At 37.9% G+C, this 72,089-nt stretch overlaps 4 protein-coding genes across 10 annotated transcripts in view; 3 read left to right on the forward strand and 1 right to left on the reverse strand.

Moving 5' to 3' along the window:
- The window catches only part of LOC145160270 (uncharacterized), a 1,827-nt gene extending 283 nt beyond the window's left edge, over positions 1–1,544 (forward strand). Inside the window, exons 2-4 of one of the 2 annotated variants that reach the window (XM_079079396.1) lie at positions 70–447; positions 547–692; positions 1,269–1,543. In XM_079079396.1, coding sequence (XP_078935522.1) covers positions 207–447; positions 547–692; positions 1,269–1,382 — 501 coding nt within the window. In that variant the 5' untranslated portion in view covers positions 70–206 and the 3' untranslated portion in view covers positions 1,383–1,543. Of the gene's footprint in view, positions 1–4; positions 448–546; positions 693–1,268 lie in introns of those variants that run through there. The other variant, XM_079079397.1, reaches the window with a different exon arrangement.
- Positions 1,545–9,935: 8,391 nt separating this feature from the next.
- LOC145160271 (putative amino-acid acetyltransferase NAGS2, chloroplastic) lies at positions 9,936–13,062 on the forward strand. Its single transcript, XM_079079398.1, has 9 exons — positions 9,936–10,455; positions 10,561–10,648; positions 10,721–10,926; positions 10,995–11,146; positions 11,264–11,675; positions 11,762–11,859; positions 11,947–12,058; positions 12,457–12,616; positions 12,698–13,062. The coding sequence occupies exons 1-9, from the start codon at positions 10,114–10,116 to the stop codon at positions 12,919–12,921; spliced, it is 1,794 nt and encodes a 597-aa protein (XP_078935524.1). The 5' UTR covers positions 9,936–10,113; the 3' UTR covers positions 12,922–13,062.
- Positions 13,063–14,261: 1,199 nt separating this feature from the next.
- On the forward strand, positions 14,262–16,455 carry LOC145160272 (single myb histone 1-like). Of its 6 annotated transcripts, XM_079079404.1 has the most exons (7): positions 14,262–14,384; positions 14,671–14,842; positions 14,952–15,172; positions 15,292–15,376; positions 15,525–15,608; positions 15,706–16,028; positions 16,099–16,455. In XM_079079404.1, coding segments are annotated over exons 2-7 (864 nt in total). In that variant the 5' UTR covers positions 14,262–14,384; positions 14,671–14,692; the 3' UTR covers positions 16,100–16,455. The 6 variants fall into 6 exon arrangements, with proteins under 6 accessions (XP_078935530.1, XP_078935526.1, XP_078935527.1 ...); XM_079079400.1 differs by having other exon boundaries at positions 14,262–14,410; positions 15,706–16,455; XM_079079401.1 differs by having other exon boundaries at positions 14,262–14,410; positions 14,676–14,842; positions 15,706–16,455.
- A 610-nt stretch (positions 16,456–17,065) lies between these two features.
- On the reverse strand, positions 17,066–18,913 carry LOC145160274 (ADP-ribosylation factor-like protein 8b). Its single transcript, XM_079079405.1, has 7 exons — positions 18,719–18,913; positions 18,405–18,612; positions 18,120–18,201; positions 17,993–18,025; positions 17,762–17,883; positions 17,509–17,670; positions 17,066–17,389 (listed from the first exon to the last, which is right to left on the reverse strand). The coding sequence occupies exons 2-7, from the start codon at positions 18,440–18,442 to the stop codon at positions 17,272–17,274; spliced, it is 555 nt and encodes a 184-aa protein (XP_078935531.1). The 5' UTR covers positions 18,443–18,612; positions 18,719–18,913; the 3' UTR covers positions 17,066–17,271.
- Between the last annotated feature and the right edge of the window lie 53,176 nt (positions 18,914–72,089).

Consider the following 72,089-nt stretch of genomic DNA (forward strand, 5'->3'; position numbering starts at 1 on the left):
CGTACATTTTAGCCCTCTCTGCCCTCAAAATTTATTCTCGATAATCACAGTTTCTTACATTCGGTACAGACTGATTCAGTATTAAAAATCACAACTGGAAGACGTAACGTAACTCGTAAGGCTAATTGATTTCTGATCTCTGATTTCTGAATCACCCTCGGGACTTTTGAGTTACGACATTGATTAATTGGATCGATCATCGTGGTATGGGGAATTGTCAAGCGGCGGAGGCGGCGACGGTGGTTATTATGCATCCAGGAAACAAGATCGAGAGGATTTACAAGTCGGTTAGTGCTCGACACGTCATGAGTTTAAACCCTGGCCATTACGTCGCCGTTGTCATGACGTCGCAATCCGAGAATGGATTGCCGGTGAAACAGCTCAAACTTCTCCGGCCAGACGATCCGTTGGTTATCGGTAAAGTTTACCGATTAATCTGTTTCGAAGGTAATCTAGTGGAGTTCATGTACGATTCTACGATTATTTATCAATCTACACGTTATAACATCTTCAAATTGTGTGCTCGATCGTTTTAATTTTTTTTAGATGTGTTGAAAGAGTTTGCCGCGAAGAAGTGCGTGAAACTAGGGAAGTTGTTGAAGGAAAGAGGAGTGCTCGTGTTGGAGAAGAAAGGCCTTGCCGGAGCTCCGACGAAGGCACCAAATGCAAATGCAAATGCATCCTCCGTGAAGGTAATCAAATTTTCCGTCGTCCTCCACAAATGCTCTAGAATCGCTAAAATTGTGTTCGATCATATTCGTTTCCAAATCATGAACACAAAACACAACATTTGGATGATTGCCTTACAGTTTTCTATAATCATTTTGTGGATTTGATCGGTTTTCAAGATATTTCAGAAATTTGCCATGGAAATTGTGGATTTGTACATCATGTACGACATTGTAATTTATGGCATTCGTAGCTATTCGTTTCACGTTCACGCAATGGGCCAACGAATCTTTTTTCCTTTATGGCCATTCTTTTTTTCCAAATTTATGAAAGCTTATTCTTCTTGCCTCTTCCAAAAGATATTACTCTTTACCTTTGTACAATTGTACGTGTCTCCACGTTTCACTAAAAGCTGAAAATATTGTTTCATCCATACTATACCTTTCCCCTGTTTTCTATTAGAAATTTCCCTTTTCAAAAATCAATAATTTCATTTTCTGGTAATATTTCTTGAATGTCATGATAAATAAACACAAAATCATTTATGTATTTTTTTTTCTTAATATCGTTGTAAGTTTTGTGTTTGTTTATGTGTTTAGAGCCACAAGTTGCAGCGTGACAAAAATATCAGTATCAGAAACAGAAACAGACGTCATCATCAACAACATCAATGGAAACCGGCCTTGAATAGTATTTCTGAAAATGAAGATTGAAGAAATTTCCAGGGTGCTTTATCATAAACTTGCACTTACTTGATAGTTAATAGTTTAATGTAGATGGAGATTTTTGGGGTCTTTAAGTTTATTGTAGTGTAAAAATGTTTGGCTAAGTTGATTTCATCTTTCTTCTTGTGAACAATATCAGTATTGCATAAATTAAAATCAAGAATCTCATAAACTTATTCATCTAAAAATTCAAATACCACTCCTATAAAAACATCATGTATTACATATATTTTTCAAGGGTACCCCACAATTTCAACGTAACATAATAGTGTATTTATGTAATGTATGCATGTAGCCTATAAAACTGGTCGGACGCAAAACTATATGATTGTGACCCGGTGTTTTGAAATTACCACAAACATTTGGCAACATTTATTATGACCTAGACAAAACAAGCATCTGATCTGGTAATATATATATATATATATATATATATATATATATATATATATATATATATATATATATATATATATATAACAATGGCTTTTTTTTTTTTTTTTTTTTTTTTTTGGTCCTAAAAGATGCAACAAAACAAAAGGCACCGACAGGTTTAGCATCTGGTGGTGAAGTTTTCAAGAGAATTTGGCATCAACAAATTTATTGATTTAGTTTTGTGATCAAAATAGGGTATGTAAAACAAAAGTACATGTTTGAATGAAAATGAATATATATAGAAGAATTGGAAAAACGTTACCATTAACCAATCAAAAACATTGGCACGGGCTAAAAAAAAGTTTAGGGATAGCACATTTTTTTCCATGTAAGAGCTAAAGATGAACCTCTTAAACTCAAAGGTAAAACCAAAAAAAACTCTCGTTTTGGATGTTATATTGTTAAAGTATGATATGAATGAATAATGATATTTGTATTGAAAAATTATTGACTGATATAAATATTGTTTATTTTTTAGATAAAAATATCAATGATAAAATCTAAATAAATTACTATTTTATCTTTGAAAAATAAAAAATACACATTTAATTAATTGTTCTTTAATTAAAATTATATATTATTTGAGGGTGAAAATAAAAGGATAAAAAAACAAAACCAATTAATAGGGATAATGATTTCAAGATTATAATTTAATAGCTACTATTAATACTATTAATTACTATCTTTACATTAAAGATAAAGAGTTAGGTGTATGTTTAATAGTGAGACACATGTGTACTATTTGTATGTTGGTTTACCATTCTTATTTCCAACTCTGATCACTTGCAATTTTTTCCTTCAAAAGTTTATACTAGGAAATTTTGAGGGGTAACATATACTATTCCAGGCTACATAGGTCTGCCGGTGGATAATAATTAAGAAATCCATGGTTTCCAGTATAACCCTATTTCCACAAATTGTTTGAGAAATAAAAAAAATTGTTTTTTTGCAATTTGCATGTATGTATCACTGCTCGTACAAGTTACTAGAAATATTAATTTCTTAAAATCATTTCAAATATTTTTAAATAATCTCAAAACATTATTTTGAAAACTCAAAACAAAATTCAAGAGTTAAATAATCTCAAATACAAAGTTTAAAGTGCCAAGTTGTCAAATTCAAATATCAAAACAAAAGTTTAAATAAATCATATATACATGACTTTCTAAATGTCGAAGCTTCTTATCCTAAGTTTCATCTTCATCTACAAGTACATATCAAAATAGTACGTTAGTCTTGGAAAGTCTAATATGTAATACCATAATCCGACTATGGAATGGTATTGAGTAATGACAATAACCTAAATCCTAAATCTAGATTCCAAAAACATGTGAAAAACCTTTTTCAGAGTAACAAACATTTTCCATAACCATTTCCTTGTATCAAAAATCATTTCATAATGGTAATATATAAGCTTAAGAGTAGATAAAATCATAATCAAAGATGTAATGCATATGCAAGTAACCCAACCCAATCCAATCCGCTACTCTCATATAAGTCTCTCATTCTAAGAAAAAAATGGCCTAGAAAATTACGGATAAGCGTCATGCATATTACAATTTTTGAGGCATCTCACTTCTTCATTGACTAATTTCGGATTGAAATATGTTGTCGTATATCCAAAGGCGTTCTACCTTTCGAATTATAATTTAGGATAGACACATGACCATTAAACATATCTTCATGAAATGGGTTTGCGAAGTCTATCCTGAAATATTTTGCTCCAATAAGGAGTACATCTTTCCTATAATGCATGATGCTTGATCCTTCCTACCATAGAATTTCACCCATCTCCAATTGCTTAAGTCATAAGGACTACTAAAGAGAGTCGTCGACGATGGAGGTTGACGACCAAGTTTTGATACCATGATAGATAATAGCTTGCTTGCTCAAAATAACAATTACATATGAATTGTGTCATAAATTAAAAAAAAAAACAAAAGCAAAATCCATTTAAGTCATTGTATCTGGCATGTCACCATAACATGTGAGGGGGTGAGTACAACGACCTTACCAACGACGTCACACCCCCAAACCAGAATGACACAAACGTCTGAGGGTTGATGACTTCATGAACATTATCACAACAAATTGAATAATAGTGATCAAAGCAACACAATCATCATAATTATAATTGGAAAAATTACACTGTATCCAAATATTATTTGTTTCAATACCAATTACATTATGACAAAAGTAAATAGTGTGACGCTGTAGCGTCCATCCTCACAACCTTGTAATTACCTTGCTTAACGATTCCTTGAGAATACAAGTAGTTTTGAAAAAAGTGTCAACAATTAAGTTGGTGAGTTCATAAGAGTTTTGTATGCGACAAATCTGTAACTTTTCCTTGTAAAATGATAGTATATGTTTCCAGAAAATCCAATATTTTTTTAAAATGAGTTGTAGTCTAAAAACCCTAAGACCAAAAATGTATAAGTATTGATGTACTTGAAAATAGTATTATGTGGTTTTATCATTATAGAAAACCATTTGAACGTATGTTAGCCCCGTAAACTAAATGTATTGTTAATACCGCATGTGAGTTATTACAACCATGCTAAAACTAGTTGGTCTGCTGCGGCGTTCTTCCGGCGTCGGAATGTTAGACAATTGTCACCCCAGACCTGCTGGTGTAGCTGTAGCTAACAACTTAGGTGCAGGATTGTCAGTCCTGTATAGATCTATACACAAGTGTCACGCTCTCTTATCGAGATTATGATTGTAATTCAGGACTTTATTGTATACTTTGGTAGGTACGGTGAAGACTATGTCTCACAAAATTGTATCCACAGGTTTACGTATAGTGTGATGAAAACCCTTTTGTAAGTGGAAATAATGTATTTCCATAGTAAATACATAGTGTAAAATAATTATACATTTAAATAATTATTTGTATCGTATCCCAAAACGGTAAAATAGTGTCAATGACCCATAAACTATACCTATTATAGTTTATTATAAATGTTTTGTTGTGTCCATATATTCTCACACACACACACATATATATATATATATATATATATATATATATATATATATATATATATATATATATATATATATATATATATATAAGTTAGCATGTTTAGATGTTTTAAAAGATTATATCATATAATTTATATCTAACACAAGTATAAGAAGATTTGGTATGATAAAGCCAATTTTTCTAGTTTTTTGCCTTTTTAACGTCACTAATCGGTAAAATTTTAGGTTGTAAACCTTGTAAAATTTATTTTTACATTTTTGTGGATGTTAAGTCAAACTAACCTTATATATTTAAAATAACATATTTTAGGTCAAATCTCACAAAAATGGTACCATAACCTAGTCATGACCATTTTTGCTAGAAAACCCTTCTTTTACATAAAAAAATGGTGGATTTTTAAGGGTTTTTTTTTTTTTTTTTTTTTTGTAAAACCAAATCATTGGTATTTTAACTAGTTTCATACCACATGTTCAAAATAACATGTTTTAATTTGTATCACACAAAAATAATGTAATAGCTTGGTCAAAACCATTTTTGCTAGAAAAGTCATATTATGTTCATAAAAACCATAGTTTTTATAGTTTTGTTTTTGTGACCTTTTCCCAAGAACATATAGTATGCTTATACTCATTATTCATAGATTTTTGCATTTTAAACAACATTCCACACATAAATGTTCATAATACTAGGTAATAACATTATTTCATGTAAATAAGACTTTTACACAACTTGGATAAAACGAAAATGAAGGGGTATGAACTCACCTTGAGTGTGTTTGTGGTTGGATAAAGATATGAAGATGAAGGTTTTCAAGCTTAGAACACATGAAGACTCTTGAAGAACACTTGAAGATGGAATTACCTTATAGATATTAACACATATTAATGTATGTAATTGTAACAAAACTAGTATATTTGTGTGTAGAATCAATAGATTAGTGAAGAAAAGCTTACCAAAAATTGAAGAACCAACTTAGGAGAAATTATCCTAGAGAAAGATGAAGAGTTCTTGAGAGAAAATGAGAGAATGAAGAAGTTGGAGAAGATGAAGTGAAGGGGGGGGGGGGGGGGGAGGGTTGGACGTAATTTATGGGGGAGGGGGTGGGCATGCATGGATGTATTTTGTGTAATGGCTTGGATACATGTTGGGTAAAGATTGTGTTGGGAAAAGGGGTGACAACTAGTCTAGTCATGGGCTTTCACCAACACAAAAGTCAACTCTTTATATTTTATAAAGATGTTGGTATTTTTATAAAAAAAGAGTGATATTTTATAAAAAGTGTGATATAAATGATGCATAAATATTTAATTTGAATTATAAAAATTCAAATTATTATAAAAATCATTATTATTAAAAATAATAATACGTTAAATGAAGGTTAGGTTGAATTCCTAAGTTGTTGCCATTAAAAAATTAAAAAAATTGGTGTTTAGCCGGGTATAAAATTTGTCGCATTTGGTGACGAATTCACCAAAAATTTGTATATGTAACATTTGATATGAATTTGTCATGTAGTGTAAGGTTTACGAACTCCACTACCTTGTGTTACGGATATTATTTATACCCAAATAATATATAATTGAATTATTGAGTTGTTACGTTACTAACCCTAATTAGGGTTTATATTCGATAATTGGTAACCAGAGAGGTACTTTGTATTATAATTTGTCAATAGTACATTAGAAACATTAGAGAATATCACATTTCTCCTAAAATTCTAATACGATTCAAGTTGACCAGGTTGACTTTTATTGACTTTGTTTGATCAAAATTGACGGTGGTCACAAACGATAAATCCATTAAACTTCTACATTTTAAAAAAAAGAAGGTGGAATATGTTTAGATAATCAACCGATAACATATGAAATGGGGATAAAAATATATGTTATGTTATGTAGAAGCCCAAGCAAGTGTTTTTACGCAATATAGGTTTTACGAACAAGGATTTTTGTCGTTAATTAGAATCCACCTACGATGCATATAACACTACACTATTTCAAGCACGTAAAGATGTCTTTGTGGCTCGTTTTAAAAAAAACAAAAAAGAAGGTGAAATATGTTGAGATAATCAACAGATAACATATGAAATGGGGATAAAAATATATGCTATGTTATGTAGAAGCGCAAGCAAGGAGTTTAACGCAATATAGGTTTTACGAACAAGGGTTTTTGTCGTTAATTAGAATCCACCTACGATGTGTACAACACTACACTACTTCAAGCACATAAAGATGTTTTTGTGGCTCGTTTACCGGTTAAATGAGGAATTGTAGGTAATAACGGTATGTTTTAAATGAAAATTATAATTAATTATCTTCTCATACAATTTTTTAGTATATGAGAAATTGTGAATATTTTAAACAGTTAGTTATACATTTTAAACAAAAGTTAGTTGTCTAAGAAAAATTTGTTAAAGTTAGGGATAAGTTTATGCCGGTATAAAATTGATAAAATTGTTCCTGATTGTGAACCCAACTATATAACAGGTGTGGCGGTCTACCTTTCAATAGGGTCTAAAATGTTTATTAGCTTTTTACGATTTAACATTTGTAGTAAATATTTTTAGATGTTTGGATAGATAAAAATAAGAAATTTTAATTTATTGACTTAAATAAAATAGCTTATAATTTATTTAAACCAATTTACTATCTTAACCCTACTTTTAATTAACCCTACATTTACATAACTTTATAGAATAAAAATATAATATTCACAAAATAAGTTTTGGTTGTTAATGTGGTGGTGAGGAAAACTAAACTCGGAAACTGAAAAACTAACATAACCAACGAAATCGAAATTGAAAAGCTGAACCGAAGCATAATTTGGCGGTTTGGGTTTGAGTTTTTCGACAAACCACAGGGACTATTTATATTTTACGAAAACGTATTTTTTATACGAAAATGTATTTTTTAAAGACAAAAATATATTTTACGTAAAATAAATACGTAAAAATACATACAAATTGTTTGTAAAAAACTATTTTTTTATAATACGACTAAAATACATTTGTTTTATTTAAAAAAAATTATGTAAAAAAATGTTTTTTATATTTTATTTATTGTTTATGTTTTAACGATTTTGTTATTATATAAATTAGTTTTAAGAAAGAATAAACTAAGAGAGCATTCAACTCAATAGGTTAAGGTCTTGGTAATTTAAGAGGGTGGAGGTCATGAGTTCGAATCCTTCCTCTAACAATTTAATTGTCTTTTTCAAAGAAATTTCAAAAACGGTCATTGTGGTTTATCAAATGTCACGAATTCAGTCCCTTTATACTTGAAAAGACGAAAATGTCATTACAGATTCAGTCCCTAACGGCTGAATACTAACGACGTTAGTAAAAAGGGTCATCTGTGCAAGTTTTGCAAACCACAAGGGCCATTTGAATAAAACAAAATTAGCAGGGACTGACTTTGTTACTTTTGGCAAACCACAGAGACCATTTTTGTAGTTTTGTCTCTCTCTCTCTCTCTCTCTCTATATATATATATATATATATATATATATATATATATATATATATATATATATATATATATATATATATATATATATATATATGTTTAGGTTCTATGGAAAAAAAAACCTTAAAAATCATTAAAAATGCATAAAAAAATACTTAGAGATCACAAATTATTTTTTTAACTTTATAAATGAAAAAATCGCAGCTTTTTCTTCAAATTCGCTGAAATTTTTTTTGAATAAAAACCAAAAAAAAAAAAATCGATTTTTTATTTTTTTCCAGCGATTTTGAAGAAAAAGCTGCGATTTTTTCATATTTAAAGTCAAAAAAAAGTTTTGTCATCTCTAAGTATTTTTTTTATGCATTTTTATGCATTTTTAGGGTTTTTTTTGTTATATATATATATATATATATATATATATATATATATATATATATATATATATATATATATATATATATATATGATGCACTAAACATTGGCGGTTATCATAACTTATTTGAATATACTAAATGATACTTGAATGCTTCCAAAATTCTATGTGAGTGCTTTCATATCAAAGAAAGAAAAACGAATTAGAAATGATAACAAGTATGAATTTGATTTTTGTTCTAGATAATAATTAAAGGAGGTAAATTCATCCCATGTGATTACTATAAAAACCTACGTGCCATAGTTTTTGCTTTAGACTCTTCGATTTGACTTGTGATGCTTTACTCAATTTTCCTTTGTTGAAAATGATAGTGTACGTTCTCCCCCTTAACAATGACAATTTTTTTGAACAATTTGAAAGAATGCTTACTAACATTTAGACTAAAGAAAGTGATTATGATTTAATAGAAATGTTAGTTTTATGGTTTTAATTACTAAATTTGAAATGTTTTTGAAATTGGATACCCGAAACCGGAAACCTCAACTAATTTCAAAATCTAAGAAACAAGTATAACCGATTCTGGTTCTAAAACTCGCCAAAACATCGGTTCCGCTTCTAGATAATATGGATGAGTACAAGTCTATATTTACTCCTATTTTTACTATAATGTACGACATGTACAGTGAAAAATGAATAAAGTTTTTGATCTTTATTTTTGCAAATATTTGGTGATGAAAATAAAAGTGATAAGAGTGTGAAATTGTTTTAATGAGAATTAATTGTTTAGTTATATATAGTTCCGATTAAATAATAATTTGAATAAATATATTATTTTGATAGTTTATAAAAAAATATAAATATTATTTTTAAAATTAGATTTATAAGGAAGGTACAATAGTCAATTGATAAAATAAAGTTTTCAAAATAATTATAAAATATATAAAGTATTAAAAATAAGGCTTTAGAAAAATAAGATATTTTGAAAGTTTAAAAAAGATAAATATCATATTTAAAAATCATATTGAATAAATATAATATTTTAATATTTAAAAATAATATTTATTAAATTCTTTCTTAAAATACAAATACTAATCTTGACAAAATAAATATAAATACGTTGCTTTTGTTTTGTATTTTAATATATATAAAGTATAGTTTAATTAGATAAATTAATATGCAAGATTTATTTCTAAAACCTTTAAAAGATTTTTAAATATTAGAAATTGATTTGTAGTCATATGGCAATGTTATATAAGCCTAAATATGAAGTCCATCTTTGCCACCCAAACACGAATTTTGGACTCTTTTACGATCGTTGACCGTCTAACCCTAGCGGTGCGGCGGCCCGTGAGGGTCCTCCGCCGAAAGCAAAAAATATCGTTATTTTGCCACCGCTCCTCCACAACCCCACCATCCTCTCTTAGTCTCATTACCTCCAAGCTGCGATTAAGCTCTACTATGGCTGTTTCATCTTCGACTTCCTGCATCTCCCTCCAAACCTTGTGTCGTCAAAAGGCTACTTCGGACCTTGGTAGTACGACTGGGTCTGTGAAGATGCCGATGTTCAATTCCGTTGCAAGTTTCAAGAGAAAGAACGTTTCCTTCAGCACTTGTAATGTTTTGGGCGAATTTGAGAGTGAAGGCGCCGGCGAAGCCAACATTAATGCCATGAAGGACGAGGTCTTTGTGACGTTTTTCCGGGAAGCGTGGCCGTATTTCACGGCTCATCGTGGCAGCACCTTTGTTGTTCTTCTTTCTGCTGAAGTTATCGACAGCTCCCTTTTAGATCCTATTTTAATGGCAAGTCTCTAGTTTACATTCAATCATCCGATTCCTGTTGTCTGATATGTGATTAAATTAACCTATTAATAGAACGAAGAGCTGAAATAATCGATCTGAATGCAGGATATCTCGCTCCTTCATGGTCTGGGAATCAAATTTGTTCTTGTTCCAGGGACACATGTACAAATCGACCAGCGATTAGCGGAAAAAGGTGAGTTAAACTTGTACTTCTGTAACAAACGCTTCTGTTACTTACATCATCACTCACGAATCTATGTACCAGGTTGTGAACCTAAGTATGTTGGAAGATACAGAATCACAGACCCCGATTCTCTGGATGCAGCAATGGATTCAGCTGGAAGAATCCGTTTCATGATCGAGGCAAAACTCTCTCCCGGACCATCCTTATGCAGCATACGCAGACATGGAGAAAACAGGCGCTGGCATGACAGCGTTAGTGTTGAAAGTGGTAATTTTCTTGCAGCCAAGGTAATCTTTCTCACGTTTTGTTCCTCTCCTCCATTGTTGTAAACTAATCCAGTTTATAATATTGACAGAAAAGAGGAGTTGTTGAAGGAATTGATTATGGAGCAACAGGTGAAGTAAAGAAAGTTGATGTTGAACGCATTCGTAAGAAGCTGGACAATGATTCCATTGTCATCTTAAGCAACCTTGGACATTCAAGCTCTGGTGAAGTGCTAAATTGCAAGTATGCTATATAGTAAAATGGATTTACTAGTTACTTATAGGTACCTTTTACTGTTTGTCATGATCTGTAACTGAAAATACTAACAGTTACTAATGTTTCCTGCTTCCAATAATCCAGCACATATGAAGTTGCTACAGCTTGTGCTTTGGCTCTTGGAGCTGAGAAGCTTATATGCGTCATAGATGGTCCAATTTTGGATGAATGGGGTCGTTTGATTAGGTTTTTGACTCTTGAAGATGCAGACATGTTAATTCGTAGAAGAGCTAAACAAAGTGAGATTGCTGCTAATTACGTAAAAGCCATTGGAGAGGAAGACTCCAATTCCAATTCCAATTCCATTGATTTTAGCACCATGAATGGAATGGCATCGAGTGATAGGTATACTGCAAAATTCCAGAATGGTGTTGGTTTTGATAATGGAAATGGTTTGTGGTCAAGTGAACAAGGGTTTGCCATTGGAGGACAAGAAAGGTTGAGTAGATCAAATGGGTATTTATCAGAGTTGGCAGCTGCAGCCTTTGTTTGTAGAGTAAGTTGTTACAATAATTATTAATTTTGTATAAATTAACTTAATGAACATTACTAATTGTGTTTTTATATTTTTATTTACATTAGGGAGGTGTCCAGAGAGTTCATTTGCTAGATGGGAGTATATCTGGAGTGCTACTGAAGGAGCTCTTTCAAAGAGATGGAGTAGGGACTATGGTGGCTAGGTATGTTATATGTATATATAAACCTAATATATCTACACATATAAAACTTAAGATTTAAGGTTGATATATTTATTTTTGTATTTTTAGTGATCTTTATGAAGGTACCAGAATGGGAAAAGTAGATGATCTTCCTGGAATAAGACAAATTTTCAAACCTTTAGAAGATTCTGGAACTTTGGTCAAGAGAACCGATGAAGAGGTGGGCAAAAATGCAATTTTTTTTTTAATTTTTTTTTGATAATATTAAATTTGCTCTCTAAGTTACTAAACCCCAATTTTCATTTCAATTACACCATTGTGACCTGTTATTGCAAGTCGAACAAGTCGCTTGTCCTACGTGGCATCCATGTTGGCAAATTTTGTTCATATTATGTTGGCAAATTTTGATCATGGCGTTCACGCCATGTTCATCACCATGTGGACATAATCCGAACAAAAGTTGCCAACATGGAAGCCATGTAGGACAAGTGACTTGTTCAACTTGCAATAACAGGTCACAATGGTGTAATTGAAATGAAAATTGGGGTCTAGTGACTTAGAGAGTAAATTGGTGATAGTTGTTGAATTAACTTTTAATTGTACATTATGTTGTGTTAGTTACTCAAAGCATTGGATTCTTTTATTGTTGTGGAGAGAGAGGGTCAAATTATTGCGTGTGCTGCTCTTTTTCCATTTTATGAAGAAAAGTGTGGGGAGGTTGCTGCGATTGCTGTTTCTCCTGACTGTAGGGGACAAGGGCAAGGGGACAAATTACTTGGTATGTCTTGACTTATTTTCTTTACTTCAAATTAAAACAAAACTCAAATAGTTTTTGGCTCATGGAAAAAATATCTTGCAGATTATATTGAGAAAAAAGCATCTTCAATGGGACTTCAGAAGCTGTTCTTGCTGACAACACGAACAGCAGATTGGTTTGTAAGGCGGGGGTTTTCGGAGTGCTCAATTGAGTGTATACCAGAGGAAAGGCGAAAAAGGATAAATTTATCGCGGGGATCTAAGTATTATATGAAACAACTGCTACCCGACACTAGTGGAATCCGTTTTAATAGTATGTTTGCTTGAGTTGTTTATATAGATCGAGCTAGTTTCTATGAATAAGAGAATGTTTTAAGTGTGCATCTGTTTTTTAGGGGGTGTTTTTTTATAAATAAGAGAACGTTTATAATTTAGTTATTTTATAAATAACTATACTATTATCTGGCATTAATATTTCATTGTTGTTAATTTTTACATTCAGTTGGAAGGCAAAAAAAATAAAACGCCAGTCAGTCTAAGTATAAAATATGAATATCTCCTAAAATATGAATAGTATAAACATGTGTTGATTTCTATGTATAGTTTCTCGTACACAAAGGGATTCATGTTAGATACACATACATGTTTCTTTCCAATCCATGCAAAAAACAAAATGCCAATCTTAGTGTTGATTTTTTTTCCATCGAGTTAATCGAGTTAGGTGTCTTTTTCTTGGCCGTTGTGCCTAAATACATCAAAAATAACATTCATAATCATATCGTGTGAGTACTTGAATATCAGAAGTTCTCTATAATAAACTACATGTTTCTCAAAATAGTCCAAACATGCCTTATAATGAACCGAACATAACTCATCAATCGAATCAAGAAGTGATAGGATAGTACAATATTCTATTGGTGATGCATGTTGTTCAAAACCATCTATAGGGATAGATAGAAGAAATTCATGAACATATGATGCTCATGACACTTAAAAACTATTTTCTGTCTAAATAAAAAAATGTTTTTAAGTTTGTGTTTGTTTGTCCCGTGATCAATTAACTTTTTTGATCAAACCTAACAAGGCTTCTAGTTTTTCACTGTTTACCCTCACTTGATAATAATAACCTTGAAGCATATGAAACTTCCAGATCTTTAGTGGTACAATTTATTATTTTTTTTCTTAATAAAGATGATTTATTTTTGAACTTTTTTGTCTAAGCTACAATGTTTCAAATAGATCACCGGATTTATAAAATCCACAATGTTAAATTGAAATTGAGTTTAAGAAAATGTTAATAATATAAATGAGCAAACATATTACTTGGGATGTCAAAAAAAATATTATTACTGATTATTAGAAATAATGTGTTCACAAAATATCTTTAATTTAATGGATACTTTATGACAGTATTTTCTTAAATAATAATTTTTTATAGAAAAACAAATTGTGTAATCTTTTAAGAAATAATAGATAGAAATTCCAAAGCTGAAATTATATAATTTTTCTAAAAATGAAAGTTTTAGAAATACTTTAAAACCGTTGGGGTAAAAGTGAAGAAACAACAAATTTGAAGGTCTGGCAATGAAACTACAAGTTTGTACAGGAAAGGGCGGGTGAACCGGATTAAATAGGGCAAAATTTTGCTCAATTCGTTACTACTTTCTGTAATCGATAGAAACTTGTTTTAGGGTTTGAATCAGATTTAACAAACAGATGCTGCGTCGCTGTCTCCGATTTCACTTAAGCTTCCCGTTTCTGCCTTAAATACTGTTTTTTTTTTGCCACTGGTAAACCCACTGAACTGTTGTACCGTGTACGTGTTTGAGCTATGGTATTTCAAAGCTAGTTTAATTATGAATGCATATTGAATGAAACTGATGAAAATCTGTACGAAATGTTAGATTTTGAATGCAGAATTAGAGATTGAAAGTTGTGCATCATTGAGTGCGTGTGTTGTTCTTATCGTTAATCCATAATTAGTTCAGAATTGGCGATTCCCTCTTCGATCATAGATTATTGTGGTAAGGGTTTGTAAACTTAAAAGTTTTTTTTTTTTTTTGGAATTTGTTTTAGGAAAGATTTCAGAGGTGCATAAATGGGCGTACCTAAGCAGAAGTGGACATTAGAAGAGGAAGCTGCTCTTAAAGCTGGAATAGCCAAGTATGGACCAGGGAAATGGAGCACAATTCTCAAAGATCCAGAGTTTTCTTCTGTCTTGCATTTGCGTTCTAATGTGGACCTTAAGGTTGAAACAACTTCTACAAACTGGATTATAAGATCAAATCGAGTATTGCTACATTACTACAAAACACATAACATTATATTTATAGTTTGTATTTGTTTTCCTGAAACAGGATAAATGGAGAAATATGAACTGCATGGGTAGTAGCTATGGATCTCGCCAAAGGGGTAGTAGACCTGCAAAGTCTCAGCCAATTCATAAGTCTGAAGATATTTCTACTTTTTCTAAAGAAGAACATGATATGCAAATTTGTATTGTGGATCCTTTTCCAACATTAACTCTACCATTGCAAATTGATGATTCCAAGAAGCCAATTCCAATGCCAATGCCAAGGTCATGTCAATTATCAAATATCAACCCCTTGTCATTGTATAATATAAATTAATCAAATTGGACAACTAATTGTTACTTAAGGAGACTGATAAATACATGTACATTATTTTAATTTATAGATTGGATAGCCTTATATTGGATACAATAGCTAATCTGAAGGAGTCTTGTGGCTCTAGTCGTGCTGCAATTGCTGAATATATTGAGGTATAAATTCATACCGATTGCATGAATTTCAATCAGTCATACATGTGTTCTTAAGTCAGAATTTGAAGACATGATTAATGGGTTTCGTTCAGTTTTGCTATTTGTTTAGTATTCTTCATAATTTCAGCATTTTGAGATATTATTTCAGGAGAATCAGTCAATACCTCCTGATTTTGGAAGACAGTTGAAAGAAGAGTTAAAGGCTTTAGTAGATTGTGGGAAATTGATTAAGGTAATTGGGTGTTATTATAGGGTATCCTTTTTCATGGAAAATATCTATTCGCTAATCTTAATTTATATTTTATCATCATTGGAATTGGATCATATAGGTAAAGCATAGGTACAGAATTGCACCAAGTTCATATGTAAAAAAGAGCTCAAAAAATGAGGAGAATTGCAGAGTGGGAGAGACAAGTGGCAACAAGATAATTACAAAAGCAGAAATAGATGCAGAGTTGGAGAAGATGAAGATGATGACACCTCAGGAGGCTGCTGCTGTTGCTGTGAAAGCAGTTGCAGAAGCAGAAGCTGCTATTTTGGAAGCTGAAAGGGCAGAAAGGGAAGCAGAAGTTGCAGAAGCTGATGCAGAGTTAGCTAAAGGATTTGCTGCTGCTGCAATGCGTGCGTTAAAGAAAACTGCATTTTGGACATGGTAGTAAAAATGTTGATTTTATGGTTTTATTATAAAACGTGACTTAGCAAAAGTATTTGTTCATCTGCAGAATATAATGAGATTGAAACAGGATTTCGGAGGTGATCTATGTGTTGAGATATGTGGAGTGTTGTAAAGGGTTGTGAATTTTGTTGTCTTTTAAGGTATAAAATGAATGAGAGTATATAATTAGGTAAAAAAAAACTTGTTTTAAGTAAACTGCTCACAAATAATCGGGGATCTTGTATACAAATATGAGATTGGAGAACACAAATATCATATTTTATAGGATTAACATGTGCTTTTTTGAAAATAAACCCAATCCTTTTTATGTACATACTTGATAAGCACAATGCGAAGAAAAAGTGTAAAGAATGCCTCAAACTGCCATATGGTTGTTAATAATATTTTTTTATGTTTAGTTTGATGTTTTAAATCATACATTGAATTTTATGTTGATTCTTTTATTAAATTTTTGTTTCAATTCATGTTGAAATATGTCAAATGTTGTATTATTTGAAGTAACAAAAAAAAATGATAGATCATACACATCCAATCATGTTTTCTATTTTTTTTTTCTAAAATAAAAAATAAAAACTCAATCAGTTTCAATCAAACACAAACACCATAAAGAAAACTCAATTTTCTTAAAACTTTTTCAAAAAAACTAATTGCACTTTTCCATAGGCATCTTCAAGGAATATTGCAATTACTTCTAGAAATCCCAAGTAGTAAGCATTTTTCTTATTTTACCAAAACATAGAATATTCTCATGTTATGATGTTAATAACTTATTCAGCCGTTAGGAATTAACAAAAAAATAAATGGTTAAAAAAACAATATTTGACAAGACATTTACCATAAGAATCAAAAACACCCATTTTGAAACAATATGCTTGCTCTCTCTCATATCACCATTTCTCTAAAATCTTTCTCAAGTTTGTTTTAATTAGTTGAGTTCAAGTTGGTTCATAAAAGCTAAATGTGGTAAGCAAGTTTATAGGAACAATTCATGACACAATAAAAGAAAAACAAGATTCAAGAAAACAAACCATACTCAAGTCTCAAGAGTTAAAAATTACTAAAACCGTAGAGTTTACTCTTCCTCTAGAACATAGAAGTTATACACATCAATCAAGAACAAAATAGAGTGTAATAATAAATCAACTATGCAAACCAAATCACCACCAAAAATCCCATCCGTCTTCAGGAAAACATTCCCCTTTCTTTATCATCATCTTCTTCAACTTTTAGATTTTGAATGCTTTATAAGCCAATCAATCACCGAATCTATATTCGTCGAGTTCTTGCAAGAAATCATAAAGCAACACACTTCTCTTTCACCAATCGATCTCAACCCCCTAAACAAACAACAAAATTTTCTTTAAATTTTTTTTGTCCTTTTAGACAGACAATCCAGTTTCAGTATCAATATCAGTTTCAGTATCAGTTTGGGTCAGTTAAAGAAAAGTTGTCTTACATTTGATCGGTCAACGCCTCCTTGGAGAGCGCACCAGTCTTATCAATCTTGTTTCCAAGAACAAGTAAAGGAATCCCACTCAAGGCTGGTTTGTTAATCAGATCATGAAGTTCACTTTTTGAAATGCTCAGATTTTCATGATCGGCTGCATCAACAACATAACTGCATAAACGACACAAAAAAAAAAAGTAAACATTTTGACACAAAAAAGTCAACTCTTTCAAGGATTTCATAATAGCAAGTAGTCACATACACAATGGCGGAAACTGCACGACAATATCTCTCCCACATGCTACGAAATCGTGGTTGACCTCCAAGATCCCATAGTTTTATGGTCACGTTTCCTTTTGTTACTTTCCTCATATTAAATCCCACCTGAAATTTGACATTTTTTTAATTAGATTCATGATGTTGTTGAAGGAATTAACTTACTATGTGTTATTGTTAGTGAGATTAATTAATTTTGGAAGAAAAGAAAACACACCGTAGGGATCATGTCTTCGCTATATCCACCAGTCTATGAGCATTCATAAAATCAAGAAAAGATTAACAAAGAATTCGAATTGAGATATGATTATAACGAATATGCAAGTGGTTTAGTGTTTACTTACAGCAACAACGTTTACGAGTGAAGTTTTTCCAGCGTTCTGGAGCCCTATCAAAGAGAGCTCCATTTCCTGCTTGAAGAAGAGGCTGTAAAATATGATATCAAGATTAGCTCATGCAGGGTTAATTCATAAACAGATCGACGAAATTTTCAATTCAAGGATGAAGTTCATAGAGAAATACGAAACCCTAACAGGAAAAGAGCAAACAAACAAACAATCAATTATTAATTCGAATTGGAACACAAATTCTGCGAATTTAGGGCGTGAATCGGAAAGTGGAATGATTACCTTCGAAGCCAATTGAGAAGAGCTTCCCATAAACCCATTCCGGTTGAGTGAAGAAGAAGATAATTCAAACGAAAAAAGAAAAGAGGATGCGATTTATTGAAGCAGATCGATCACTCTCTTTTACTCTCTGACCTTCAAAATTATTTGGTTTCTTTTGGGGATAACTTTCCTTCTGTTTTCTTCCTTCTCTCTCTTCTACATTAAATTTCTAACAACAGAGAAGCGTAATCAATGGTGAATTAAATTATTATTACCATAAAAACACAATAATTGATTGGGATTGGGATTGGGATTTCTTGAATTTAGAAGGTCACCTGAGATTAAGCAGCTCAGCTTCGTGGTGTAAATCTTGAAGGGACGTTCAAATTTACTAGGAGTGGAGTTGAGTCGGCGATGATTGACGGCACCGTCGTATACGACGGACGATTGGTGGGTGGTGGTTGATTTATCGACGTTTTTGGTTCGTGGATGCACGTTTGCCTGTGGAACTCTTTGACACCCAATCTCTTTGTTTTATTTCTCTTTTTCCAAACAAAATAGATAAACATATGTTTCAACGTGGAAGGTGATTATATTATATAAAATAATAAAAATAAGATTTATATTTTGTAACAAGATAAGTTTAAAAGGATAATGCTTAGATTTGTTTCTGTTACGATTTCTAGAATAACAGTTAACCGATGAAAAGGTTAATAACATAAATTGAAAACTAATAACATAACATGTTATTTGTTTTTTAATCATTTATATTTTAATTGTGTTTAATTAATCACTAACTATTTTATTTTTGTTTTTTAACATTCTTATTTTTGATTTAAATTTTTATTGTTTTTTAATTATTTAAATTTTAATTGTATTCAATTGACCACTAACTATTTTATTTTTAAATTTTAACATTCTTATTTTAGATTTAAATTTTTGTTATTTTAGTACAATTTAATTTAAATAAATAAATAAAATAAAAATTAATTTATTTGTTATTAAAAAGTTAATTTGAGGATAGAAATAAACAAAAATTATTTAAACTAAAAGTTTGAAGTTGTTATAAGATTTAATTGATACTTAAATCAAAATTTTTGTGATTAGGGAGTAAAAGTGACAACTAGGTTAAAATTGTCATGTTTCACATTGACTTGTTCTAACGACTAATTTGTAAACAAATAAAATGATTGTGATAATAGTTGACGTCTTAAAAGTTTGACTAGAACAACTTGTAAATGGTGGTCAAACTCAAAATTTATGAAATAAGGGGGGGGCTGTTTGTTTAAGTTGTAAACTCATCAATTTATAGATATAACATAACTCCTCTCTTCCTATTTACAAAGAATACGATTTTAAGAGAGATAATGGAAACTTACATGGCGATTTTGAAGGAATTTGAAGTGTAGGTTAGAATTTTCAAGTGGTTTGAAGAGGAGAAGCTAGAGATTCTATCATTTAACATTTGAAGGTATATCTACATCTTATTCTCTCTTAATTATCGAGCCAATGTGTGGGTTAACACCCAAACCCAAAATTCTAAGCTAAAGTAGTGATTTGTGAACGATTTGGAACTAGGAACATACACCATATCATTCACAAATCATCATTTCACTGGTGAAATGATTGATTTTGTCTCTATTCGTGAATTTGGGAAGATTTAGAACAATAATTTGATAACTTGTTGTTTTATGGTTCTAAATCTTCAATGGAGTTGTACTCTAGCCGACAAAGTTGTATTAGATCCAAATCTATGATTATAGGTTGAGAGAGAGAGAGAGAGAGAGAGAGAGAGAGAGAGAGAGTATGTATATATGTGTATGGAAATTTTGTCACAGAGACCCAATTAACTTCTACATTAGGTTTTAAAAGACCAATTATGTTTTTTTAGCCTTTATGGACCCCCAAACTCGAAAATTACTTGTATTCATACCCGGTATCTATAAACTGGGCAAAATCCAAATCATCTACAATGGGATAAATCCCTCTAGATAAAGGGATGTTAGGTAAGCAGTAGTAGAGGTTTTGAAACTCTTCCCCAATAGCTCTATCAAGAAAAGCAAAAAAGTCCCTTACATCCATACCTGCCCAATCCACATCAGTGAAGAGGAAGTAATTCCCACCAACATATCCAGAAGGATGTCGAACAAATACACCATTGTAGTGTAGATGAACTCTCAGATATACAACTTTGTTATCGTTCTCAGCCATGCAACAGTGAAACAATCCTCAAAGAGTATAATATCTTTGACAGCAACAGTGTAATCTCAATAGTGGCTAAGATGGTTAAAACCCCTAGTTCAAATCTTCATTCCTCTTCTTATAAGACGTACGACTAAGGAAAATGAATTAATTTTTTTTACCCGTTTTTACACTCTGGAATAACACACTTGACACAATTAATAATTGACCACCTAAGTCAACGACCACGTCACCTATTTTACCGGCTAAATAAATTCGGAAATGAATAAGGGTATGAGAGACAGGTAATTTTCGAGTTTGAGGGTCCATAAAGGCCAAAAAAAACAATATTGGTCTTTTAAAAGCTAATGTAAAAGTTTGTTGGGTCTCCGAGACAAAAAAACCTATGTGTATGTGCAAAAATTTTCTCATTATATAATTCCAATAGATATTATGTGGTGATCTCAATCAAGGATTCAAATGGCAATTAACCATTGGAAATTTGTAATGAAATGACATACTTTGAAATCAAGATAATTCACAAAAATGTTTAGATATAATCAAATCAAAGCTACATATGTAAATAAAGAAATGTTTGAAGCCTTGGAAAGAACTAAAAGATGATTCGTGATCATAATTTCCATATGTGGATTTTAGCCTCATGACTACCTACATGAGCTTAGAACCATAAATTGGAGGATAGAAACATGAATTGATATTATTTAGTTGTTGTATGCATATTTAGAAAGATCATAGGATCATTTAATCATGAGAAAACAATTTATAAATATCTATGAAGTCTTTGGAGACTTATGTCTTAAATATAAAAGGTAAATGTCTTCATGAGTGCTTCATTGAACTTAGAAGCATTAAGACATTTTGTCATTAAGTCATTATAAAAACGGAATGCAATTGATTTTCAGCAGATTGGGGCGAGTCTCCCTCACAGTGTTTGGCGGGTCGAAGAAACCAAAGCCGACCCATGAATTATCGTTATTAGTATGCTAGCTGTCTTTGTGACTCTTGCATGTGTTGTATGTGTCTGTATCTATACCAGGCGGGGCCTGATGAGTGTGTTGGGCGGGGACCATCGCATGCTACTGACAGATCTGTACCGGGCGAGTCCCGATGGATGTTGGGAAAGGCCCAATGTATGTATGGTACTGTGTATTTTGGGTAAATCACTAAGCTTTGTGCTTACGTTTTTTTAGTTTATGTTTCAGGTACTTCCGGTTCAAAGGAGAAGGGCTCGAGATGATCGCATTGCACACACCATGATTTTTCGCTTTATCGAGTCTGATGTATTTTTGGATGATTATTGATATACTCTAATTTCCTTATGGTTTTGATAAACATGTTTGGTTGATGGTTTATTTAATATAAAAACAAAATTTTTGGTTATGAGCTTTTGGGACGTTACAAGTTGGTATCAGAGCCTTGGTTTGAGGGATTCAGACATGCTCTCGGATGTGTATGAACTCAAACTGAGGGTTTGGTAGATTTTTTTTATAAAAATAAATGCTTTATTAAAGGATTTTCTAATAAAAGAAAGGGGTGTGGTGCTTGCAATCGACCGAGCTCAAGTAAGTTTTCCCAAAATACCCATACATGTTCTATGTGATATGCTTTGAATTGAGAATATAAGGATCACATGCTAGATTAGGGCTAAGGATATGCTTAGGATTGTATGATATAATGCTAGGAGAGATGCCTTTATATGTCTATTGTATGAACTTATAGATTTGCATGCTAGATTTGGATCAGTTAGTAATAGGATGGCCTGTTTAGGTTATGCTTTGATTCCGATTACTCAATGCTTGAATGCTGCTTGCTTTGTGCTTTTAGGAGTTCCCATTGAGATCAGCTAACTAGTAAGAGAATGCGTTAAGTTACATATTACTAAGATTAGATAATTTTAGAAGGTTAGGTTTAACCCTATTACATAGCTCTTGTCTGAGTCCAACCGTTTTAATGTGAGACCTTTCATTCGAAGAATTATTTGGTGTCGGTGGTATGTAATTGTGTTCGTAAGCTAGTTAAAAGGTGTTAGAGGGAGTTCCTTCTACAGCTGATGGTGGAGAGTGGTGTGATGGTAGTCCTAGGAGAACCTAAGAGGTGATTCGGTGCAGTGAGCTTTGATCTGCTAGAGATCATCTGGATTATTAGGGAAGTAACTTAGGGGATTCGAGGTAATCCTTGAGGAAAGTACAGATAGATGTGGAAGGTAGTATGGGCCTATACCACTGGAAGCATATGATCCGTACTCGAGTCAAGGAACGTCACGATGATACCGGGGAGCTTGTAGACTGTGGGATTCTTCGAGTATATTATGATGGTTTGTATGGTTTATGTTTCAGTATGGTGGGCACTCAAGGAAGTTCTGGTGGAGAAATGGGTGTCGGTGTTGGTTATAGTGTCGACGATGGTTCGGGTTCGGGCTCTGGGGTCGGGCTTATGTATGATTAGATGCGGGAGTTCATTTCATCAGATATTACCTGTAGTATTCTTGAGTAGACTCATGTGATCTTCGGTACGATCAAGGAGGGTGTCATGGAGATTCCGGATGAGCGCTTGGGCACTTTTCTTTCTAAGATGGTTGCGATGGTGGGATCTCGCACTTTGACTTTCCAAGAGTTTCGGGCATGTGGGGCTCCAAAGTTCTTTGGGAAGAAGGACCCTATTGCGAGCAGGTGTTGGTTAGTGGATGTCATGAACGCCTTCCGTACTAGCTGATGCCCCAAGGGGGAAAAGGATAGAATTGCATCCTGTCTTCTGAAAGACAGAGCTCGAGACTGGTGGGAGAAAGTTGGTCATGCCTTGGGAGGTGAGGCGGTTGAGTCGATGACTTGGGAGGATTTCGTGATGATGTTTCAGGCGGAGTTTGCACCTGTAATTGAGGTCCAGTAGTTGGCGAGGGAGTTTTAGGACCTTTTCCAGACTATTGAGATGGTGACAGAGATCACTGCTATGTTCTATGAGAGGGTGTTACTGGTTTCGCAATATGTGGCGGACGAAGAGATGAAGAAGTCGTGATATCACGATATGTTGAGGGGCATAATCAAACAATTTGTAAGCATATCTAGTTGTAGGACACTGGATGATATGGTGGCAAGATCCAGAGAGAGGGATATTGACCAGGAGATGGAGAAGAAGAAGAATTTGGATCAGGTTCAGAGTTTAGAGGGTTTGGGCAAGAGGCCCAAGGGTTTTGATTCGCGATCAAGGGGCCACCAGGGTTGGGGCCGTTGCGGAAAGTGTGGCAAGACGCATGATGGAGCTTGCAGGGTGGGCGGTTTTGGTTGCTTCAAGTGCATCAGGACGGGTCACTTCAGCAGGGATTGCACTGCCACCACCACCACCCATGTATCTAATCTAATTTGCTTCCATTACAGTCATAGGGGCCATAAGAAGTCCAATTGCCGGAGCTTAGCAGCGGTAGGACCAGTTACAGTACATCGACCTTAAGGATCATAGATGGCCGCAAGGGCAAGGTGGAGACGCCTATTAGGAGGAGCAGGGCATTTCAGCTGACAGCCGAGGAGGCTCGTGCAACACCAGATGTGGTGACGAGTATGTATCTTCTCCTTATCTCTTTATTTATTCTGATTTTCCTGCTTATATTTGTGTTTTTCATATAGGGCCGTTGATAGCTTCATTTTATTTACTTCTTTTTATAGTTTATTTTAGCATATTTCATTCACAATTTAGATAATTTCCATGCATATTTTCCTTTTTGTTATTTTATGACCACTTTCGGGTACTTTCGAGTTTTGTGAACTTAATTGCAGATTTTAAGGAGAGTAGCGGAGCGGGAATGTGCGGGATCTTTTGGAAGCATTTGGACTTGGAGGAAAACGAATATTTTGGGCTTGATGGCTATGGAGGTGATGCATGGAGTGGGCTTGTCAATTATTTGAAGGGTTGGAAGAATTAAACTTTAAATTTGCGAGATGGGGGGATTTTCAAGAGTGCGAAGATTGATGATCGGGCGATTACGGAAGCTATGGATCATTTAGAAAAGGCTAATTGAGCTTAAAATGAAGAAATCTTGCATAAAAATGGGCTAGAAGCTGATTGGGCTCAAGCTGGGCAAATGGGCTAAGCTGTGGAGGCCCAAGACATGAAGGAGCCCAAAAATCCATCAAAGTCACGCGGCCCGTGTAAGAAAGCCCGTGGCCCGCGTGGATTCCTGAAAGGGGCAATTTCTGGATTTTGTCTAGAGCTCTATATTAGGAAGGTTGGTGTGCCTCTTCAGCCTTATCTTTTACATCCGATTTGTAGGCATTCTCTCTGTAGCTTTGGAGCATTTTTGAAGGCCAAGAACCCTCAAGAACTTCACCATTCCATCTTTTAATTCTTTCTAAATGTTTGGTACAATCTTCTCTAATTTTGTTTCTTTGAGTTTAGCCATGTTTGGCTAAACTAATCTTGGTTGACTTTGGTGAAATCCTTTGACTATTTGTTGAATGTTGAAGATTCCATGAACTTGTGTTTGAATCTTTATGAAAATGTTTTGTATTTTAACATCTTATCACTACTTGTATGTTTTTATTCATGAGTTTAAATGTGTTTGTGGTGATTAGTTGGCTAATTTCTTGATTAAGTAAAGGATCTTCAAATTAGCAAGCAACAAGTGATTTTTGTGTTAGTTTTACTTCACACAATCATAAAAACATTTTCTCCAACATGGTAGTGGAAGCTTTTGACTCCTCTTGGATTTGGTGACTTTTTGGTTCTTAATGCTAGTTGACTTTCACTAATTACATGCTTAATGGAAATTGTGACTTTGACTAAGAAACTTGTTATGAGCTTCTCTAACCATTTTAACAACTAAGAAAAATCTAGGTAATCCCAAGCTTCTTGGATTACTATAGCCAAATTAAGGATTTAAAACAAGTATTGCACCATTGGATTCTAATGACATGTTCATCAAAAAGTCAAAGTGAGGAAACCTCAAGTCAACCATCTTTCTCTTATTGATTTTACATCAAACTCTTGTTTTTGTTGAAATTGTCTATTTAAATCTTAGTTTAGTTTTAGTTTATTTCAAGTATTTCAAAAGACCAAAACCCCCATTTTTATTTTTATTGTTATTTAACAAGTATTTTTACAAAGAGATTTTCATTGAGTAACAAATTGAACCAGTCTCCGTGGATTCGACCCCTTTGCCACTATACACTATTTTAGTGCAAAAGATTTAGGGTTATTAATTTTGTTGGCCTCGACAACCACCGGCCGTTCCTTGTGAATGGTATCTACACTCTCATTTTATTTGATTCGGGGGCTACCTGATCCTTTGTATCTCTTGCGCTCAGCAAGAGGTTTGTTGATGCTTCGTGGGAACTGGATTATCCATTAGAGGTTGAGATTGTTGATGATCGTCCTGGACGAGTATCGAGGGTTCATTGGGGATGCATATTGGATTTGTTTAGTGAGTGGTACTCGATCGATTTGGTTCCCATTCCCCTACGCGAGCGCAAGGTTATTGTGGCGATGGATTGGTTGAGCCCCAATGGATAAATGATTGATTGTGAGCATCGGTTGGTACGTATTCTGACTCCAAGCAGGGGAGAGTTAGTGATTCAGGGAGAGGGTGTTCATCATGGACCAACCCTCTGTTCAGCAGCTAGGGCCAGGCGTTATCTTCAGCAAGGTTGTTCTGGATTTGTGGCTTATATGATGGATACCCGAGAGAAGGGTAAGGTGTATTTGTGTGATGTACCGATTGTTCGATAGTACCCGAATGTGTTCCCGAAGGATTTGCCTGGAGTTCCTCCGGAGAGGCAAGTGGAGTTTCGGATTAACTGGTTCCAGGTACGGATCTAATAGCCAAAGCACCTTATCAGTTAGCACCCCCATAGATACAAGAGTTGTCTACACAGATGCATGAGCTGTTGGACAATGGATTTATTCGTCAGAGTAGTTCACCACGGGGAGCGCCGATCTTGTTTATGAAGAAGAAGGATGAGTCGCATCGGATGTCTATCGACTACCGAGAGCTGAATAAGCTAACAGTGAAGAACCGTTATCCACTCCCGAGGATCGACGATTTATTTGACCAGCTTCAGGGCGCATCTTGGTTTTCCAAGATTGATCTGTGTTCGGATTATCATCATGTGAGGGTCAGAGAGGAGGATACGCATAAGACGGCTTTCTGAACTCGTTATGGTCTTTACGAGTTCGTGGTGATTCCCTTCGGGCTCACCAATGCTCCAGCCGCATTCATGGATCTCATAAATCGCATGTGTAGGCCTATGCTAGATCGGTCTGTGATTGTGTTTATTAATGAAATTCTAGTCTATTCCAAGACTCAGGAATAGCATGAGGAGTAATTGAGAGAGGCGTTGGAGACTTTGAGGAGGGAGAAGTTGTATGAGAAGTTCTCCAAGGGTGAGTTCTGGTTGCGTGAGGTGCAGTTTCTGGGACACCTTATCAACCAAAAAGGTATTATGGTCCATCCGTCCAAGGTTGAGGAGGTGATGAGGTGGGAGGTTCCGAGGTCTCCATCCTAGATTCGGAGTTTCCTTGGATTGGCGGGTTACTATCGAAGATTCATTCAGGATTTCTCCAAGATAGCGGTACCTTTGACCTGGTTAATGTTGGGTTTTATTTCAAAAATAGTTTCATAAAGTTGAAAACTATGGCAACGGAAGACTTTAATTTTTTGAAATAACATAAACATTTTATACGCACCAAGGATCTTCTTGCAAGTTATAGAAAGATTAAAACACCAACCAAAGAAGAGGTGATGAAATAACAACCTTTGTAGTTCTTTGGGTCCTCTCGGGAGGCTTGGAAGTTGATGAAGAATGTGGAACCTTTGAGACACCAACAATGACTCAACTTGATGTAGATGCTAGTCCAAAACTCTTAAACCCTTAAGCTTTAAGTTCATAACCAATATGAACTTAAAGAGGGCTTGAAGATGCAAGTGTTCTTCAAGTTTTCTAACCAAAACTAGAGAGATAGGGAGAGGGAAGAGAGGATTCAGATTTTGCATCAAGGAATGAATGAGCCCATAATCCAAGTGCAAGCTCTCTTATTTATATGCATAAAGTGAAGTTATTAACCATTAGTCCTTAGCACTTTAAGCAAACTTGTCCCCATTGTCATAAGCATATCTCCCATGCCTTTAAAGCATGATTAGACAAGTCATACACTTCTTCTTTTTATGCATATCTCGAAAATTGCATAAAGAAGAAGAAAGAAAGTCAAACTTTTATAAACTCTTTTAAAAAATATAAACCTTGTCTTTTAGGAAAAAGACAAAAGGATTCAACTGGTCCAAAAGTTTGTACATGAATTATAAATCATACCATATGATATATATTAAGTTACTTGCTAATGGAATTTATTATTTCCATGAAATAAATAATTTCCAATTTAATTATAAGAGTTTTATTAAATATTTATTAAAATAAATTTCTAATAAATAATCAATTGTATCAAGTTGTTGTTAGTGTGACCCATTAGTATCATATGTTATTTAGCAATATCACTTTAATATGACTCTTGAGCATATTGGACCTTTCAATCTCCCACTTGCGCAAGACTCATATTAGACTAATATAGATAGTGGTGAACGTCTAGCAACATTTCATTGCCCCTAAGACCATACGACTGTTTGTGCCATTCTTTCAACACCCAATTCCCAAAAAGCTCAAAGCTACAATTGGTTTATAAGGTAAGCTTATCATTTATCCCTTTGCTACATACATCATGTTGAACATGAGATTCGGATCGCGATCAATCTCATTAGTTGTTCAACTTTTGGTAAGGCGCCTTAGATGTCTAACTGTCAACACATAAGAGGAGCAAATCCCATCTTGACTACATAATCCTCTTGCATAGTTCACACCATACCTGAAAATGACTTTTATAACTGCCCGGTTAAGGAACAACATTTGACCATTATCAAAGCATAGTACTCCCTATACTTAAGTCCCACAATGTATCTCAGGTTAAGGATACAAAGATAGTACCTTTTAATTAAGTATCATTCATGATAGCAATCCATGAGATGATCTTGATGCGGGTCAGTTCAATACTAGTTCTCTAACAAGTACCTATGAAACTTGGTTACAACCACTTGCCTACGTTCATCTAGTGAGAGTAAACCAATCCAATTCATATTAGTCTTACTTTATAATTGCTCCCATAATTATAACCGACTATGAACTTTTAGAGTAATAATATTATTCATGGATTAAACATGTTAATATAGAACACAACAAATATTAATGTGATGACTATATCCCAATATATCATAACATTATCTAATAGTTGTTGTTATAATGTTCCAATATCCAAATACTAAATCCAAATCAAAAATCCATTTTTAGAATAATAAAGTCTTATAGCTGAAGTGTGACCATTCATACTTAGCTCAAAAGAATGACTTTATAAATGGATCTGACAAAATTTAATTTGTGTGAATTCTGTGAATACTATCATCTCTATACTTAACTTTACTCTAAGTATAGTCAAATATTTTGGAGAATATGATTGGTGTTGTTTCGTGACATAGAGTCTCTCAACTTGATTAAGTATACTCTCGAAGTCACAAAGATTTCTATGTGATCCTCGAATGGCAGAAATCAACATAGTTTTTCAATGATCTCATTCATCCGATCATATTTTAATTCAACTTCTAAAGTAGTGTATTCTTATTTTGTAGTATATTGTGTCATAATGTTTTGCTTGGATCTTATTCCAACAAGACTTACTCTTCATTCCATAATGAAGTCAGAATCCAATTATAATTCATAATTATTTATATATGTTTAGAAATTAACATCTTATGTAGCTCTTTCCATAAAGATCCTTTCTAAATTGATTGCCTCATATACATTCTCTTAGTTCTTCTAAAGTACTCTTAGAATGCTCTTTTAGTCATCTAGTGACTTAACCATGCATTCAATTAGTATCCTATGACATGCTTACAACATGATCAAATACCATGTCCTATGCATAATATGGCGTAAATGATGAATTCATTTTCCAAGCAAATAGAATATAAATCATTTCATCTAGTTTAAACCTATGAGCTATGTACATATGAGGCTAACTCAAAATGGTGCCATATGACAATGCCAAGAATTCTCCAAAAGAATCTTGTGTCTTGATCCCTTTCAAGATATTGCCAATATATGTATAAGGACATGAAACTTTTATCATTCATTTTATCTATCCCTTATAGATTGTACATTCCAAGAATGTATCTTCTTCTTCCTAAGTCTTTCATTTTAGAAACACTTTCCGAGTCAAGGCGAAAACGACCATGCTTAGTCAGAATGTGATTTCAAATGATTAAGTATGTCTCACTCATACAAGATTAGGAATTTCACTATGCTCCCACTAGTTCTTAGTAAACACACATGTTCTATTCACTTTGATATAAAAACATACCTTGTGGTTTTACATAAAATGATGATTATAACATTTAGATGTTTGCTTTATATCCACAAGTAGATCTCAAGCTCTACACATTTTGTTAGGATAACATGGATTAAGAAAACCTCCAGGCTAATCTATATAGATATCTTCTAGCAGATGTCTATTAAGAAAAACGGTCTTTCTTGAAATCTATTTGTTATATCTCATGTCAAGAATATGAATTTATAGAAAACATATCCTTATTGATCTAGTCATAGCTACTTGTGGAAAAGGTTTGATCATAGTCAATGTCATGAGTATGATGAGGACCATAGTCAATGTCATGAGTATGAGAAAATCCTTTTATAACAAGTCTTGCTTTAAATGTGTATGGTTATCCATGTAATTTATTCTTTCTAGAAGAATCATTTACTCCTTCTAGCCTTGCTATAGAGAGAAATTTTAATCAAGCCCATACTTGATTCCTATACATGGATTTCATCTCATGTTCACGACTCTAAGGGGTGTTTGGCAAAAGTAGCTGGTAGCTGGAAGCGGGTAGCGGTTAGCTGTTAGCTGGTAGCGTGTAGCGGGTAGCTGGTAGCTGGAAGCTGTAGCTTTTATTTGTTATATGAATGTTTGACAAAAGTAGCTGAAGCTTTTGAAATATATAAAATTACATAAAAGGACAATTGATTAAAAATAAATAAATATATAAATATATTTTTAAGGGTAATTATGGAAATTGATTTCAAAAGCTCAGTAGCATTTTGTTAAACGCTACATGAAGTAGCTTTTACAATCGGAGCGTTTTGTTAAAACTAATAGCTTAACGCTCGTACTGCCAAACGAAGCTTTTTGTTTAAACTAGAGCGTTTTGTCAAAAGCTAAAAGTTAGAAGCTCCCAAACGCTTCCAAAAGCTCTGTGCCAAACACGCCCTAAGTCATTTATCAAATTTGAGATCTGACATAGCATCTTGGTATTGATGGATTTTCCAGAAACCATCAATAAAAGCTCATCAATGAGAGATTCTACATTTCTCAAGTCATATATGATTTCTACCACTAATGCGAACTATTTGTGTTTGTGAATATCTATTATTCAAGTTTAACAATCCTTGTTAAGACTAGTGCCAACTATTACTACATAAGGTTATGGCTCTTGAGCTGGTTCAAGTTCCATGTACCTCCCACTTGCTTTGTCATTAGAAGCTTGCTTTCTACTAACTTGGCTTTCACAAGAATAAGCGAACTTATTCTTGGTGGGTTTGCATATAATAATCTAAACCCCATTTAGAGTATTATACAAATATGTATTTACTAGATTTTAGGTTTAGAAACTTTAGTCCAACATCGGCTTCAAATCCATAAAACATTAAGTAAGATGAAGATGGATCCTTTCCATACTAAATCTTATAAACTGTTTAATCTACTTATTAGCTGGTATTTGTATTCAAGATACAATTAATAGTGATTGAAGTATTATCCCAAAAAGATTAAAGGAAGATTTTTCTACCGATTAGAAAGTAAATCATACCAAGTAAGATTTAATTCATCCTTTATTATCATTAAGGCCTTAGATGGTTCTTACTGGTTTGTATCTCAACTTGTTGAAACCTTCAACAAGATTTCACAATTATGTTTTACCACGTAAAATATAATTGAAACTACAATAGTTGTTAACAAAGTTAATTTGGTATCTTATGCTTAATCTCAGACATTCATTAGAAAAGAAGTCATACACCAAGGTGTATAGTTCCTTAATTATTTTCTCTACACCTTAGTGAAAATATCATTAGGAATCCTTTACATATAAATAAGGTTCACATATGTCAAATAAATTGCATTATTTGCCTTCAAAGATCCCTTTATTGATGTTGGAATATGTGAATGCCATTTATATAATAAAGATAACAATGTCAAAGATGAGTTTGACTTAAAAAAAGTTTATGTCAAAAAGTGCTTGCATATAGAACTTAATTTTATTTATAAAAATATTTATATTTACTTCACAACTCTATTAAGAGATCTAGTCTTATAAATAGAAATTAATCATTCCAGAATATGAATATTGTCATTATGAAAAACGATTAAGTAAAAGATCAAACGTTTGAATAAAATGACTGAGACATGAATTTAGACATGCTAAACTAAAAACATACTATGTTCCAAAACAAATATTGTTTCACATTACAAGTAATTTATGTTCTAAGCATAAATAATAAACTAAACTCCGAGAGTGTAGTTCCTACTTGATTGTACTCATTTTGGTTACTCTTCAGTAAATATTTGCAAGCCATTTACAAATATTATATTAACATTTAAGTACCAAGTACCTAAGTGTTATATGAAAAGTATGAGTTCTATCTAGTAGATACAAGAAGTACTAGTCTCTTCCATACTTTCTTTCCTAATAAGAGGAGTAAATCCTCTTCCAGTGTCTAGTTTCTTCACAAAATAAAAAAGATCCATCTATGTGGGCTTTAGTAGATTTCTTGGGTTTAAAGGTGTTCAGCCCATAAAACATGGGCATCTTGGATCATGCAAGGTGATTCTTTTAGCCTTGCATTATTCCAATGTTTAAACTAGATTTAAATAAAATATGACTATATTTACTGGAACATTGCTTGACCTGTTATATCATATATATATATATATATATATATATATATATATATATGTTTAAATTATCCAAGACTTCCTAGAAGTCATGTATAAGTATTCCTAGCTTGATGTTAGAAACATCTTAAGCATCACGGTGATGCCTTTACTAGGTATCATGTTCACGTTCATTGCTCAAAGCAAATAGTTTAGGACTAGGACCTTTAAGTGTATACAATTTCATATCTCTTACGAGATTGTCTCTTAAGACATGAACTTATTCATTGAAGTTGTATCTATTGAATGTTATTGTTTCATTAAGTCATTAAAGAAAATGACAATACATGATAATGAGAATGGATTATAAAACTACAAAATTTTAACAAAATTCATTTAGTATTTTCAATATTTAATCGTCAATAATTAATACCCTTTTAGTTTCCAAAAACATTAATTATCAAAGTCTAGGATCCAAGTTGCAAAACAAATAAATGGTTAGGTATCCTTTATCCCATCCATTTGAATTCAACCCGGTAGATATCGATTATCAATTATATCTTGCTATATAATACCTAGATTTATGGGATCGGTAATAACAAATTTAATTAGACATGTTTGATCCCATCTATGCCTCGAAACTCTCTTGCTTAGGTATCCTTTATCATAAAAGATTTCCGATCAAATCGTCCAATTTGAAAAACTTGTGTAATCGGCATATAACTTGGTTTTAGAAATTGCGAAAACACCCCGACCATCAAAAGACAACACTAAGCGGTTAGGTATCATTTATCCCACTAGTGCATACAAGAGACGTGCGAGTGTTCTTCAAAAGGATTGCATAGATTTGAGGTTTGTAAAAAGGGTCTTTATATGTTTTATAATTCTAGTTTAAAAACATATGATATCATGGTTATTACATGCATATAATAAACCATGGTATCAATTTTCAAAAGAAAATTACCTTTTAAAGGTTCTATATAAAAAGCTAATTTTTATATAATTTGACGCGATTCAATTTAATAACCGGTATTAAGTTTGAATGCATTTGAACCTTTTATATATTTAATAAAACTTCTTTTTATTACTTATATATTTGGAGTTTGTATAAGTTACAAAAATCATCATTTTAAAACTTATAATGGAGTATTTCAAAATTTGCCGTTATTAACGATTTTATAAAACCGGGTTTTATTTTTAAAATAATAACTTGTTACATCTTATGTCCAATTTTGAAAACCCAAACTCCATGTGATGTTTATTTTGTCCAAAATTATTTTAGCATGTGGAAACTAATTTATCAACCATACATAATAATTGCATAAAATAAACAACACAAACATGCATAAAAAGATATGTGCATAAACATAACCAACTAATGACATTTTTATGAGCCAACACAAAAATGTCAAGTCCATTCCTAAAGGGACATTTAAGGGGACCAAAAATATTTTGTAATGTTGTTGAAGAAGCTCCCACTTGAGTAAACACCCATTGCTTGCAAAAGATTTGAAAAACTTCTTTAAAGGAAAGACTGCAGCTTTCATGACACCTTTCAGAAAGTGTCATGTTCTGCCCAGCACATGTTGAACTCGAAAGTTTTCCTTTTGTCTTCAAAAAAATGGTTCAAACTTCATTTCTTGTTACATCTTTGTACAAATAAATTATTTCTAAAAACTAATCTATTACTTTACAAAAATAAACAAGAAAACTAATATATTTAATTTATTACATACCATATGAATAAATAAATTATTAAAACAATTTTATAAGAAAAAATAACCAACAGAACAATATAACAACACATTGGTCATTGGCTAGTTTATTCACATCATATACATCAATATACACATCAAACAACCTTTGTTTTTTCTAAGACAACTTTAAGTGACAAAAGATGCATGAAACTTTTGTCACATAAAATAACAAAAAAAAAGTTGTCATAGAAAATATGTATGATCTTATTTTTATACAAAAACAAGTTATCCATATTCTCCAAAAACTAAGATTTCCAAAAATCAAAAATCTAACCAAACTTGCAAGATGGCTCTGATACCAATTGTTGGGTTTTATTTCAAAAATAGTTTCATAAAGTTGAAAACTATGGCAACGGAAGACTTTAATTTTTTGAAATAACATAAACATTTTATACGCACCAAGGATCTTCTTGCAAGTTATAGAAAGATTAAAACACCAACCAAAGAAGAGGTGATGAAATAACAACCTTTGTAGTTCTTTGGGTCCTCTCGGGAGGCTTGGAAGTTGATGAAGAATGTGGAACCTTTGAGACACCAACAATGACTCAACTTGATGTAGATGCTAGTCCAAAACTCTTAAACCCTTAAGCTTTAAGTTCATAACCAATATGAACTTAAAGAGGGCTTGAAGATGCAAGTGTTCTTCAAGTTTTCTAACCAAAACTAGAGAGATAGGGAGAGGGAAGAGAGGATTCAGATTTTGCATCAAGGAATGAATGAGCCCATAATCCAAGTGCAAGCTCTCTTATTTATATGCAGAAGGTGAAGTTATTAACCATTAGTCCTTAGCACTTTAAGCAAACTTGTCCCCATTGTCATAAGCATATCTTCCATACCTTTAAAGCATGATTAGACAAGTCATACACTTCTTCTTTTTATGCATATCTCGAAAATTGCATAAAGAAGAAGAAAGAAAGTCAAACTTTTATAAACTCTTTTAAAAAATATAAACCTTGTCTTTTAGGAAAAAGACAAAAGGATTCAACTGGTCCAAAAGTTTGTACATGAATTATAAATCATACCATATGATATATATTAAGTTACTTGCTAATGGAATTTATTATTTCCATGAAATAAATAATTTCCAATTTAATTATAAGAGTTTTATTAAATATTTATTAAAATAAATTTCTAATAAATAATCAATTGTATCAAGTTGTTGTTAGTGTGACCCATTAGTATCATATGTTATTTAGCAATATCACTTTAATATGACTCTTGAGCATACTGGAGTACTGGACCTTTCAGTTGACAAAGAAGACTGTCACTTTCCTTTGGGTGCCTAAGCAGCAGACAACTTTTGAGACTTTGAGGCTGATATTGAGTAAGGCACTGATTATGACCCTGCCTGAAGGTGTTGAGGATTTTATGGTATGTTGTGATGCGTCAATCGGGGGTTTGGGTGTAGTGTTGATGCAGCGGGGTTATGTGATCGCTTACGCTTCGAGGCAACTGAAGCCTCATGATGCGAACCACCCTGTAACATCCCAAAATTTCATGTAACATCCATAAAATCCGAGCCAATTTAAAAATTTTTATATCATTTAAAACCATTCTATTATTACAATTTGTTTCCAAAATAGTTTAAACATCAGAGTTCCCAGAAATCATAATCATCAATCGAGGAAGTGTACAGTCACGCATTCGCCTTTCCGCGGTCATCCGCTGAACCTGAAACAATAAACTGAAACTATAAGCTCGAAGGCTTAGTGAGTTACCCCCAAAATACCCATACAAACAACAATACACATACAATAATAAACAGCATACTATGGGTCCAATCATCCGTCGGGATGGAATACCCCAAGCCCTCCACCATCGGGTTGGAATGCCAACATACCGATACACTTCACGTATCACATATACGAATATCAGCATGTACTGGGTCCACAACTTTACAGACTGGATTACCCCTGGGCCCATAGTGTGAGTCTGGATTGCCTTCCGGGCCCACAGATTACATCTGGATTGCCACCGAACCCACAGTACGAGTCTCCCTCAGCTCGTATCTGGAATGCTCCCGGGTTTGTTGGTTACCGCACGGAGCAGTATCACCTCAACCCACCCCACATAATATGTCAACATCTAACAAAACTAATGCGCATACAGATAATCACATAACAACACAGGTAGTCCTACAGATCTACCTAACTGGCATATCAACTAGCATGCAGACAGTCAGACCAACTATAGGTCACTAAGAATAACCACATCCGATCTACCAGGATACCATTCTAACAGATCATACTAACATAGAACCATCCCATCTACCAGGATACCGATCTAACATATCACAACAGTAATAATCCCAATAACAAAACAAAGGGCCGACCTTGGTGCCTTAGACCCTTGAGTATAGTGAGGATAACTCACCTCGCAACTGACGCGCTGAAGTGATAAGCTCCACTCTCGGATCACTGCCACAAACTCCACCACCTATATTGACCATAGAACCATACTCATAATTTCCAGTTTCCCAAAATGCTCCCAGAAGTCAAATAGTCTACCCTTGGTCAAAGTTCAAGTCAAAGGTCAAGGTCAACAGTCCATGTTGACCTCAACTCGTCGAGTACAACCATCCACTCGTCGAGTTTCTTACATAACTCGTCAACTCGTCGAGTCACATGAGTGACTCGTCGAGTTCCTAATGTTTGCGGCCGTAAACTCCTTGGCCAACCCGTCGAGTTTCCCTGCAACTCGCCGAGTTCATGCATGCCAAAAGCCGGGAAAACCCTAACTGACTCGCCGAGTCACCCTACTGACTCGCCGAGTTCATGACAATCTTCATTGGACTCGCCGAGTTGACCATACAACTCGTCGAGTCCCTTCAGTCCTTCATCCATCCAGATGCTTTTTAAGCCATGATAAGGTTCCATATTGCAAATCCAATTCCCCAAGACATGTTCATCACGTAAAGTTTGAAAACTTTACGTGCATGCAAGGCTCTAAAGAATCTAAATGACAAATCCAAGCTTGAAATGGAGTTTTACACTGAAGGAGGGGTTCATACTTTCCAAAGCTGATAGCTTTATGGACTTAGAGACCAAAGAGAGTTCAGATATGAAGTTACAACCTCAGATCTTAGCTCATACCCAAGAATAGCTTCTTATTATGCTAGGAAAGCCCTAATCTTGAATCACATGATATCTAGAAGGAAATAAGATCAAGGTAACGACTTGATACCTTCCAAGAGATGCCAACTGAGGTAGATATCATATCCCCACACGTTCTTTGCTCCTAGCCACTTGATCTCCAAGTTCTTCTTACAAAGATCCACCTCCCAAAGCTTGAAACACACAAGGATGACGCACACACACGGATTAGGGTTTGCTGGACTCCCAGAGGCTGTAAGGGGGCTAAAGGAGGCTTATGATCCTTTAAATAGGGAAACCCCGAAAATTAGGGTTTCATCCTCCAGCTCCTACTCGTCGAGTCCCTTCTTGGACTCGGCGAATAGGTCACTTAAACATGTGGACCAACCCGCTGCTACTCGACGAGTCAGGGCAACCAACTCGTTGAGTAGACCTTGAAATCATGAAATATAAAACCATAAATTAATACTTTGAGAATCAGGGCATTACAATTCTCCCCCACTTGAACTAGACTTCGTCCTCGAAGTCTGCTGCGGTGAACAACCCTGGATTGTGCTTCCGTATTTCCGCCTCCGACTCCCACGTCCACTCGGACCGTCTTCGGTGCTCCCACAGTACCTTTTCCAAAGGCATCTCTTTGTTCAATAGAACCTTCACCTTCCTCTCCAGAATAGCCACAGGCCTCTCCACATAATTCATGCGCTCATCAACCTGAATGTCATCCAATGATACTACTTCCTCCTCATCCAGAATGAACTTCCTCAATTGCGAAACGTGAAAGGCGATGTGAATCCAACCGACCCTTTTTAAAAGGTCTATCCTACATGCCACTTTGCCAACTTGACAAAATCCTGATGATCCAAAGTATCGGAAACCCAACTTTCCCTCTTCCTGAAGTGAACCCCTTTGTGCTGACAGGATAATGCGCCCTTCAGTACCCAAAATATCATACAAAAATCAATCCACTAATAAACACGAACACTCATGCCTGGCCTAATCAGCCTCAGGCTGGAATACCAGGCATGCCTACGACGGGTCCAAACATCCCTAAGATGGAATACCCTCGTATCCCCACACATGTTTTGCCCAAACAACCTCCGGGTTGGAATACCAAACATATCAGGTCCAATCAATCATAGGGTCCGGTCATCCTCAGGATGGAATACCCTAGATTGGAATACCTCTATGACATAACTCGGGTCTACTCATAACTTGAGATCCATGGATCTATCCTTGCGTCTCATCCACCATCCTCTGATTCGTCACAACTGAGTGCAACTCCCCCGAATCTCCACAATACATCCAATCCGAACACGCTCCTACCAACGACATAACCAACACAATCTTTATGCCCACAGCCTATGACTGGAAAGCTCCCGATGAATGATCGACACTACGTTCGTCACTTAAGTTGCCCAACACTCCGGTCTTGTAGATATCCACTTTCCTCCACCGCTAGAAGAGCCTAATCGACGCTCCTCTCATCAACAAACAAACATCACAATGCAAAAATCTTCTACCACACATGATCCCAAGTCATAAACCCACTTCAACTCTTCCTGCTACCATATGATGTTTCTCAGATGAAGTCGAAATCTCCCTAGTCCCAACTTGTCTGCCCACTACCCGAAACACCGGACACCTCACCGATTGCTGAACCAAACGACACACACAAACAACAGTCCCACACGTCTCCCGAAAAGAAAATCGACTGGCTGGACTTGCTTCCACGCCCTGCCATCAAACTTTTGCTAACATAATGAACGCTACATGACCCACTACATCCTCACCTACCACCTGGTTTTCAGCGACCCATCCTTTCCTTACTTCAGACACACTATGGCTCTTTCACAGATGAAACCAACCCAAGACACATCACAATAACTCAAACCACCATCAACTAAACCCATCCATTACCCTTGAACCTGGCGATTGTGCCCTCAGTGTATAAATATCTCAAACCATATTCTTGCTGGAACGAAAAAAAATCATGCACTAACCATGTACGATACCTGACTTTAGATCTTACCCAAAACCGATTTGATACCCACTCATGACCCAACATCAATGAATCTCCACCTGTATCTCACACCACATCCATAAAATACAGTCCCGTAAGCGATTACCACCATGTCGAATCAATTCAACTATCGAGTTGAAATTCTTAGGGTTTGTTGGCCTACCGCCTCAATCCTACCGCTCCCCTTGAGCCTCCGTGCCTACGAATTTCAGTCGGCCCGCACCGGGTATCTTGGCCTACTGTAAAGAGCATGAAAGCCTCAACCCAATCCAAATGCCATAGACGATCATGAGAAAGATCTAACCCGGTTCCCAGAACCTGAATGACATGACATTCTGATCCCAAGCCTTCCTAAAGCTGAAGAATACCCATTCGGGTCTACTCCCAGTCCCCAACTGGAGTATCACCCAATCCAAGAAGATTAATCCTTTGAGATACTCCGACTGATGAGATCACCAAGATCTTCTGTACTCCATCCGATCTCTAATAACAACTTCCGATCAAACCCAAAATACACCGGAGTCTTCAGCCTACCCCAGCAGCATGTTCAATACTTGGGGACATACCTACTGATTGCTATAGCATAGCAGCATACTCAATACCCGCACACCCATGCTGAATGTACTGCCGAGCCCTGGCAACTAACAAAACCCTCAATTTATTGATCCAAAAACCCTCAGAGTCGAGCACACCCTCGACCGAATACTCGAACTGAACTCAATTCCTGACTATAACTCCAATCTGTTTCCCCAACTTCTGCTATCGAGCACCAAGAAGACGTGTTTCTTATGTTGGGGAGTTTTACCGAACTCCCAACTCTCACAACCCTCAAACCAAACAACCACTTGGGCCGCCTTTCTTCCTGACAAGGATGCGAAACTTATCCCAGTTTCGACTAAGTCTTCACAACACATGAAAATTGGAGAATTCCCAATCTTTCTCCCTTTCCAACGATCGATCCGATAACAACCAAATCTTACCAACTAGTGCCCCATTACTAGCCAATCCCAAATGATCACACACTTCTAAGAACCAGATGATCACCTCCTGAATCTCAGTGAGACCGACAATCCATAATGCTTGAATGATCCCACATTCAAATCTTGAAGACCAAAGTATAGATAATCCAATTAACACCTCAGCAACGAGCTACTTCCTTTGGCACTTTCTTCCGCCAATCAATACCGGTTACTAAAACCACTGAATCCTGACAATGCTGAATAACCATCCTGTGGGACCCTGTCCGCAGACCTCCCTCATAATACCCTTCTTCCCAAGATGCTCCAAACATGCCTCCCGCTCTCGGGCTCTAGAAATCATTTCATTCAGGGTTCGCACCCTGACTCACTCACCAACTCAATCGTCCACAGCTGAACTGCAGTAGCTGAAACAACCTCTGCACTAAACCGGGCTACAACTACTCCCAAGACATAGTCTACAATCCCAAAAGTGCAATAGATCGCACAATCAATCCTTACCACCTGATACAAGAGATCCAAGGCAACCGGACCTCACAAAATACTTATGCCACCTCGACCCACCTGCGCTCACCGACGCTGAAATAATGTCGCCAATCCTTGCAACCAACTGACCCCGAGCTGAAATACAACCTGATCCTGGGGTCACAAGCCTGCTCACTCCTTCGAGCTCGAAAACCGAAAGGACACAATCCTTGCCCTATAAAACGACAGCCCGATCCATGAATTAACCATTCCACTTCCTGCTGTTAAAACCCCAGCCGAACATAATCATCACTCCTTTCCAGAGTCCCTGCGACTCACATTCCGGCCTCGAGTAAAACCCTCGAAGCCTTAAATCCATACACGCCTGTGATAGCCACTCCCGCTCAGCCCGCGAAAAATAATGAGTACAGAATACCTCCCTGATCACAAGTAACTGCATCCCTCCGCTCATCAGAATACGTCCCAATACTGGAAAGCTCGACCAACTCCTCCCCTTGTCATCGTTACAGCTGCTAAAGCTGCCGTGGCAACTACCTCGGCAATAGTTGCATAGCGCTCGTCGAAATACTCAACCATGGCGGTCTTAATAGACCCGACATCTCCGGAAACTGCCCCCGAACAATCTTGATCACCTCCTCACGGATGATCTCACTAACACGATCCCCTGAAAATGCTGGCCTATCCTGGCTGCCCACTCCCGATCCTATCCTGGACCCGGTCTCAAGACGTCTCGTAACCACCATTCTGGTAAAACACCAGAAGGATCACTGATAACCCATATAATGACAGGGAACCAACTCCCAACCCAACCCTAGGGGTTGTGACTTCCTTGCTACGCGTATGGGTCCTGTGCTTTCAGTAGTACGGGCCCATACTACCTTCCACACCTACCCATATTTGTCTCAAGTATCATCACAACGCCCTAACAATATACATAATCATAGCAAGCGCTTAATCCTCACTCCTAGAGGAATGCTAAATATCTCATAACTGGCCTCCCGACCTCTCTCTACCCACCCATCCATGAAACTTCCACCAACCTTGCAGCACTAGTGTATGCTAGCCATACATAACGCTGGACCGTATAGACTTTCGAATACCCGATCCTACGCTAAGCCCTTCATCAAACAAGAACATGAAATAAGGCCAAACCAAACATTCTTAGGCTATACGATCTTAATTATGTACAGCCGTGATGCATACACTAAGCAACTACAATAATGATGTCAATTTCATATAAGGAAAACTCTAGGCTATCAGGCATCATGTAATCAGGCAATTCTATCATGCAATTCCTGAAGATCCCTAACCTAGTACTAGCATGTTGTTCTATCATATCACATAATCAAATAACCATACGGTATTTTGGGGTCTACTTACTGGCTCCGACTGATCGTACACTTGCATCCTCCTTTATTTATTTTGAAAACCATTTAAAAATCATTTTGAAAATCTCTCCTTGATTTGAGACTGGATTCACACGAGTGTTCCTCCAATTCACTCAAACCAAGGCTCTAATACAAACTTGTAACATCCATAAAATTCGAGCCAATTTAAAACTTTTTAAATCATTTAAAACCATTCTATTATTACAATTTGTTTCCAAAATAGTTTAAACATCAGAGTTCCTAAAAATCATAATCATCAATCGAGGAAGTGTATGGTCACGCCTTCGCCTTTCCGCGTTCATCCGCTGAACCTGAAACAATAAACTGAATCTGTAAGCTCGAAGGCTTAGTGAGTTACCCCCAAAATACCCACACACACAACAATACACATACAGTAATAAACAACATACTATGGGTCCAATCATCCGTCGGGATGGAATACCCCAGGCCCTCCACCATCGGGTTGGAATGCCAACATACCGATACACTTCACGTATCACATATACGAATAACAGCATGTACTGGGTCCACAACTTTACAGACTGGATTACCCCTGGGCCCATAGTGTGAGTCTGGATTGCCTTCCGGGCCCACAGATCACATCTGGATTGCCACCGAACCCACAGTACGAGTCTCCCTCAGCTCGTATCTGGAATGCTCCCGGGTTTGTTGGTTACCGCACAGAGCAGTATCACCTCAACCCACCCCACATAATATGTCAACATATAACATAACTAATGTGCATACAGACAATCACATAACAACACAGGTAGTCCTACAGATCTACCTAACTGGCATATCAACTAGCATGCAGACAGTCAGACCAACTATAGGTCACTAAGCATAACCATATCCGATCTACCAGGATACCGTTCTAACAGATCATACTAACATAGAACCATCCCATCTACCCGGATACCGATTTAACATATCACAACAGTAATAATCCCAATAACAAAACAAAGGGCCGACCTTGGTGCCTTAGACCCTTGAGTATAGTGAGGATAACTCCCTCGCAAGTGACGCGCTGAAGTGATAAGTTCCACTCTCGGATCACTGCCACAAACTCCACCACCTATATTCACCATAGAACCATACTCATAATTTCTAGGTTCCAAAAATGCTCCCAGAAGTCAAATAGTCTACCCTTGGTCAAAGTCCAAGTCAACGGTCAAGGTCAACAGTCCATGTTGACCTTAACTCGTCGAGTATAACCAGCCACTCGTCGAGTTCCTTGCATAACTCGTCAACTCGCCAAGTCACATGAGTGACTCGTCGAGTTCCTAATATTTGCGGCCGTAAACTCCTTGGCCAACCCGTTGAGTTTCCCTGCAACTCGCCGAGTTCATGCGTGCCAAAAACCGGGAAAACCCTAACTGACTCGCCGAGTCACCCTACTGACTCGCCGAGTTCACGAAAATCTTCATTGGACTCACCGAGTTGACCATACAACTCGTCGAGTCCCTTTAGTCCTTCATCCATCCAGATGCTTTTTAAGCCATGATAAGGTTCCATATGCAAATCCAATTCCTCAAGACATGTTCATCACGTAAAGTTGCAAAATTTACGTGCATGCAAGGCTCTAAAGACTCTAAATGACAAATCTAAGCTTGAAAATGGAGTTTTACACTTAAGGAGGGGCTCATACTTGCCAAAGCTGATAGCTTTATGGACTTAGAGACCAAAGAGAGTTCAGATCTGAAGTTACAACCTCAGATCTTAGCTTATACCCAAGAATAGCTTCTTCTTATGCTAGAAAAGCCCTAATCTTGAATAACATGAGATCTAGAAGGAAATGAGATCAAAGTAACGACTTGATACCTTCCAAGAGATGCCAACTGAGGTAGATATCAGATCCCCACACGTTCTTTGCTCCTAGCCACTTTCTCTCCAAGTTCTTCTTACAAAGATCCACCTCCCAAAGCTTGAAACACACAAGGATGAAGCACACACACGGATTAGGGTTTGCTGGACTCCCAAGAGGCTGTAAGGGGGCTAAAGGAGGCTTATGATCCTTTAAATAGGGTGCAAAACCTCGGAAATTAGGGTTTCATCCTCCAGCTCCTACTTGTCGAGTCCCTTCTTGGACTCAACGAGTTGGTCACTTAAACACGTGGACCAACCCACTGCTACTCGACGAGTCAGGGCAACCAACACGTCGAGTAGACCTTGAAATCATGAAAATTAAAACCATAAATTAATACTTTGAGAATTGGGGCGTTACATTTCAGGGTAAAAATTTCATCTTTAATTTAACTAAAACACATTCGTAACTCGGTTCACACATTGAAAAACATTTCAAATAAAACATTTATCATAGTTCATTCCCAGAAATCACATATTACGGAAAACATAGGTGTATGCGCTGCGATCGTCCCGAGCTCCTTTGTTTGAAAACTGGAGGTACCTGAAACCAAAACTGGAAGTCGTAAGCACGAATCTTAGTGAGTTCCCCAAATACCACATACCATACATATCAACTGATCCATACATACCATACATAACTGTGAGCCATACATATCATTCATATATCATAATGAATAAAGGTGGTATGTGCCGCACATAGTCTTGCCATTATGCCAAGGGCCGCCTCGTGGTCTTTCTTGCCAAGCCGGGGGCCACCCCTGGGTTTTACAGACAAGTGCCAAGAGCCACCTCCTGGTCTTCCATGCAAGCATGACAATGACAACTAGCATACATGCTACTATACTTAGCTAATTAGCATACAATGTGTCGAGAACCACCTCCTGATCTTTCGTACATAATGACTAGGGCTAACCCCCAGGTCTTCCTACAATACATAAACCAAATAGGTCGGCATTGGTGCCTTCGACCCATACAAAAAATGAGGAGACTCACCTCGAATGTTGAAGCTTACTGCACGAATTCCTTAGTTGCTGCCCTGACGATTCCCCGAGCTATCCTTACCAAAACATCACCCAATTAGCAATTAGGTTCCAAACCATGATCCATAATCTTTACTTAGGGTGAAATGACCGTTTCACTCCGACCCATCAAGGATCAAACTATAAAATCCATGAAAGCCCATCAATGGCCCAATTTTCCAAATTGGGCCCAAACCCTTACATGGAACTACCCCTTAGAACCCATTCCGTACTTCATAACCCTCTAGGGGTCAACCTTGGTCAAGTCAAGTCAAGGTCAAAGTCAAATTCAAAGTCGTGGTCAAAGTCAACGCTCCGAGTTGACTTAACTCGTCCAGTTTTCCTTCAACTCGATGAGTTCCCATAAACCACAGAATCGTGATACTACGAATCAACTCGTCGAGTTATCCCTTAAATCGTTGAGTTATCTCCTTTTTAACAGAATTGGGACACTTCAAATTAACTCGTCGAGTTCCTCCATGAACTCGTCGAGTTATTCAGTCTGAATCCCCTTCTTAATGCATTAAACCATTATTCTTCAGATCTAAACCTTATACTTCCAGATCTTGACTAGAAATGCCCCTAGAAGGGTAAAGTTTCCAACTTTACCCGTTAATACCTTTCCTAAAGAAGGTAAGCCCAAACCCTAACTCCAAAAGGCTTAGATCTAAATCCAAGGGTCCTCAAAACTTCAACATAGGCCATAAGAACATAGATCTGGACCTTAAATACTAGAAGGACACCGAAAGTCTTAAGCTTTATCCACATGCATGACCACGTGGAGCTTGAAAGGTCAAAAAAAGAGTTTAGAGGTTTCATGGGGCTTCTAGGGCCACAAAGTTAGCACCTTTATGCCATGAGAGCCCCTTAATGTCCAAGATCTAAAGTGTTTTCCATAAGGGACGTCCAACCCATCAATAACCATCTCACTTGGACAAAACAAGCCAAAGAACCCTAAAATGGAGATCTAGATGACTACAAGACAAGGTTTAAGCTTTATACCAGAAAAGTTTCGTGGATAAGGCAATGATTCTGGATCTATATGCTCCTTCTTACGTCTCCAAGTTCTTCCTTCTTCCAATAGCTTCAACACTCACCAAAAACACTCAAAATGACTCACAAACTCTCAAAATAGCTTTAGGTTTCGAGATTTAGGGTTAGAGACTTGGAGGCTAGAAATGAGGCTAAACCCTAGGGCTTAAGTTGTTTAAATAGGGTGCAAAGTCCCAATTTTAGGGTTTCCCAAACCCTGTCCAACTCGTCAAGTTTATCCTCCCCAACTCGTCGAGTTGGTCTTCCAAAAACGCGCGCCTAACATTCCAACACATCGAGTTTCTTGCCACAAACTCGACGAGTTGATCTTTAGAAATGGGGGTTTCACTTCCAAAATTGACCTTCTAGATTCCAGATGTTACAAATCTTCCCCACTTAAACTAGACTTCGTCCTTGAAGTGTGTTGCAGTCATCTACCTTGACTACAATGGCCTCCCCAAGGAAACCAAGACTCCTATCTTGGAAATAACACCCGAACCTTCAACCCTTGCAAGCCACTTCTACCTTCTGAGACCTGAAATCTACAATAACCTGACTTCCCAACAGCTCGACCGTGTTGAAACCACTTTCTGCCAAACTCTCAACGAGTTGCAAACCAATCATAACACTTCTAACAATGATCTATCCAGATCTGCCGAAACCATCCTCAGAATAGTTCCCCGAATCCGATGAAGAACGAATCCTCAAACTCTCGAATAGAAACCGACCCCACTTATCTAGAATCCGAAACCTAAGTCTCAATGGTCTGACTCCCCGTCAGACCCCTCACACCGAACTGCTACCAAGCCATCCTCATAGGGTCTCGCACCACACAAAATGCTTCCAATCCCTGATCACATTGTCATCTCGACGGAGACCAAGTCACTGACCATATACCACTAAAGAACAATTAACTCGACAGGAGGCTCATATAATCCTTCGAGTAAAAGATTCATCCCTGTAACGGTTAGACTCAGACGAGAGCTGCGCAACAGGGTCAAATCAATTACTCTGAGATTATTTAATCCAACTTGCAAGTGACTTCGCATCTTCCTGTCTATAAGCTACTCTACGCAAAATCCCAAACCACTGCCACTATCTAGAATACCGGATTCCTACCCGGTTGCTGAGCCAAAAAGCAACCTCACAGTCGCTCCACGCGACTTCCGAAGAGATCTTTGGCTATCGAAATATGCCCTAACCATATTGCCACTCATGGCTCCATTATTCCTTCTGATCTTCCTGATCATAACAGTCCGACTACCTGTCACCACCGAATCTAATACAAAAAGTGAATGCTACCAGAACCACTGTAGTCTTACATCACGCCTGGTCTCCGACGACCTACCGTTTCCCGAATCCGATCATACTGTGGCCTACTCACATTCGTGCGGCTGACCCGCCCTGACCTAAATCATTTGAAGGAATTCGTGAGTGAATCACCGACCTATCACATTCTCACTGTCAAATAGGGACCGATGAATGCTACGGGCCACCCTGCAATCTTACAACACTCCCACACTAACTGACCACTAGTGAATGCTACGGGCCACCCCCACAGTCTTACTATACCACTATAGTAACGACTAACTAACGAATGCTACGGTCCACCCCCGCAGTCTTACAACGTTTCTACTCTATCTGCCAACTAGTGAATGCTACGGGCCACCCCCGCAGTCTTACAACACTTCTACTCTATCTGCCAACTAGTGAATGCTACGGGCACCCCACAGTCTTACAACACTTCAACTCTATCTGCCAACTAGTGAATGCTACGGGCCACCCCTCAGTCTTACAACACTTCTACTCTATCTGCCAACTAGTGAATTCTACGGGCCACCCCGCAGTCTTACCAAACTTCCCATGCTATCTGGCCGCTGGTGAATGCTACGACTATCCCGCAGTCTTACAATACCTTCCCACGCTAACTCGTCCGCTGACCATGGTCTTACCGCTGATTACCAATCTGAACACACCCAAAGTTGAGCACACACATGGTCTAACATCCCACACCGAACTCATGTCCTGATTGGTATCCTCAACCTGGTTCCCCATAGTCTGCTACACATCAATCAGATGTGGTCCTAAATTCGGGAAGTTTTTCCTAAACTTCCCACTCACACTATTCTCCATTCAGGAAACCACAGAGGCCACCTTTCCTTTCCTGATGGGGATACGAGCTCATCCCAATTTCACACTTGCTTCTGTTCTAGGTACCTGAACGGTTCTCCCCTACTTCGATCCGACTAAGTCTCCACGGCATACGAGAAATGGAAGGATTTCCGATCCTTCCTACCTTTCCAATGACCGATCTGCTGACAACCGGCGCTTACTAATGCTAGCGATCCATTACTAGCCGAACTTAAAAGACCATACAACCTCTGAAGACTAGATGAACACTTTCTGAATCCCAGCAATACTGATAACTCCAGATGCCTTGAAATGATACCGTACTCAGATCTTGAAGTAAAATTAATCGATGCTCAGAGCAAAACTTCGGTAGTAGACCACTTCCCTTGGCGACCCCATGAGTCAATCTGAGCATAATGACTGAACCCTCCGAATCCTAACGAGGGTGGATAACCACCCTGCTGAACCCTGACCTCAGACCTTCCACATAAAGCCCCTCAAATAATCATGAATTTCCTGATGTCATCCCGCAACATATCGTGATACCTCATTTTCTTCATCTCCTCGTCTGCTACATACTGTGGTACCAATAAAGCCCTCTCCTGGAACTTGGAAGTGATATCTGCCATCGTCTCAGTAGTCCGACGGAGATCCAGGAACTCTTACACCAACTGCTGCACCTCAATACCTCAATCGTCGGTGCAAACTCAGCTCGGAACCTGGTCGAGAAGTCATCTCATGACATAGCATCAACCGCATCATCACCTAACTCACTACCGATCTCCTCCCACCAATCACGTGCCCGATCCTTCAACAGGCAGGAAGCATATCTGACTTTCGCCTCCTCAGGGCAAAAACTCGTCCAGAGCATGCTAGACATATCTGCTAACCACCTCCTACTGACAATGGGGTCCTTCTCTGTAACATACCAATTTTCAAGGCCAAAAATTTCATTTTTTAATTAAATAGCACATAAAATAGTTTACCAAAAACATTACCGATGTCAAATAAATTGGTAAAACCGTAACAACGTGTCTCAAACCATATCATCAATAGTAATAAAAATCAGAGTACAATCCCAAGTAAATCTCATAATGCGGAAATCATATGTGTGTGTGATGTACCGCTACCGCGCCGACTCCTTCCCCTTCACTGAGGAGGTACCGGAACAAAACTGAAAACTGTAAGCATGAAGCTTAGTGAGTTCCCCCATCATACCACATACCACATAAAGCCTATCCATCAGTATCTTTCAACCGGTATCAGTCTGGCATATCTGGGAGCTGGACTCCCCTTCGGTATCTTTCAACCGGTAGCCGGGAACTTGTTGGATAAGGTGTCTAAGTCCATAACTATTTCTGGTATGTACTTGACCCGACCCGGCATGGTCCATTTGGGTTGCATGACACCATGCAATTGGATAAACTAAAATGAGAGAAATAACACTTATGGTTTATTAATATATTATAAGTTCTAATATATTAATAATATTATTTAATTAGTTTGATCAAGAATTAATTTAGAATTAATTAAGTGATCAAAAGATAACTAATTAAATATATGGGTAGATTATGTAAATCTTCCATATCTTATATAGTGGGCTAAGAGGCTCCATGGATTATCAAGTTGGGTTCCACCCATAGGATGCTCCATGGGAGTTACAAACCCATGGGTCATGGAAATGAAGAGTCATGACACATTAGGGTTTACATGGTGTAACCCTAGATGTGTCAACACTATATAAGAAACCCATTCTCCACCAAAATAGGCTACACTAAGAAACAAGAGGGCTAGAGACGGTTTTGCAAGTGTAAGATTCTCTCAAAGTTTACTCCTTTGCATTTGGTGTTGTGTGAAGCATTTGAGGCATCACACTTGGGGTGCTAGGCTCACAAGGTTTCAAGGATCATAATCAACAACAAGGTAAGTTATTCTATCTTTCATTCAAGTTAAAAATGTTCCCCATGTATGCTAGATAGGAATATAACCTTGGAATTCAACTTTGCATGATTATTAGACAAACATAGATCCAAGGTTATTAGGGTTGCATGTACACTTAGGAAGTGTTAGAATGCTCAAAACCCATCAGTGGTATCAGAGCCTAGGTTTGTTTGTTGTTTTTTTTTGTGTGCAAACAGCTTGAAAAAAAATCGTTTTTCTGTTTTCTGCTCGTATGAAAGTTTGCACATTTGTTGCTGGAAATGGACTAGAAACATTACCCTAAACTGTTTTGATGTTTTAAAGCTTGTTTTAGATGGTGTAATGTTTATGCTAATCCATTTACAATGGCAATTATTAAAATTACAAGTTTTTTTGAAGTGTAATTTTTGATTCTTGAAAGTGTTCATATTCATGTTCTTGAACTTATGAAGATTAGATGATCATAGGAATTGTTTGTAACCTTCATGGTAGTTTAATTCATGATCATAATGTGTTTTAATGGAGTCCATAACTTGTCCTCAAGTTATGGAAAACCAAAAGTCTCACTTTTATTAAAGCCATTAAAAGAACACAAGAGTTATAAAAATGAAGAGTCTTCATTTTTATTACTCAATTAATTCATAAGTTATAAGAAATGAAAAGTTTTGGAAGTTTACAAAACTTGCCCTCTAGTTTTGGAACATGTAAAGTCTTGATTAAAACTTTAGTTCCAACCCTTAGAATTTTAAAAGTTAAAATTCAACCCTTATACTTTATAATATTATAAGTTACTAATATATATATGTATAACGTCAAGTCGTCTTACCGCTAGTACGCCTCATTCACGAAGCCGGTCTATAAGGGGGGTATAAGGTTGTTGCCTATAAAATGGCAACTTAATGGGTGTCCACTCTCATCCACCGCTTCCTTGATCGGTGGAGGGTCGTTAGCCGAACGGGTAAGACAAGGACTTATAAATTCTCATTAAAAGTATGATGAATATTATAAAGTAACTAAATGCTTTTATTAAATTCCCAATCTTAGTTACTTTAGGAAAATGTGAATAAGGTGCTAATCCATGAAATTACACTTTACACTTTGTTTAAGTCATTGGTGGAGCGTGTGTGGTTAACCGGCACACTAACTTGGACTTAACAAGGTAGGTAAAGGGTGACTTAAGGTTTACCATAGCATCGGTGGAGCGTGTGTGGTTTACCGGCACATCGATTGAGTGATAAACCTTGAGGGTACCAAGTGATTTGCATGGTTACTTCACACCTCGTTTTGTGATCCTCGGTATCCCAGTCACAAAACTTGGAGGGCACACTCGAGATTGAAACATGCCTTTGAAAAGTTCATTGAATCTCAAAAGAATCTAGGAATTTCTAAGAACCAATTAAAAACCTAATATTTATATTTCGTTTTTCATGGTGGAAATTGGTGAATCGTCATTCACCTACCTTTCAAATATGTTATAGCTTGGATTACGGCATACCTCTTCTAAGTTATAATATTTTGTGATTGGATCCTAGCCTTAATATTACATTTGGGTGTTTTATTAAGGACTCTCTTAATATCTAAACTAATCTTGTTCTCTTCTTTCAGATGTCTTCAAACAATGCTGCTTCTGGCTCTAATCCTAATGGCTCCTTTACCTTTATGAACCTGTGTGGGAAAGTCACTTTTGATGGATCCAACTTCAATGAATGGATCAGAAACATCAGGATGATTACCCGCTACGAGGACAAAGAATATGTCCTTGACAAGGAGCTTAAGGAGATTGATGAGACCACTGCAACTCCCCAGGAGATCGCTGACTTCCGGGCACATGAAAGGGATGCTACAAAAGTGGCATGCATCATGTTGGCCACCATGACAGTGAAACTCCAAAAGTCCTATGAGGACTTCTACCCTTTTGAAATGCACCAAGATCTGATGGAAAAATACCATCAAAGTGCACGACAACAGAGGTATGAAATCATATGCTCTATCATAACAACCATGATGAAGGACGGGGAATCCGTCACGAGCCACATGCAGAAAATGCAAAGGTATGTGGATCGGTTGCTGAAGCTTAATGTGAACTTCCCTGAGGAGCTTGCAATAGATATCATTTTGCACTCCTTACCATCGTGCTATGATCAATTCCGCATGACATATCACATGAATAAGGAAGAGGTCACACTCAGCAAATTTCAGGGACTCCTCAAGACCGCAGAAACAGGTCTTAAGGGTAAGTCGGTTGTTAACACTCCTACTCCAAACTCCGCCCCGATTTTGGCAATCGGGAAAGGTAGAGGGAAGAAGAGGAAGAGCTCTTCGAAGGGTACCAAGGCTAGGACCCTTGATGGCTCTTCTTCAAGTGGAACAAGAAAGGTTTTGTCACTCCTTCTTCTGACCCTAAAGAGGCTGAATGCTTCTATTGCCATGAAAAGTCACATTGGAAGCGGAACTGCCCAAAGTACCAGCAAGATGTGAAGGATGGGAAAGTTAAACCCAACCATGCAGGTATTTACACTATCTTATCTAATAACTCACCCCATTCTAACTCTTGGGTCCTTGATACCGGTTGTGGTATTCATATCTGTTCTGATTTGCAGGGACTAAGAAGAAGTGAGAATGTGGAGCATGGAAGAATAAACTTAATCATGGGGAATAGGAAAGCTTTACCTGTCACCAAGATTGGAGTTTATACTTTATCGCTAAGTAGTGGGTTTAGTTTAGATTTGAATAAATGTTGTTATTCGCCAGAAATGGCAAGAAATATTATTTCCTTTCATGCATTGTATAAACAAGGTTTCACCTTTTCATTTGATAATGAAGTTGGTTCGATTAATGCTTTCTTTAATAATGTTCTTTATTTTAAAGCATTACCTTGTGATGGTGTGTATGAAAATGTATCTGTGGTTGATAACTTAGGAAATAATGTATTGTGTACTGATTCTGTTAATGATAATAACTTGGATAAAGCATCATTATGGCATTGTCGTCTTGGACATATAAGCAAGAAACGCATAGGCCAACTCCAAAAGGATGGAGTATTGGAGTCATTTGACCTAAAGTCAGATGATAGTTGCGAATCATGCTTACTTGGAAAAATGACAAAGTCACCCTTCACAGGTTCTTGTGAGAGGGGTGAAGGTTTGTTGGATCTTATACACACGGATGTGTGTGGGCCCTTCAAACATGCCACAAGGGATGCTAATCGTTATTATTTGACTTTTACTGATGATTACAGTAGATATGGATATGTCTACTTAATCAAGCATAAGTCAGAGACTTTTGAGAGGTTTAAAGAGTTTAAACAGGAAGTCGAGAATCAATTGGGCAGGAACATTAAGATGCTTCGATCCGATCGAGGTGGTGAGTATCTTAGTTCAGAGTTCCTCGACTATCTTAGGGAATGTGGGATTGTCTCACAATTGGCACCTCCCAGGACACCGCAGTTGAATGGTGTAGCTGAGAGGCGTAATCGAACCTTGTTGGATATGGTTCGTTCCATGATGAGTCGAGCTTCGCTACCAATCTCATTTTGGGGGTATGCCTTAGAGACTGCCGCCCATATCCTTAATCTAGTTCCCACAAAGAAAGTTGCCAAAACTCCTCATGAGATGTGGACTGTAAAGTACCCAAACTAGACCACATTAAGATTTGGGGTTGCGAGGCTTTCGTGAGACGCGAGACTCATGATAAGCTCGAACCTCGAAGTGAGAGGTGTATTTTCATCGGCTACCCACAGAAATCCTTTGGTTACCTCTTCTACAGACCTAATGAGAATGTGGTCTTTGTAGCTAGGAGGGCTTTCTTTCGAGAGAGAGAGTTCATAAGCCAAGGAGACAGTGGGAGGCAAGTTGACCTTGAAGAAATTCAAGAGTCAAGTGGTGAAGGAACTTCAAACCCTAGCACTCAACTTGAGGAGGAAACTTCTGTTGAGCCAATTGACAAGTCTGTACCTCTGAGGCGTTCCACAAGGGTTAGGAATGCACCTGAGCATTACTATGGATTCCATATTACTGCGGAAGGTGATACAATTATCAGTGATGAGACACTGATAGGTCTGGATGAACCTAACAGTTACGCGGAAGCCATGGCAGGCCCTGAGTCAGCCAAGTGGAAAGAGGCAATGGACAGCGAGATACAGTCCATGTATGACAATCAAGTTTGGAACTTGGTTGAGAATGTACCAGGTCGTAAGACTGTAGGGTGCAAATTGATCTTCAAGAAGAAGACCAACATGGATGGTAATGTACACACTTATAAGGCACGACTGGTTGCAAAGGGTTTCTCACAAACTCCGGGAGTTGATTATGATGAGACCTTTTCTCCAGTGGCCAAGATTAAGTCTATTAGGGTTCTGTTAGCCATAGCCACATTTCATGACTATGAAATATGGCAAATGGATGTCAAAACCGCTTTCCTTAATGGAAAGTTGGCTGAGGATGTTTACATGAGTCAGCCAGAGGGTTTTGTCAACACAGAGTACCCTAATAGAGTGTGTAAGCTTGAGAAATCCATTTATGGGTTAAAGCAAGCACCTCGCAGATGGAATCTTTGCTTTGATGAGAAAGTCAAGGAATTTGGCTTTTCTAGGAGTGAAGATGAATCTTGTGTATATGTCAAGGCTAGTGGGAGTATAGTTAGCTTTTTGGTATTGTATGTGGATGACATACTACTCATAGGAAATGACATCCCAACTCTGCAGGAAGTTAAGTCCTGGCTTGGGAAGTGTTTCTCTATGAAGGACCTAGGAGAAGCTGCCTATATTCTAGGGATAAGGATCTTGAGAGACCGGAGTAAAAGACTAATTGGACTTAGTCAGAGTACTTACTTGGATAAGGTGTTGAAGAGATTCAGCATGCAAGACTCCAAGAAAGGAGAGTTACCCATCCAGAGTAATGCCAGATTGAGTAAGACACAAAGCCCTAGTACTGAGGCTGAGATAGCAGAAATGAGTCGAATACCTTATGCTTCGGCTGCAGGATCGATCATGTATGTGTTGGATTAGGTGTCTAAGCCCATAACTATAATTGGTATGTACTTGAATTGATAGCAGCACAGTCCTTTTGGGTTGCCCTCAACCTAGCAACTGGACAAGGAAATTATGAAAGGAGAGATATTAATTTATAAGATTAATAAATTAATATATATATATATATATATATATATATATATATAAATGATTTATTAATATGTTAATGGATTAATATATTAATTAGAAATCATTATGTTTAATTAATTGTTAGCCAGAAATTAATCAGAATTGATTTTGGGGTTAAAAGAATTAATTATAAGGTGCAGGGACTAGTTTGCAATTATCTAATAGTTGAGTGGAAGGCTCTAGAACCCCCTTGGAAGAGGGTGGACGAAATCTTTAGGGGAAACCCTAATAATTTCGTCAAGGCCCTTGGGTTTGCTTAGGCCCTAAGCAAAGGATAACTAGGGTTTCCCTTAAACCCTAAATCCCTCAGCTATATAAGGAGCCTCCTGGTTCATGTTTTTGGTCATTCTTTCTTTTGAAGAAACCCTAAGGCCGAGATTTTGCATACTCCCTCTCCTCTCTCTCTTCTACTTTCCTTCTTGCTAGTTTGGGTGTGATTCCATTAGAGGCATTACACTTGTGGTGCTAAAGCTTCCAAGAAGATCAAGATCAAGATCAAGGGAATATCAATTGTTTGCTATATCAATTGAAAGGTATGTAAACCCTAAACCCTAGTTTGTTAATTTCGAAATTAGCCTCTCTCCTCTAGGGTTCTTGTTTTGCAATTCAAAGTTGTATGTTCAATAGTTAAAACATAGATCCAAAGTAGGTTGCATGTGAACTTAGGAATTGTTTTCTAGTTTATTTGTTGTACCTAAAACCCATCAGTGGTATCAGAGACTTGTTGTTTTAAATTGAATTGCTACAATTGTTGAATTGCAAATTAGGGTTTATAGCTATTAAACCCTAAAGGCCAAAATTTTCGATTTCTAGGGTTTTGGATCAAAGGGTTTTTTCGAAAACCCTAGCCTCCAAAGAACCCTAATCGAAATTAGGGTTAGGGTTTTGAAAACCCTAGCCTCCTCCCTTGTAAATTTCGAAATTTGCTTAGAAGTTTTAGGGTTTCTTGTTTTGGATAATTGTTGCTTAATTAGATTAATTGGATAATTATCCTTACCCTATTTTTCGAAATTTAGAGGGATAAGGATTAGGATTAAATTAATGGATTAATTTAATTAGATAATCCTTACAAGATTTAATAATTTGATTAATAGTTAATTAAAAGATAAATATTAAATCTAGTTAATTGGTTTATTTAAATTTAAATTTAATAGCTTAAATTTCGAAATTTATAAACCCTTGAAGTTTTAAAATGTTTTAAAACACACCTTATATATATATATATTATAATTAAAAGTTTAATATTATATATGTATAAGAACATGGTCAGTCAAATCGCTAGTATGCCTCATTCACGAAGCTAATCTATAAGGGGGGTATAAGGAAACTGCCTATAAAATGGTAGTTGAATGGGTGTCCACTCTCACCCACCGCTTCCTTGATTAGTGGAGGGTCGTTAGCAGAACGGATTTGATAGGACAACTACTTCTCATTAAAAGTATAATGATATTAAAAGTACTAGAACATTATTTTCAAAATCCCAACTCTAGTTACTTTAGGAAAAATGTGAAAAGTATGCTAATCCATGAAATTGCACATTATGCTTTATTGGTCGTTAGTGGAGCGTGTGTGGTTAACCAGCACACTAAAAGGCACTAATAAAGAGTAGTAATGGGTATCTCATAATTGTCATTTTGATGGAGCGTGTGTGGTTTACCAGCACATCAATAGTTAATGATAAAGACAATGAGGTTACCAAGCACATTTGCATGGTTATTCACATCTTGTTTGTGATCCTCGGCATCCCAGTCACAAATAGAAGAGCATAATCTGAGATTAAAACATGCCATTGAATAGTTTCAATGTATCTCAAAAGAATTAGGAATTTCACTTCGTTTGTTTCGTCTAATGGTGGAATTGGTGAATCGTCATTCACCTACCTTTATGAAATTTGCACTTGGATCTCGGCATCCCATTTCTAAGTTGTGAATCTTCATAGTTGGATCCTAACCTTGATATTATATCTTTGGGTTATTCTATTAAGGTATCTTGAAATCTAACTAAAACTTTCTTTCTTTTCAGATGTCTACTCCTGGAAACACTTCTGCTTCATCCTCCTCCAACCAGAACTTCTCTTTGCTCAATATCTGCTCCAAAGTCGTTATGGATGGCTCAAACTATAACGATTGGATGCGCAACATCAAGATGGCTCTTCGTTTCGAGAACAAAGAATATGTTCTTGAAAAGGAGCTCAAAGAGCTTGATGAGAATGAAGCTACTCCTGAAGATCTTGCTGCCTACAAGAAACATTACGATGATGCTACCAAAGTGGCATGCATCATGGTGGCAACTATGTCCCCAGAACTGCAGAGGTACTATGAGGACTACTGGCCTTTCGAGATGAACAAGGACCTTATGGAAAAGTACCATAAGCGAGCTCGTCAAGAAAAGTTCGAAGTAGTCAAGTCACTCATGGCTTGCAAGATGAAAGATGGGGAGTCGGTTGTGTCACATGTGCAAAGAATGCAACGCTACATAGAGCGTTTGGTCAAGCTCAATATTCACTTTGATGAGGAATTGGCCATTGACATGGTCTTGAACTCACTTCCTGAATGTTATGGTCAGTTTATTCTAACTTACCATTTGAACAATACTGAGCAGACCTTGGCCCAATTGCACAACTTGTTGCAGACAGCTGAGGCAGGGATGAAGGGTAAAAGTATACCCTCCACACCTACGAGTGCCCCTGTTTTGGCTATTGGACAGGGAAAGGGGAAAAAGAGGAAAGGTCCTCCCAAGCAAAACTGGAAGAGCAAGGCTCAAGCTGGGACATCTAGTAATGGCCCAAAGGCTAAGCCCAATGGTTCCACTCCCCATGTTTCTGATCCAAAAGAGGCAGTTTGCTTTTACTGCAACCAAAAGGGGCATTGGAAGAGATCTTGCCCACAATATTTGCAAGATATCAAGGATGGCAAAGTGAAGCCATCTTCGGCAGGTATTTACACTATTTCTGCTAATAACTCATTATATTCTCGTTCATGGGTCCTTGATACAGGATGTGGTTTTCATATCTGTTCTGATTTGCAGGGTCTAAAGGAAAGTGAGGAGATAGAGCGAGGAAGGATAAACCTGATCATGGGAAACAGAAAGTCTTCACCAGTAACCAAGATCGGAGTTTATCAGCTTCTGCTTAGTAATGATGTTAGATTAGATTTAATAAATTGTTGCTATTCGTCTGAGATGACGAGAAACATTATTTCATTTCATGCATTGTTCAGACAAGGTTTTACATATTCTTTTAATGATTTGAATGGTTCAATTTCTGTTTATAAGAATGGTGTTTTTATGTTTGAAGCTTTGCCTTGTAATGGTGTGTATGAAACAGTGACTTGTGTTGATAGCCTAGGGAATAGTGTACTTAATATTGACTTGTCTAATAGTGTAGACAAGGCATGCTTGTGGCATTGTCGTCTTGGACACATTAACAAGAAACGCATAGCCCAACTCCAAAAGGATGGAGTGTTGGAATCATTTGACCTAAAGTCAGATGATATGTGTGAATCTTGTCTTTTGGGAAAGATGACAAAATCACCATTCACAGGGTCTTGTGAAAGAGGTGAAGGTCTGTTGGATCTCATACACACAGATGTGTGTGGGCCCTTCAGATCAACTACAAGAGATGCTAATCGATTCTATGTGACTTTCACTGACGATTATAGCAGATATGGATATATCTACTTGATCAAGCATAAGTCAGAAACTTTTGAAAAGTTCAAAGAGTTTAAGCATGAAGTCGAAAATCAATTGGGCAGAAAGATAAAGATACTTAGATCCGATAGAGGCGGGGAGTATCTTAGTATCGAGTTTAACGACTATCTGAAAGAATGTGGGATAGTCTCACAATTGACTCCTCCTAGGACACCGCAGTTAAATGGTGTAGCTGAGAGGCGTAATCGAACCTTGTTAGACATGGTTCGTTCTATGATGAGTCGGTCTTCGCTTCCTATTCACTTCTGGGGGTATGCCTTAGAGACAGCCGCCCACATCCTCAATCTTGTCCCTACAAAGAAGGTTGCCAAAACACCTCACGAAATGTGGACAGGGAAAGTTCCCTCGTTAGCACACATTAAAGTCTGGGGTTGTGAAGCTTTCGTAAGACGAGAGACTCACGACAAGCTAGCAGCTAGAAGTGAGAAATGTGTTTTCATTGGTTACCCAAAGCAGTCTTTTGGATATTTGTTCTACAGGCCTAGTGAAAACGTGGTCTTTGTAGCACGAAGAGGAGTCTTTCTTGAAAGAGAGCTCATATTCAAAGTGGACAGTGGGAGCACTATTGACCTTGAAGAAATTCAAGATTCAGCCAATGAAGGAACCTTAGATGACACTAGCACTCAACCAGAGGAAACAGTTCCTGTTGAACCAATTGATAACTCATTACCTCTTAGAAGATCCACTAGGGTGAGTGTGCCACCTGAGTTGTATGGTTTTCATATTACTTCAGATGGTGACACATTCATAAGTGACAGAACACTGGTAAACTTAGATGAACCAGTCACTTATAAGGAAGCAATGGCAGGCCCAGAGGCTTCCAAGTGGAAAGAGGCAATGGACAGCGAGATTAAGTCCATGTATGACAACCAAGTTTGGAATTTGGTTGATAGTGCACCAGGTCGCAAGACAGTTGGGTGCAAATGGATCTTCAAGAAGAAGACAGACATGGATGGGAATGTGCATACATTCAAGGCTCGACTGGTTGCAAAAGGTTTTACTCAAACCCCAGGGGTTGACTATGATGAGACTTTTTCGCCAGTGGCTAAGATTAAATCTACTAGGATATTGCTCGCCATAGCTGCCTTTCATGATTATGAAATCTGGCAGATGGATGTCAAAACTGCTTTCCTTAATGGGAAGTTGGCTGAAGATGTTTACATGAGTCAGCCAGAGGGTTTTGTTGATGCAAAGTTCCCCAATAGAGTGTGCAAGCTTGAGAAATCCATTTATGGATTGAAACAAGCATCTCGCAGTTGGAATCTTTGCTTCCATGAGAAAGTCAAAGAGTTTGGTTTCTCTAGAAGTGAAGATGAGTTCTGTGTGTATATCAAGGCTAGTGGGAGTATAGTAACTTTTCTGGTGTTGTATGTCGATGACATATTACTCATTGGTAACGACGTTCCAACCTTGAAAGAAGTTAAGTCTTGGCTTGGAAAGTGTTTTGCCATGAAAGACCTTGGAGAAGCTGCCTATATTCTTGGGATTAGAATATTGAGAGATAGAAAGAAGAGACTAATTGGACTTAGTCAGAGCACATACTTGGATAAGGTGCTAAAGAGGTTTAGTATGGAAAATTCCAAGAAGGGAGAGCTACCTATCCAGAGCAATACCAAATTGAGTAAGACTCAATGCCCGAGTACAGATGTTGAAATAGATGACATGAGTCGTGTACCTTATGCTTCCGCTGTCGGATCGATCATGTACGCTATGACATGTACTCGCCCTGATGTGGCATTTGCTTTGAGCATGGTCAGTCGCTATCAGGGAAACCCAGGTAGAGCTCATTGGATAGCAGTTAAGAATATACTCAAGTATTTGCGAAGGACAAAGGACTGGGTTCTTGTGCTTGGTGGCAGTGATACTTTGAGAGTAGATGGTTACAGTGATGCCAGCTTTCAGACGGATAGAGATAACTTCCGTTCTCAGTCGGGTTGGGTATTTTTACTGAATGGAGGAGCAGTTACTTGGAAGAGTTCCAAGCAAAATACGGTGGCTGATTCTACTTGTGAATCAGAGTACATTGCAGCAAGTGAAGCGTCGAAAGAAGCAGCTTGGTTGAGGAACTTCATCGGGGATCTCGGAGTTGTTCCAACCATCCAGGAGCCTATGGAACTATTCTGCGATAATGAAGGAGCGGTTGCCTTGACAAAGGAACCGAGAGATCATGGTAAGACCAGACATATCGACAGAAAGTACCATTTCATTAGACATAGAGTTGAAGAAGGCCATCTTATAGTAAAGAGGGTGTCATCTGAAGATAACCCAGCAGATCCCCTCACAAAGGGTCTGAGTAGGGCTAAGCATATTCAGCATGCTTGGAGCATAGGACTGAAAGATGATATTAGTTTTAGTAGTTAGATTAGTTTTTGAAACTTGTAACAAAGTAAATGTAATTGACTTTTGGTGATTAAATAATAAAGTATTATTTATAAGTTTGGCTACTACCTTTTGTCGATTGTTTATTATTGTGTTTCATTTTTGCATGTTTTACTTCCTGAATAATGAGATTATTCAAACTCCACAGTCGCTCGTACTCTTGGAAGTAAGTAGTGAATTAAGACTGTCATGAATTGGAGTGCAGATTGTCTAAGGATAGACATGGCAATAGAATTGCTGCAACGTTCATGAGTACTCAGAAATTGAGATTTGAGTATTGGATAAACCCTCGCTCAGAGTATTACTTCATGGAATTCATCACGAGTAATACTGAGACGATAATATCTTATAATCTTGAAACGAAGATATATGAGTTGTAATTTACAAGTCGGTTGTGTATTGGTGATACGAAAACGCATCAGTAACTTGGTGTTATAAAACGTATTGTCATGCATAATTTGATGAGTAAAAGATACAAGCATATGAGTCAACGTTTATTCGTTCCTTTTGCCCTAACAGGAAAAGCGATATATGTGGGCCCCTCGATGATTTGGTGTTGACTTATGTGTTGGGCCCAGCCAGGACTAAATTGATGTGTTCGATTAGAAGTCCTACATCATCACAAATCAGGAATCGGGAAACATAGATTCTGGACAAACAGATTGATTACATTCCATGTCTTTTGTCTGGGGATATCAAGCAGAACGAAGGGTTATATGATCACTTATCTTAGGACACGTAACTGACTGGGTCAGAGTTCGGCAGCAGCTTTTTGGAAGCTACAATTTGCTGGTCAAATTTAGAAGGCATACTAGCAATTATAGTTACAGACTTATCCAAGTGGGAGACTGTTGGATTAGGTGTCTAAGCCCATAACTATAATTGGTATGTACTTGAATTGATAGCAGCACAGTCCTTTTGGGTTGCCCTCAACCTAGCAACTGGACAAGGAAATTATGAAAGGAGAGATATTAATTTATAAGATTAATAAATTAATATATATATATATATAAAAATGATTTATTAATATGTTAATGGATTAATATATTAATTAGAAATCATTATGTTTAATTAATTGTTAGCCAAAAATTAATCAGAATTGATTTTGGGGTTAAAAGAATTAATTATAAGGTGCAGGGACTAGTTTGCAATTATCTAATAGTTGAGTGGAAGGCTCTAGAACCCCCTTGGAAGAGGGTGGACAAAATCTTTAGGGGAAACCCTAATAATTTCGTCCATAGGGGCTTGGATAAGGCCCTTGGGTTTGCTTAGGCCCTAAGCAAAGGATAACTAGGGTTTCCCTTAAACCCTAGATCCCTCAGCTATATAAGGAGCCTCCTGGTTCATGTTTTTGGTCACTCTTTCTTTTGAAGAAACCCTAAGGCCGAGATTTTGCATACTCCCTCTCCTCTCTCTCTTCTACTTTCCTTCTTGCTAGTTTGGGTGTGATTCCATTAGAGGCATTACACTTGTGGTGCTAAAGCTTCCAAGAAGATCAAGATCAAGATCAAGGGAATATCAATTGTTTGCTATATCAATTGAAAGGTATGTAAACCCTAAACCCTAGTTTGTTAATTTCGAAATTAGCCTCTCTCCTCTAGGGTTCTTGTTTTGCAATTCAAAGTTGTATGTTCAATAGTTAAAACATAGATCCAAAGTAGGTTGCATGTGAACTTAGGAATTGTTTTCTAGTTTATTTGTTGTACCTAAAACCCATCAGTATGCTATGACGTGTACTCGACCTGATGTAGCCTTTGCTTTGAGCATGGTTAGCAGGTATCAGGGGAACCCTGGCAAGGCACACTGGACTGCGGTAAAGAATATCCTCAAGTACCTATGGAGGACTAAGGACTGGGTCCTTACCCTCGGTGGGAGTGAAGACTTGAGAGTTGTAGGGTATAGTGATGCTAGCTTTCAGACTGATAGGGATAATTTCCGCTCTCAGTCAGGCTGGGTCTTTACCTTAAATGGAGGAGCAATTTCTTGGAAGAGTTCCAAACAAGAGACAGTGGCTGATTCAACTTGCGAATCGGAGTATATAGCAGCTAGCGAGGCAGCAAAGGAGGCGATATGGCTGAAGAACTTCATTGGAGACCTTGGAGTTGTACCAGCTATTAAAGAGCCAATGGAAATTTTATGTGATAGTGAAAGTGCAGTTGCCTTAGCCAAGGAACCAAGGGATCACGGGAGATCCAGACACATCGACAGAAAATACCATTTCAGCAGACATCGAATAGAAGAAGGACTCCTCGTGGCAAAGAGGGTATCATCGGATGAGAATCCAGCAGATCCCCTCACGAAGGGACTGACTCGGGTTAAGCATCTCCAGCATGCTCGGAGCATAGGGCTGAAGGATGATATTAGATTTAGTAGTTAGATAACCTTGAAACTTGTAAAGTGTAATTGACATTAGATGATGAATAAAAGGTGTTTTATTTATGAGTAAAGTGTTGCTATCTCTTGTCGATCGTTTACTATATTTCTTTTGCATGTTTTGACTTCCAGAATAATTATGTTTGGTATATCATATTATTCGAACCTCCACAGTCGGTCATATGTCGGAAGTAGGTATGAATCAAGACTGTCATGATTGGTTGCAGAGGTCTAAGTTGTTGGACATGGCTACAACACTCATGAGTGCTCATAAGTTCTGAGCATTGGACTCAACCCACGCGCACTGGAATCACTTCATGGAATTTATCTCGAGTGATCGTGAGACGGTAATATCATATAAGTCTTCAAACCTAGAGATATGATTTGTTACTTATGAGTTGGTTATGCATTGATTGTACGTTAACGCATTGGTAACTCGATGTTATAAAACGTGCTTTTGTGTATAATTCAATGAGTGGTAGAACAAACATATGAGTCGAAGTTTATCTGTTCCTTCTTGGATTAGAAGCTGATATCTGGGCCCCTCGATGATTTTGTTTTGACCTATGTACCGGGCCCGGTCAGAACTAAGTTGATGTGTTCAATTAAGTTCTTTGTCAAACAAATCGGAAATCGGGAAACAAACTGCTGGACACAAAGTAAGACACTGTTCCATGTATTTGTCCGGCTGATATCTAGAACAGAGGATTATATGATCACTTATCTTAAATGGCGTATCATCATCTTCTCAGTTCCGAGAGACCTTGAAAGAGCTACGATTGCCGATCGGTTCCTAAAGTATTGCAGTTATAGTTATTAGACTTATCTAAGTGGGAGACTGTTGGATAAGGTGTCTAAGTCCATAACTATTTCTGGTATGTACTTGACCCGACCCGGCATGGTCCATTTGGGTTGCATGGCACCATGCAATTGGATAAACTAAAATGAGAGAAATAACACTTATGGTTTATTAATATATTATAAGTTCTAATATATTAATAATATTATTTAATTAGTTTGATCAAGAATTAATTTAGAATTAATTAAGTGATCAAAAGATAACTAATTAAATATATGGGTAGATTATGTAAATCTTCCATATCTTATATAGTGGGCTAAGAGGCTCCATGGATTATCAAGTTGGGTTCCACCCATAGGATGCTCCATGGGAGTTACAAACCCATGGGTCATGGAAATGAAGAGTCATGACACATTAGGGTTTACATGGTGTAACCCTAGATGTGTCAACACTATATAAGAAACCCATTCTCCACCAAAATAGGCTACACTAAGAAACAAGAGGGCTAGAGCCGATTTTGCAAGTGTAAGATTCTCTCAAAGTTTACTCCTTTGCATTTGGTGTTGTGTGAAGCATTTGAGGCATCACACTTGGGGTGCTAGGCTCACAAGGTTTCAAGGATCATAATCAACAACAATGTAAGTTATTCTATCTTTCATTCAAGTTAAAAATGTTCCCCATGTATGCTAGATAGGAATATAACCTTGGAATTCAACTTTGCATGATTATTAGACAAACATAGATCCAAGGTTATTAGGGTTGCATGTACACTTAGGAAGTGTTAGAATGCTCAAAACCCATCAGAACTAACCTCCCCTTCAGTATCTTTCAACCGGTAACCGTGAGCTAACCTCCCCTTCGGTATCTTTCAACCGGTAACCGGGAGCTAACCTCCCCTTCGGTATCTTTCAACCGGTAACTGGGGACTATTTCACCCCCTACCACTATCTCGTAATAAAATATCATAAGCATACTGATCGCATTATAACATATCATAATCATACTGCTAGGCATGCATGGGTACTATCTACCCCTTCGGTATCTTTCAACCGGTAACTAGGGCTATCCCCCACATATGTCATAGCATCCTAGCACATAAAGCATATCAGATAACCACATCAGATAATTATCACAAAGACAATCATCTAGCAAACAAATCCTACTAGTGGGCCGACATTGTGGCCGTAGACCCACTCCTACCGGAAGGTAACTCACCTCAATGCCGCGTAGTGTCTGCACTGATCTCGGTGTGGAAATCGACTCTTCCCGACTCCGCAATCCCTACACGACAACTCTTCTAAGTTATCAAATCATACTCGTAACCCTTACAAGGGTCACTCAATCCCAGTCAATGTCCAAGTCAAATCCATGGTCAAAGTCAACTTTGGTCAAAGTCAACATCTGGTTGACTCGACTCGCCGAGTTGGCACAAAAGTCATAAACCCGTTCCTACCCGTCGAGTCTAGCAAGAGCTCGACGAGTTCGCCTTCAACAACACATCAGACAAATCTTCAACCGAGTCGCCGAGTTCGTTCTTGAACTCGCCGAGTTCATCTTCATCCGTAAGAAGATGTTCAGTCGATGACTCGCCGAGTTCCTCTTGAACTTGTCGAGTCTGTCTTCATAAGTTGGGAGATTGCCTTGGACTCGCCGAGTCTTTTCATACACTCGTTGAGTCCCATGGTTCCCAGGTCCAAAACAAACCCTTAGCAGGATGAGTGTTCCTTTCACTCAACCAAAACCATTTCCAGAAGACGTTTTGGGGGTAAAAAGCGTTCCGACTTGCCGAGTCACCCGAGTGACTCGCCGAGTCCCTCTTTTTTCAATACTATACAATCGATTTCAGTGGGACTTAATGCATCCCAATCATAGATCCGACCTCCTAGGGTCCCTTTTATACGTAAAGTTACGAACTTGATGTCCATGCATGGGGTTATTGGCTCAAAAGACTATAAAATGGGGTTTATAAGATGCATGGGCTTCCCATGGCCATAAAGTTGGCACCTTTATGCCATGGGAACCCTCAATGGTTCTAGATCTGAAGCTAATCACTACATAATATGATCCAAATCCAAAGGTGGCTTAGAAAGGTAGAAAATAGCCCCAAAACAAGATCTAGGAAATAGATGGTCAAGGTTCAAGCTTTTTACCTTGAATGGACTGAGAATGAAGCAACACCTCTGGATCTACTAGCTTCCTCTTGATCTCCTAAGCTCTCTTCTTTTCCTTTAACTTCAAACACACACAAAAGGCACAAAAGAGGTCAAATCACTCAAAAATGGTTTAGGGTTCCAATCTAGGGTTTCTCTGAGTTGGGGGGGTGATGGAGGCTGGGTTGGGACGAGATAAAGTGTTTAAATAGGGTGCAAACCCTAAATATTAGGGTTTTGTCCAGACAGCTCCTACTCGTCGAGTCGGTCTTTCGACTCGTCGAGTAGGTCACTTAAACCCCCGATCGTCAGTCGAGTCTACTCGACGAGTTGGGCCTCCAACTCGCCGAGTCCCAGAGTAAAATGCAATATTTTATTTAATTTAAATGCGTACCAGGAATCAGGTGCTACAAATCTCCCCCACTTATTTTAGACTTCAGATCGGGCCAGGCCGAGTCAGAAAGGATTTAACCCTTATTCATATAGTCCATTATTTCAAAATAAGAAAACATTATTTAACCGAAATAACTGCCTCAAGTACTATTTTTACCCATGGCCTTTCTTAGCGCGCTTTTCAAGCGCTTAGCTTCTGCTATAAAAAGGCGGCAAGGCCATAAAGTAAGTGAAGTTGCAAGCCTAATCCAAGAAGGTACAAACGACTCTTTTGCTCCACCACCTCAGACAACCTTACCACAGTCTCAGCGGGTTCGCCCGTCTCCACCAAATCAAGGCCAACATGGCTATATGCGAAGGCAAAGGCCTAGTCAACCGCCTACTCAGCTTAACCAACCCATGAGTTTGATTTGACTGCTCCATGTTCTTTTCTTTTTTAAGCCTCTCGAAGACTAATCGGGGGGACTTCTATGTGATTGACCCTTGTCTTGGATTTGACTACTATGTCATCCACATAGTCTATGCATCATCTCCTTCTCCTCTCTTTCAGATTTCAGACCCTTGTCTTTGATTTCTGCCAAAAGATCTTTACTGTATATCCAATCTTGGATCTTGGACTGGTCTGGAAAAAGCTCGGGGTAGTGCTCCCTCATCTCTTCCTCCAGCTCCCAATTCCATTCTGATCCCTTGCGGTGCTGCCATTGCACCTTCACCAGCTCCACCCTCTTGTTCCTCAGGTCCTTCGACTTGCTGTCGAGGATCGCCACTGGCCGCTCGATGTAATTCAGGCTGTCATCCCCCTGAATATCCTCCAAGGGTACCACCACCGACTCGTCCACCTAACACTTCCGTAACTGGGAGACGTGAAACGTGCTGTGAATCTGACTGAGTTCGGCTGGCAGGTCCAGCCTATACGCCACCTTGCCCACCCGGGCTACAACCCTGAAAGGTCCAATGTACCTGGGGCCCAACTTGCCCCGATTCCTGAATCGGATGACGCCTTTCCAAGGTGACACCTTCAGGAGGACCATATCCCCGACCTGGAACTCCAGGTCTAATCGGCGCTTGTCGGCGTAACTCTTCTGCCGACTCTGTACAATCTGAAGCCTGCTCCTAACCTGCTGGATCATTTCTGTCGTCTTGAGCACCACTTTGGTGCTCCCCATGACCCTCTGTCCGACTTCACCCCAACATATCGGGGTCCTGCACCTCCTCCCGGACAACATCTCGAAGGGAGGACGATCGATACTCACGTGATAACTGTTGTTGTACGAGAACTCAGCTAATTGAAGATAGGTATCCTAGCTGCCACCAAAGTCTAGAACGCATGCCCGCAGCATAACCTCCAAAGTTTGGATGGTCCACTCACTCTGACCATCCGTCTGTGGGTGGAATGATGTGCTGAAGTGCAGAGGAGTACCCAGATCGTCGTGAAACTTCTTCCAAAACCTGGAAGTAAACCGCACGTCTCGGTCCGAAATCACCAAAACTGGCACTCCGTGCCGAGCTACTACCTCTCGGATGTAGATATCGGCCAACTTCTCGGCCGAGATGCTCTCTTGGATCGATATAAAGTGGGCACTCTTGGTCAATTGATCCACAATAACCTAAAGCGAATCCACTCCCCGTGCAATCCTGGGAAGCTTGGTGATGAAATCCATAGTAATATCTTCCCATTTCCACATGGGAATGTCTAGCGGCTGCATCTTGCCGTGTGGACTCTGGTGCTCGGCCTTGACCTTCCTGCAGGTCAAGCACAGCTCTACATACCAGGCGACATCTCGCTTCATGCAGGGCCACCAGTAATCGGGTCGAAGATCTCTGTACATCCTCGTCGCCCCGGGATGAATCGAGAATCGGGATTTGTGCGCCTCCTCCATCAGAACCTGGCGCACACCCCCATGGTAAGGAACCCATACCCTACGATGTAGAGTCAATAATCCTTGGCTTTCGTAGTCGAAGGAGGAAACCTGACCCACAATACGCTCGCTCTTCCGATGTTCCTCCTTCTTGGCCTCCCGCTGGGCCTCTCGGATCTGCTCCAAAAGCGGAGTCACCATAGTCATCCTCATGCAGATGTCCCTGATCGGTGCTGCCTTGCGGCTAAGCGCATCGGCCACGACATTGGCCTTCCCCGGGTGGTAAAGGATCTCACAATCATAATCCTTCACCACGTCTAACCACCGACGCTGCCTCATGTTCAGATTCGGCTGATCCATGAGGTACCTCAAACTCTTGTGGTCCGTGTAGATGGTGCAACAGACCCCATAGAGGTAGTGTCACCAAATCTTGAGGGCGAAGACGACCACCCCCTACTCCAAATCATGTATCGGGTAGTTCGCTTCGTGAGGCTTCAGTTGCCTCGAGGCGTAGGCGATGATATGCCCTCGCTGCATCAGTACTGCGCCCAAACCTGAGATGGACGCATCACAATATACTACAAAATCCTCCACGCCCTCTGGCAGGGCGAGGATCGGCGCCTCGCACAGTCTCTGTCTCAATGTCTCAAACTTTGTCTGCTGCTCAGGCCCCCAGCGAAAAACAACGACTTTCTTCGTCAGCCGGGTCAGAGGTACGACTATCTTGGAGAAATCCTGAATGAATCTCCGATAATAGCCTGCCAATATGGGGAAACTCCGAATCTCAGATGGAGACTTCGGAACCTCCCATCTCATCACGGCCTCTACTTTGGCCGGGTCCACCAATATCCCATTCTGGTTGACAAGGTGCCCAAGAAACTGCACCTCGCGCAACCAGAACTCGCACTTGGAGAACTTGGCATACAAGCTCTCCCTCCTCAAGGTATCCAAAACCTCTCGTAGATGCTCCTCATGCTGCTCCTGCGTCTTGGAGTAAACCAAGATGTCGTCAATGAAAACTATCACAGACCGATCCAGCATCGGTCTGCACACGCGGTTCATGAGGTCCATGAACGCGGCATGACCATTGGTGAGCCCGAAGGGCATCACCATGAACTCGTAGTGGCCATAGCGAGTCCGAAAAGCAGTCTTCTATATATCCTCATCTCTGACCCTCATCTGATGGTAGCCTGACCGCAAGTCTATCTTGGAAAACCAAGATGCTCCCTGAAGCTAGTCGAACAAGTCGTCTATCCTCGGGAGTGGGTAACGGTTCTTCACCGTTACCTTGTTCAGCTCCCGGTAATCTATGCACATGCGATGTGACCCGTCCTTCTTCTTGACAAATAGGATCGGGGCTCCCCAAGGCGAACTACTCGGCCTAATAAATCCCTTGTCTAACAGCTCCTGCAGCTGCGTAGACAACTCCTGCATCTCGGGAGGAGCCAACCGATATGGCGCCTTGGCTATCGGAGCCGCACCAGGGACTAGGTCGATCTTGAACTCCACCTGTCGCTCCGGAGGTATCCCAGGCAGCTCCTTTGGGAACACATCCGCGTAATCTCGCACCACGGGTACATCGCTCACCGACGCCTTGCCCGCCTCTCGGGTATCCATAACATAGGCGACATACCCAGCGCAACCCTGCTAAAGGTAGTGCCTAGCCCTCGCTGCTGAACATGGTGCTGGTCCGCGTTGTGGCCTCTCGCCCTGAATCACCAGCTCTCCCCCACTCGGGGTCCTGATCCGAACCAACTGCTGCGCGCAGTCGATCACTGCCCCATTGGGGCTCAACCAATCCATGCCTATAATCACCTTGTTCCCACGCAACGGAATGGGAACCAAGTCTACCAAATAAAGCTCCTCAAACAACCTCAAAATACAATCCCTGAAAATCGTCGATGCTCGCACTGATCGATCGTCCGCAATCTCGACCTCTAGAGGGCAATCCAACATGCCCGAAGACTAGGGGTGTTCGGTTGGATGGATCAGTTTGATCCGATCCAATCAAGTGAACCAAATTGATTTCGGTTTTCAAAACATGGATCCGAATAGTCCAAAGTAAATTCAGATCCGATCCGATCCGATCCGATCCGATCCGATTACAATTCGGTTGGATCGGTTTTTTATAATTCGGTTTTCAAACACCAAAACATTTTAAAACGACATATAATTATAATATTATCCAACTTTACATAATAAACGAAAACAAATTATTTAGTTGTGATTTGAAAGTTATAAACAACTACTAAGAAGATATATTAAAGTTAAATATTTTATAGATAGAAATTTTTTGAGAGAAAATGCATATTAATGTTTTCTTTTATCGGGTGAAATGTTTTGAACCTATTTGAAAAAATAAACTACAAAATTAATAAATAACTATAGATATATATTATAAATAAATAAATAATACATATTTATTCGGTTTTTTTGGACTATTCGGTTCTTATTTTATAAACCACAACCAATCCGAAATCCAAAATAATAATTCGGTTTTGTTCAAAACCAATCCGAATATCCGAACCAAATAGTCCAATCCAAATTGTCCAATTGGACAATTCGGTTTTATCCAATTAGTGAACAGTCCCACCGAAGACTCAGGGAATCTCTTGCTAAGCGCAAGAGAGAGAAATGATCGGGTAGCGCCCGAATCAAACAACACCTGAATTGGGATACCGTTCACATGGAACGATCCTAACCAAGATATATCACATGGCACATCAATATCATAAACACATAAAACAAAAGCTAAGGAGAAGAAATCATACCCGTCACCACATCGGGTGCGGCGTGTGCCTCCTCGGTAGTCAACTGGAAGGATCGGCTCCTCACTACTGGAGCCTCTGTCTTGCCCTGCCGACCATCAGTGATCCGCAGGGTCGCTGGAGCTGGTGCCTTCACTGGCGCTGCTGCTGTCAACTGAGGGCAATTGGCCTTTTTATGGCCCTTCTGATTGCAATGAAAGTAAATCACGTCTGGTGTCTGAAAGGTGGGGACAGGGGCAGTACAATCCCTACCAAAGTGCCCAGTCTTGCCGCACTTA

This window comes from Lactuca virosa, chromosome 2 (assembly GCF_052849685.1).
Source record: "Lactuca virosa cultivar CGN04683 chromosome 2, Lactuca_virosa_CGN04683_v6, whole genome shotgun sequence".
In the NCBI taxonomy this organism is placed as follows: Eukaryota; Viridiplantae; Streptophyta; class Magnoliopsida; order Asterales; family Asteraceae; genus Lactuca; species Lactuca virosa.

Excerpts from the sequence above, each read along its gene's own strand:
- LOC145160274 (XM_079079405.1), bottom strand. The coding sequence starts at position 18,442 with ATGGGTTTATGGGAAGCTCTTCTCAATTGGCTTCGAAG. Across the intron at positions 17,671-17,761 it reads CGTGCAGTTTCCGCCATTGT|TTATGTTGTTGATGCAGCCG; the intron begins GTATGTGACTAC and ends TCGTTTATGCAG. Across the intron at positions 17,390-17,508 it reads GAGGCGTTGACCGATCAAAT|GGGGTTGAGATCGATTGGTG; the intron begins GTAAGACAACTT and ends TTGTTTGTTTAG.
- LOC145160271 (XM_079079398.1), top strand. The coding sequence starts at position 10,114 with ATGGCTGTTTCATCTTCGACTTCCTGCATCTCCCTCCAAACCTTGTGT. Across the intron at positions 11,147-11,263 it reads GGTGAAGTGCTAAATTGCAA|CACATATGAAGTTGCTACAG; the intron begins GTATGCTATATA and ends CCAATAATCCAG. Across the intron at positions 11,860-11,946 it reads GTAGGGACTATGGTGGCTAG|TGATCTTTATGAAGGTACCA; the intron begins GTATGTTATATG and ends TTGTATTTTTAG.
- LOC145160272 (XM_079079400.1), top strand. The coding sequence starts at position 14,693 with ATGGGCGTACCTAAGCAGAAGTGGACATTAGAAGAGGAAGCTGCTCTT. Across the intron at positions 15,173-15,291 it reads ATTCCAATGCCAATGCCAAG|ATTGGATAGCCTTATATTGG; the intron begins GTCATGTCAATT and ends TTTAATTTATAG. Across the intron at positions 15,609-15,705 it reads ATTGTGGGAAATTGATTAAG|GTAAAGCATAGGTACAGAAT; the intron begins GTAATTGGGTGT and ends TGGATCATATAG.